Source organism: Diadema antillarum, unplaced genomic scaffold (genome assembly GCF_040938485.1).
Source record: "Diadema antillarum isolate AM-2024a unplaced genomic scaffold, OU_Dant_1.0 scf00000116, whole genome shotgun sequence".
NCBI lineage: Eukaryota > Metazoa > Echinodermata > Echinoidea > Diadematoida > Diadematidae > Diadema > Diadema antillarum.
Window position 1 is genome coordinate 1494868 of NW_027271005.1, and position 72089 is coordinate 1566956.

General features: G+C 37.5%; 3 protein-coding genes and 1 long non-coding RNA gene across 4 annotated transcripts in view; 2 read left to right on the plus strand and 2 right to left on the minus strand.

The window, feature by feature from the left end:
- Positions 1-9747: 9747 nt before the first annotated feature.
- LOC139719905 (uncharacterized) lies at positions 9748-24796 on the minus strand. The gene is made up of 13 exons (XM_071631290.1): positions 24740-24796; positions 22125-22193; positions 21296-21382; positions 19923-19958; positions 19149-19194; positions 16608-16747; positions 15489-15623; positions 13818-13952; positions 12848-12961; positions 12342-12418; positions 11292-11486; positions 10635-10821; positions 9748-9930 (listed from the first exon to the last, which is right to left on the minus strand). The coding sequence occupies exons 1-13, from the start codon at positions 24794-24796 to the stop codon at positions 9748-9750; spliced, it is 1461 nt and encodes a 486-aa protein (XP_071487391.1).
- A 3182-nt stretch (positions 24797-27978) lies between these two features.
- Positions 27979-30023, plus strand: LOC139719929 (uncharacterized). The gene is made up of 3 exons (XR_011710130.1): positions 27979-28083; positions 28987-29070; positions 29906-30023. It is a non-coding gene; the product is annotated as an uncharacterized lncRNA (long non-coding RNA).
- Positions 30024-31311: 1288 nt separating this feature from the next.
- Positions 31312-47043, plus strand: LOC139719907 (selenocysteine-specific elongation factor-like). The gene is made up of 13 exons (XM_071631291.1): positions 31312-31359; positions 32083-32181; positions 32832-32963; positions 33973-34113; positions 34729-34906; positions 36561-36629; positions 38192-38281; positions 38996-39238; positions 39811-39869; positions 40923-40994; positions 41670-41826; positions 42696-42773; positions 45840-47043. The coding sequence occupies exons 1-13, from the start codon at positions 31312-31314 to the stop codon at positions 45980-45982; spliced, it is 1509 nt and encodes a 502-aa protein (XP_071487392.1). The 3' UTR covers positions 45983-47043.
- A 25031-nt stretch (positions 47044-72074) lies between these two features.
- LOC139719928 (protein ABHD14A-like) overlaps positions 72075-72089 on the minus strand; it is a 10065-nt gene continuing 10050 nt past the window's right edge. Inside the window, exon 3 of the mRNA XM_071631313.1 lies at positions 72075-72089. This exon is cut by the window's right edge and continues 666 nt beyond it. The gene's annotated coding sequence lies outside the window, so the exon portion shown is untranslated.

Below are 72089 nucleotides of genomic sequence, written 5' to 3' on the forward strand. Positions count from 1 at the left end.
AATTCTACCCACAAACAACACTATATATACGTGACCCTAATCCTAATCCTCACACACCAAACTTAACCTAAAACTCTATCACAACCCAAACCCTAACCCTTAGTTCTTAAACAGAAAATGGTACCAGAGCAATTGTCGCAGAAATCCCTGGCATCAAGGTACATTGTAGGATGTAGCGTGTGAATCATACACCTCTGCAATAGCCCAAACTGAAATGTGTATGTAGGCCTATCACGAGGGGGAAGGTACACGGGGGATGGGAAAAAGAGGTGTATACGGTGTAATTAGCATGCGTTGTTTTGGACATTGTATTTTTCATTCAAACACTGAATGTAAAAAAAGTACTTTAGTAATCGATAAGCCAAAGGAAAACAAACAAACAAACAAACAAACAAAAACACACCGAACCACCGGGGTAATTGTAATGTGATAGTTATTAGAATCGAAATTGTAAACGAGCTAAAAATGCAATCTGGCAGTCCTCAGTCCTGTTAGCATCTTGAGAACGGTATTACATACATCAAGATGCAGTCACATGTTTATGGAATGGGTGCATTGCTTGGATGCATTGTGACTTTATTTACCATCTGCTTTGTAGCTGGATTGCAAACTTTAATTATAGGGTTATCAAGTTACTGCACCTTCAAAAGTTCAAATTCCTATACGAGAATTAGTGATCAGACAATTAGATGAGTCGTGCGTGTGTGAGGCATCTTCTTATCAAGCTCACACACCATGAATCTATCACATAGCAAAGCTATCATTCCCTTGACACGCATATTTAACGATTGTCTCTGCATGACAGGCCATGATTAATTACATCGAAATCTCGTAACCAATATGTGATCATTAGCGTGTGTACAATATAGCTACTAGTTGTATAGACGTCACAACATCTCATCACAATATTCCCGTCCGAATTTATTTGTTTTATACTATACAATGAACGTTGACCATCTCTGCTCTGACTTAAACCCATTTGTGTGTAGATATAAGACCAAATGTCTAATCTTATAACAAACAGTCGATCGTGTGTATTTGCAATTGCTTGTTTTTAACTTGATTGCTAGTTTTAAAGAGAGAATCCACTCCAAATCAAACAAACATAGGTCCCTAATCATAGAAATTTCTGTCACATAATATGTACATTTATATTATATATATATATATATATATATATATATATATATATATATATATATATATAATCGAGACAATAATGAGAACAGAAGATGTCGCACGATGCCGGCTGGTAGAAGCTTTCAACCTTGGGTGTTCTTCAGCTTTATGTCTGTTTATAGGAAATGAAATAGATGTTTTGAGCATAAAAGATCATATTATGGAGTAATGAAAATAATACATTGAGTACAATTTCAGCATGAGTTAACAGCCACAGACAGCCACAAGACAACCCAAACACACACACGTCTGCATAGACTTTACACTATTACGTTTAGTTATGATATGTGGTGTAATTTTGTTTAATATTTTTCATCGTATGATATGCCTATATGTGATAAATACCTATCATTATATATCTACTTACAGTAATACATTGTTGAATGTTTTGCAATCAATTGCTAAATATGTTGCCAAGTATGCTCTGGAGCTGTTAACTCATGCTGACAAACAATGAGCAGCGCAGATGTGATGGCGTCATCTTATTGGTGGTAAATCAAGTAAACGAAAAGAAATAAAATTCTTTACATCTAACAATATTTGGTGTGATTAAGCGGTAACATGGGCGTCACGGGGGGGGGGGGGTGCGTTGGGTACGAGCGCACCCCCCTTCAGACCCGATAGGGAAAAAAAATACCATTTCAGTCTGCGAGCGAACTCAACGCCGGACGCTAAATGATTATTCTGTTTGTATTATCTTTCTTTTTATTATTATTATTTTTTTTTTTGGGGGGGGGGGGCACCAGGGACAAGAAATTCGTGGGAAAAAATCGCACCCGGGTTTTGGCAGCACTGATTTTATACATATCTATTTTACAGTGTTATACTATTAATCAACCGTACAATACATATCGTATACGGTACGGAGCACATACACGTTTACGTGTACGTGTATACGTGTGCTGCAAGGATGTAGGGTCTATGTACAGCACTTTACTTCTGACCGATCCAAATTGTAAATGATGCCAGCCCAAGTGCGAGCCTTATAGCCTCATGAAAATTTCGGAGGGGCAAGCATATTATAATTTTGCCCCCTCCCCCATAATAATTTCCGAGATGAGATTTTCATGTTGTTTTTTTTGACAGAAAAAAAGTTCTCCCCTAAAAAAAATATTGCAAGGGTTAGCACATCATTTGCCCCCCCCCCCCTCCCACCACATAATCATAATTCCCGAGATGAGAAGATTTTCTTTCTTTCTGATAGAAATCTGTACAAATATTTCACTAAAGTGTGCACCAGGTTGCTGAAATTCAATTTTAAAAATGGGAGGGGGATATCCCTTCCCACACCCTCTCCCTTTTGGTCTTTTTCCATGGACTTAATACACCTTTAGATTGATAAGATTTACAAATGTTTTATTGCAAGTGTGCACCAGACCTGTCACTTCACTTAAAAAATGCAAAAGTTCCGTCGTGTGGGAGGGGATAATTATCTCCTTTCAATTAACCCTTTCCCTTCATATTAATAGTACACTGTCTTAACATGCTTAAAGTCTTGGGGGATTGAGAGCTTCCTAAATTCCAATTGCTTTATGAGCTATTTTCATTTGAATTCTAAAATTGCAACAGCTATAGCATGCGACAGCGCGACAGCGCGCCAGCGTAAAGCGGTCGAGACCATTGAGCACTGCACTCTCGCGATCTCAGTGTCTCACTTGTTTCTAAATTGATAAAACATCAGATGACATGGATCTATTTTAGGCGTTATATAAAACAAATAATAAATGTTTATCATGCGTGTAATGGACAGAATATTTCATTCGGTGAAAGATGAAATGTTTGATCCATTCAACTTGGCTGCGCCTCGTTGTCATTTCATCTTTCACCTCATGAAATATTCTGTCCATTGCACTCATAAACATTCATTATTTCGTATAATGATAATATAAGCAGGAGTCCCGGTAGGCCGGATTATGCAAATTCATAAGGAATTAACTCCACTAACTCCAGTTTGGCTGGTGTTTATTCGTCTGGTGTACTAATGAACAACGGCACAACTGATGAAGACAATACTAAATAAGAGAGTATCGTGGTATTCTTAATATGCTCCCAATCGGGACAGAAGTGGAGGAAGAGGAAAATAATAGTTTCTGCCTGGCGGCAAGAACACTGGAAGAACAAGAACAAGAACACAATTCATGTTGACATGGGTATTCACGGACACTGTCAGCTTTCAGTTGTGTATTGTCAGAACACTGGAATATGGTGGTCAAGTGTTTTCAGAATTCTATTAAGATATAGGTAATATTGAAGAGGTTGGAGATTGTAATGTGTAGGGATTGCCCACTTGCCAGTAAACCACTGCTGGAGTGTTTCTCGGGGTTATATAGGAGGGATGTGGGGTACATGAACTTTTATAATGTTTCACCTTACAGTTGAAAAGTTGTGCATCATCTGGATTGGGATTGACCTGTATACCATTCCATAAAAGTTCTATATACATAAGGGTCACATGATTTGTATGTATCACCAATTGTATACGCACGTCATGAGATTTCACCATTAATTAAAGGGGTATTCCAGACGATTTTCATAACTTGACATCGTGTAGTACATAAATCGACAGCTCCATGTAAAGATTCATGGAACTTATTGTTGTCCTTGAGCAGAGAAACCAATAAACCGAAAATCTTAAACAAATTACACTGAACAGTGTTGATGACATATTTCAGAAATATAGCAATACCATTGCAATACCGCCTGCTCAAAAAGTTCACCCGTGAAGAATCGAAGCAGCCTTATTCTTTTGTTCTGCTTCCTTCTCCTTGAGCCCCAACTCATAATAGGCCTGCAGACGATGGCCAAAAAGTGGCTTAAAAAAGGCTCAACTGGTAACTATCGTATAACAAGCAAATGTTAACTTTTTAAAAAAAAAGTATACGTCCTCACAATATCCCACATGAAATTTACCCAGAAAATCTAATCGGGAACATGCTCAAAACGACGTCATCAAAATGGCGTCTTAAGGACTGCAATTTTGCTAGAGTAATTGTCGCTTCCCGTTATCCAATTTTAAAGATTTAAATGTATGAAATGATATAGGTCAATGAACACGATGGATGCCTTTGCGAATTGGTCATACAAAAATAATTTACATAAAATGCAAATTAGTGGTAAATGTAAGAGTACATTCATAACAACAGTACTCACGTTGGCATAATGCACGTTTTGCAGATGGGCACGCGGGGTTGAGGGGGTAACTTTGGGCGCCTCCCAAGGGGTCGCTTTAAATGTACACCCCTTTTTACTATATAAGTGTTGGAAAGCAATGTCTCCTGTATTGATTACATTGCACTTCTTGAAAACAAACGTGCCCTTGCAATAAGGCACGACAGCGTGTACGTTTGGAACATAATATATTCGCGTTATATGATAATATATGTTTTCTATATTGCCAAGAGGATAAAGGGCATTTGGGGGCACACGGCACAGAATCGCCCTTCAATAAGCACCCTCTTTATTATGTAGATCTTGTAAGGTAAATCTTCTTCTATCATTTCCATGACTTTTCATTGATGTAAGAGTGTATTTGCTGCACTGCCAGACCTACTTTTAAAACCATTCACGCTAGAACAACTGTATTTGCGTTGCTAATATCCGTATTTTGTTATAAAGGCAGTGAGCGTAGGTGTAAATTTAGACCTCTCCCCAAAGATTACCTTTGAATGTTCACCTTTTTGACAATGTGGTTATTGTAGAGCAATGCTTCCTCTAGTAATTGGTTGCATTTTTGGATACAAAAGTGCCTTTGCTATACGGCGCGATGAAATTTCGAAAACATGTACGTTTGGAACATACATATATATATTCGCATTATATGATATTATATGTCTTCTACATTGCCGTGATGGTGGAGTATTTTTGGCACATCCCACAGGGTTGCCGTTTAATGCGCACCCTCTTCACTGTATAGATCTTGTAAAATTAAGTCTCTTCTATCATTTCCATTACTTGTCATCGATGAAAATTGTATTTGCTGTATTACCGGGACTGCTTTTACAACCATTCACGCTATAGAACAACGGTATTTTCGTTGCTAACATCTGTGTTTTGTAACAAGAGGGCGTGAGCTTAGGTGTGAATTTGGACACTTCCCAAGGGATGAATTTTGAATGTTCACCCTTTTGACAATATAGGTATTGTAGAGCAATGTCTCCTCTGGTAATGAATTGTATTTCTTAGAAACAAAAGTGCTTTTGCTTTATACGGCACGATGGCATTTTGAAGACATATACGTTTGAAACATATATTCGCATTATATGATTTTATACGTTTTATGATATTGCCGTAAGAGTGGAATATATTTTTTTGGCATATCCCACAGAGTTGCCATTTAATGTGCACCCTCTTCACTGCATAGATCTTGTAAAGTTAAACTTCTTCTATAATTTCCATGACTTTTCATTGTTAAAAAGTGTATTTATTATATTGCCGGAACTACTTTTAAAACCATCCACGCTAGAACAACGGTGTTTGCGTTGCTAATATCTGTATTTTGTCTTAAGGGGCTTGAGCGTAGGTGTACTTTGGACAATTCCCATGGGGTTGTCTTTTAATGTTCACCCTCTTGACGATATGGATATTGTAGAGCAGTGTCTCTTCTATTAACTACAATGTATTTTTGAAAACAAAAGTGTCCTTCATGTACGGCACGATCGAAGTTTGAAAACATGTCCGTTTGGAACATAGTATATTCGCGTTAATGATATTCAATGTTTTCTATCTTGCCATGAGGGTGGTGTACTTTGGGGCACATCCCACAGGATTGGCATTTAATGTGCATCCTCCCACTAAATAAATATTTTGAAGCAATGCTTCTCCTATCATTTCCACGACATTCATTGATATAAAAGTGTGTAGCTGTATTGCTGGAACTACTTCTAAAACCGTGCTCGAAAGAACGTCGGTATTTGCGTTCATAGTATCCGTATGTTGTAATTGCGGGGCTTGAGCGGCGGTGTAGTTTTGGACTCTTCCCAAGGGATTGCTTTTGAATGTTCACCCTTTTGACAATATAGCTAATGTAGAGCATTTTTTCTTTTTGTAATTATATTGCATTTCTTACAAACAAAAGGGCAGTTGCTGTACAACCGTAACGACAATGTGAAGGCATGGAAAATTGAAACATATTTGTGCTATATGCTAGTGCATGTTTCCTATATTGCCCTGGGGGTTGGATGATTTTGAACACATCCCACTCGGTTGCATTTGAATGTGCACCCCTTTGACTATTTATGATGATTGTAAAGCAGTGTCTCTACCATTTAAAAATCATGAAAAGTAAAGTGTCTTTATTTACCACTCGGCAAAACGACTTTACATGCATGTACAAGTGAGTTCGCTTTGGCATATAATGCATGTTCTGTTAATCTGTTTTGGGACCACGACGGCCAGGGTAGGGGTGATCTGGGCACTTTCCAAGGGCTTGACAAAATATATATTGTAAAGCAACGTCTCCTACATCACCTTTTGCATTTTACGAAAATAAAAGCGTATGTGCTACACAGGTGGAAGAGGCATGTAACCATGGAACATTTTTCGCGATTGTATACTGCATGTTTTTCATTGCCTTTAGGATGCATGGGGTTAATTTGAGCACCTTCCACAAGGTGGTCTCTGCAAGGGAACCCTTTGGACTGCATAGATATTGTAGATCAATGTTGTTATTTTATCTCTACCCCGGCAATTTTTATAGAAAAAAAAAGTGTCTTGATATGGCAGGAATCCAATTCAATCCAATTCAATTCAAGTTTTATTTCATTTTTCGACAAGAACAGATAGACATCACTTTCTTTGTAACAGAAAATGAGGTGCGTAAAACTGTCGAATGAAAAGAATGTACAATGATTATAGCACCATACGATAATTATACATAATCTTAAAACTCAAGTGATAGTCATAAAACTCAAGGAACTACCTTATTTGAGACATGCACTTTTGGAACGACTGTAATTGCGTTGGTATTTGCGTTACAAAGGGTCATGTATAGAGGCAATTAATGTGGGCACTTCCCATATAGTAGGCTCCCTTCGAATGATAACCACTTTAACTATGTCAGAGTAAGTCAAATTGCAGAGCAATATAATCGTCTGTTGACTCCATTGAATTGCATTAAATAAAAGTTTCTTTGCTAGAGGACCAGAAGGACCCTATTTTGACTGGACTAATGTGATCTATGACAAAATGTGTATCCAGTTTCTGTTAACAGTGCTTCATTTCTTTCAGAAGTATTATACAGTATCTGTTGTAGTAGTCCATGGAGTATAATGAGCTTGCTTTGGTATCGTACAGAAGTCCATGCAAGACCAGTTTCACCAACATTGATTTCAGTGAGATCAGTGCCACTTAGTGTTTTCAGTTTCACTTAGCAAGTCCTCGTGACTGAAACATACCAATCAGAAAAGTGAGATAGCGAGACTGAAACCAGTGAAGTGAAACTGAAACCAATGAAAAGTTTGGTGAAGCACCCTACAGGACTGCAAGAAAGGAAAAGCCATGAACTAACCATTTTCATTGGGAGTGGGGGCGGAGGTGGAGGAGGGCCTCATTTTATGAGAAATTGACTTAATCAAAGTTCTATGCCTAATTGACTTGAACGAAAAGTCAGCTTGTCTTATGATTGTGCCAAATGCAAAACAAAAACAAACAAAAAATCCAGCTACTGAGATGGAATATACATAAAACACCACTAATAATGAAAATTGTGATTTCTGGACAGCTGTGTTATAATGGCTACAGGCAAGTTTGAGGGTAACCATGGTAGCTATGGTCTCTAACAGGTTAGGTCTCATCTCCAGTCAATTGAATTTACATTCTTATATAAATTTAAAATGGTGTTTATCGTTGAGAAGGTGTTGCATTTTTTTTTTTGGAGAAAAACATTGTTTTTAGCATAAAGTTGCCATAGAAATGACCTAATTTGGGCTCAGATTCTTTGAAAAAGAGGTCACAAATGGGCCCAATTTTGCTTGAAGAAGGGCAGGAAATAAGAAATACATACACTAGCAACTTATCTTATGATTAATATCAGTTGTATGATGAACACTTGAGATATCCTAAAATTCCCTTTCATTTTTCTGGTTTGGGGGTGGCTATGTTGATGACGTCATTTGGGCATGTTCTGAAGCAGAACTTCTGGGTAAATTTTACTGGTAAGTTTGTTAAGATATATACTTTCAAAAAATTACAAAATTTGTTTGTTATACGATAGTTGCCAGCTGACCCCCAAATTCAGCCTCAATCCGCTGGCCTATTAATGCATTCTTATGGCGAGGATGTCATGTCATCATCCTTGTTCATTGCAATTTGCATAAATTTTGAAAACATTCTCATTCCTCATCCCAATCACTATAAATTATATTAAATTCTGAAACTCCGTACTCAGTTTAACTAATAGTTGTTCAAATGTAAAAGTCTAAAGATAATCCGGAGGTTCCCTTTAAGTTTGTGTTCCGTTAATCTTCTATTCCTTGTAATATGTTCACAGTTCTCAACAAGGGTTAGAAGTATAATGACGTACTTGCTCTTAAGGCCAGTCAATATTGCAACCAAACAAAGAGTTTGAAATTGCTGATGGGGAATTGTCATCTAGGCCTACCTAATACCGTCAATATCTGAGTGGGGGCGGCGGTGGGGGGGGGGGGGGGAGGGCTGTGATATTCTCACAACAAATAAGTACATAACACTGTAAGGTACACTTGTTAGTACAAATTACGCACATCACAAGATTTGTATTGCTTGATGGTTTGCATGGTGAAGTAAATCATAACATTTTCTTTTTCCAGTCGATATCAAGTACACTTTATCACTAGTGCGTAATGCAATTACACAAGTTTTTGGGGGGGTTTTCCGCCAAAACACGGAGGTCATTTACTTAAGTTTACGTTTAAGACAATCTTGACTGTGAGTGAAACAGGAAAACGAATGTATTTCCTGAAAATGTCGAGTTTGTCTGATACAGCATTCCACGATAGTTTATTATTTCTCTGTCTAGTATTTTGCTATCATATTCATTTATTATTTAACATACGATTTATCCTGGAGTTGTGTATATAAAATGGTTATACTAAGAGCAGCTGCTGCATGCCACACATAACTTATGCGGCTATAATTAACAGTGTCAATTCGCTGAACCGTTTGAGAGACCAAACAGCAACGCCACCAACACTGACAAACCAGTTAGCAGTGTTCAACTGCTTTTAGCCTTTAGGCGTAGTATAAGCGGTCGTCTCACTGATAGAAGACCCCTAGAGGACTGTCCACTGATTATTGACTTCTTTAGAATGATTTTCAAACTTCACCATAACGCTGGAATATCAGGATCAATAAACGATTGCCATGCACGTTGCCTTTAATATAACTACTCATTGGTCGGTGGCCTAATTGTTGCTGTATTATGACTGATGTAGAAACAATTAAGTGGAAAGAATTCTTCGAAAATTTGGAGAATTATCCCTTGGTGATACCATTGGCCAGTATCGTCTATGTTGACGTTAAAACTAAAAAAAGTCAATGACTTCATTTTGTTCTCTCCCATTGGAAAGAAAATTGCGGATCTGCATAAGTGATTTATGAAAAGCATCGCAGCGACGAGGACGATGAGAGACCAGAAGAGCAGCGAGGAGGACCGGACGAGAGGCGTGGCGTGGGCAGTAGTGGGATCCACTGGTGGAAGATTAGTAGGGGGCACGTAGTTTGGTAGCAAGGGGCAACGTTGAGCCAGGTCGAGCGTCCGTCGAGCTCATCCAGTAGCTGTGTGATAGGATGATGATGATAACTTATTCCTTAAAGTTGAAGCCCTCATCCATGATCTATGATCTCTTGAATATATATCAATGTATTATGGTTGACGCAATTTGACGCATTGAGATATAAATCACTCAAACTATATTACACTGTGGCACTAGTGTTTGGGGATACAATCATGTACCACTACTTGGTATGTTATGATTATATCCCAATCACGTGCCAATATATTCCCATGAATACGAAGTAATAAAATGCAAACTGGTTATTAATGCAGCTTAACTTGCTGCGCAGGTAAACTGCACCCAGTATTATGTGTTGCATATGGTATATATCAGTTCTCATATCTGGCCAATAATCATCTGTATACCTACGAATGATGTGTGTCTGTCTCTCTATAATTTTTGTTTAAAATATCGACGTATGTATGTATCTTATTATTTATTCATTCATTTATCTATTTATCTGTCTGTCTATCTATCTATCTATCTATCTATCTCTATTTATCTATATATACCATTTTCTTTTAGCATGGTAGCCCTTTCAGCTCACTCGGAACTTTTCTGCTAAGGGGTCCTGCATCATAGCTTTAGCTACTACTTAAAGTTGATTGTCCTTATTGTAGTCATCAGCTGGTCATATGATTATGCATGGCTGGGTATAAACATTCACATAATTATCACAGTATCTCTGGCACTGCCCTATTTTACCTTCTGATTCTCGTAGCCATTTTGCGGCAGCGCGAATCTATATCCAGCGGGACATGCATCGGTGTTCGTGTCGTAGTTCCCGGCCGTGTCGCTCACCACCCAGTCATCAACATCGACCTCATGGCGGCAAGCAAAGTTGACTTCCTTGTTGCAGTCATTCGGTCTGTACCATCGACCATCAGTGCCGCTGTAAGACATTATGCAATTCAGACAATATTTGTAATGACGTCTGTAATCTTAATTGAGTCCATGGATTTTGTTAAAACCAATTCTCTGTAATAAGGTCATTTCTCTTCGTCTTCCTGGGAAGGTATAGGCAAAGACGTTTATGATGTATCTTTGAAGGATATTTGATTCTTTTACACAAGTCATCTAAATCATTCGGAGAATAGCGGGAGCAGGTTTTGATCAACGGAACATAACTGTTGGACCATAATTATAAAATCCAAGTGTATTTTGTACATCCAAATCTAACTCGAACAGGACAAGCACCTCGAATTGGCCTATATAGAATCGAGAGCCCCGACGTACTGGCTCATCCATGCTTCTAATAATGTGTTCACCATTAAAATGTAAAAGAGAGAATCGTCAATAAAGACATACATTGTATCGAATGTCACTTGACCAATGTTTGCTTGAAGAAGTTCTTTCTTATACCTTAGAAGGATACAGGAGGTTGCGTCAGTTACTGGGTTCGCCGGTTCTCCCCGGGCCCAGGTGTAGACTGCCGTCTCGAGGAACTGCGGCGTGATCATGTCCGCGCCAGGGTACTGTATACGGCACTTGACAAACTCGGTGAGGTCTTCCACGTACCCAGTTCTAGACGGGCCGTCCAGTAATTCGTTTTCGAATCTGTAGAAAATTAAAGACACCGAAGTCACAGGCAGAGTTAATCTTGTGGAAAATATCAAACCGTTCGGACACTGGTGTAGCAGCTGCCATATATTGATATTATTGCAAATAACGGGCGTCATACCACAAGAATATGATGTCTGTAGGTTACAGCTAGTGCGTTTTTTTTCAAAGAACAATTGCACATATCCTACAGGAATGTGTAAGGTTACATAGTAATAATTTGTAATTTACGATGTGTAATTTACGATGTATCTTCCACAAATCTGCTCCCATTCATAATTATTTTACTAGAAGAGTTGATTGCTTTTTATAATCGAGAATTAAGTTGGTAGAGCGGAGAAAAATAAATAAGCATTAATAGTTATGCAGGGGCGGATTCAGGAATTCTGTAAGGGGGGGGGGGGGGGCGCAACTAATATTTCTGGTGCCACTTCCGGGTTTCATTTCATTTTTGTTCTTTTCATTTATTTTGTTTTTAACGAAAAATAAAGGGTGAGCCGTGCGCCGGGTGCGCCCCCTGTGGATCCGCCACTGTTATGGCACATAGCCACTTTTGATGGTTTATTAACGTACTGAAAATGAAAAGGGGTCTAAATGTGCAACATACATAAAACCCTCCCCTGTTCCTTCTTCAGCTCAGCATTTATTATATCCTATTTATACACTAACGTCTTTATGTTCAAATGTACAGCGAATGTCTTACTCGACACGTGATCTGTCATTATTTCTATGCAGATATAATTGAGGAGAATTACCGCCGTTTTGTGACGAGAATCACAGTGATCAGGGTAACATGCTATATCTAAGGTAGATGATAAAATGTTATACTGTTGAATCTGCATATATACTTACATGTAGTGCGTGCTGTCACTGTAGAAGCGAAGGGCGTTTGTGTCATTTTTTCCACCACACGATGGATAGTTTGTAAACTGATGTAACCATACCAAGATAGAATGAAAGATAAGTTAAATAGATCTGATGAGTCATCACTGTAGACGTATACTATACTCTAGTGCCATCACTCGACAGAGTCAGGGGTATAGTTTACATATCTGGAGCAGAAAGATATTTTTTCTCGGCGTAAACAAAGATTATAAGTCGACATTTCAACTGAATGCCGGGGGAATCATGTCAACATGACTAATCGATTTGTATAATTGTCTTATTTACAAAAAATAAACCCTCTAAATATCGCCAGCTTAAAACGCCATTGACATTAAATAGTCATCAGGTTGTATACGAAGAGAGTTGGTGGGAAAGCTGCTAAAATACTGTATTGTTAGTTCGGATAACCTGAACCCGGGAACCTGAACTTAAGTATGTTGAATACAGGGAGGAGTGTAATAGGGCCTACTTACGAATCTGCGTTGTTTGTCCAACCAAAATCCCGGATGGATGTATTTGCCTTGGTGGAGGTAAAATTCATCAGACCCAGCAGTGGCTATCTGTGCTATTACCACGGTTTTACCATCCTATGTTGTGAAGAAAAAAGATACATACACGCAACGTATAACAAAATTGATAGTTATACATAATGTGTTCACAAGGCACTATTGTTGTCAATATTGCCCGAGACTTTTCTTTCTTTCTTTCTCTTAGTACTTTATATATTCATAGATTCTAGACTCATGTGGAGAAAGGTTAATAGTAAATACATTCGTATGTATAACCCTTCACGGGGGAAGAGTTTGCTGGCTTTCCGTTAAAAAAAAAAAAAGGTAAATCTTTATAGTTTCGCTTGCGTGAAAAAAATCAACAAAGACTGGAATATGCCGAATAATTTCGGTTAGTAACATCATCGAGAGCCTATGACCTTCAAGATGGTTACAAGACGGCAAATTTGACGGACGAAAACAGAGAATTGCCGCCCCCGTGTAGCGAATGTTTAGTATAATACTCATGGAGTTGCACGTAGATTTAGTTACTGCCGTATTTGAATATCGATAAACGAATTTGCTACAATCGATTGGAAAAACATAAAGTATTTTTACATCAGACAAGACTTTAGATTTTATTTCTCAAATCACAGCATTTCCTACCACCACTTCAAAAAGACAAAGTTGAAAACTCGTGGAGGAGTTTGCATGACAAAATAATATTGACTATTAAAGCGGTAAAGTTTGGTGTCATCTTTCTCCTCGTTTTCTTCTGACAGACAAAATAATCTCAGTAGCCTGGAAATTATGACTGTCTAAGTATGTGTGGTCTGTTTCAAGCATCAATCTATTTTCCAATGCATTGCGGTGTATAGGAATGATAGGAATGAAGTACAGAAACAGACAAACATTCAGACAAAACACACAATCAAACAGAGGTTAACTGCCACACCCTTTTCATCGTCCTCAATGTAGGCCACTCCCCTCCGTAGCTATCTTGCAGGTCAGCAGGTGTCAAAACACGGTCGCCAAGATGACGCTCGAAAGGTCCGTTTACTGCGTTATCGTTGCCCTGGTCAAACTTCTCCTGCGTAAATCAGAGAACGTCGTTAGCGAACATTGGACACGGTTGGATCTACGACGTAAACGTTAAGACGATGCTGCATCCCTGGCTGTACTATGGAAACAGCTGAATTTTTTCTCCCCCCCCCCCCCCCCCCCCCCCCGATCTTAGCGGTCGCGTCGCAGGTCCAGTCACAAAGCTCGCTAATATTACACGGAAGGCGACCTGCATGCTCTCGTCACTATAGGTCTAGATGAAATCAACGGTCCCACGATACGTTAACCTTAAACAAATTATGTCAATTGACCAGGATCGACATGAGTTTGATTTGTATAAATGTTCTCAACTTCAAATGTTGCATTGTTTTTGTAACAATCATCCTTACATTTTGCTGCGTGAAGAGAAGTTTGCCGAAAATAGCAATCCTTATTCAAATTCATGAAATTCTTCCGTCGAGATGTTTTCATTGCAACTGATTGACAATTTACCCTACATCGACGTACATAAGCACTGAATTGATCAGTGTTTTAGTAGCAGCCATGATAAAAAAAAAAAAATCATGGGCGTACATACTCGAGCAGGATTCGAACCTACGACCTCCTGATCACCGGACAGGCGTCATCTCCACTAGACCACCGAGCTTTCGCCCGGCAGCAAGTGTTGGTTCTAATCCTTATAGCATGCAGCGGGTACTGCTTTGTTATTCAAATTCATGAAATTCTTCCGTCGAGATGTTTTCATTGCAACTGATTGACAATAAGCCAGTTCGTAATTAGCTCATGTACACCTTGGTACAAATGACCTTTCTTTTTTCTCAGCTGGTTAGGCACTTCACTCGTTATCAAAGCGGTATAATGCATAAGCTTGCCCGACATAACAATTTATGGAATTCGTGTTCAAACAAATTATGAACTCGAGTTTAGACCAGGTGACCAGAATAGTCCGTCAGTTGACATTTTAGCAGGCATCTAATTCATTGTTTCGTATTGAATGCAATAACAACCTTTTTCTTTTGATGTTGCCAAATACCAGGTTTACTGTCAGGTGGATGTGCTGGCAAGCACTATTTAGATAAGGATCTCATGAATAATCATCACATCACAGATGCTTATCTCAGCGAATTAATAAACCAAAATGCCTGTTGGTACAAATGACCTTTTTCTGCTCATGCGCAAAGTGGAATTACGAACTGGTCTATTGCCCTACATCGACGTACATATATTTTTTGTCAATCAGTAGCAATCCTTATGTATACTCAGTGCTGAAGTAAACCACTTGAAAGTAATTTGTCTACTCACATCTTTACTGCTATAATTTGAAAATGTATATTTAACTAAACATTCTTTAATATCTATGCATTTATATCCTTACCTTCTTGTTTTCTTAGTTCCATGCGTGCATTTTTTGACATCATGACATTAAAAACTGGATGAAGTACGAAAGGCAAAATGATTTAAGTGCGTAGGGCCTATAAAACTATACAGAACCCATCTTCAAGGCTTACACACGTTTCAGCGTTTTTCATGGAAATGACCTCCGCCACTTCATCGAATGACTTACATTCATATAGATGCGGATGATCTCGCCTTCGTTCTGGTCCAGCCACGCCCCTATTTCAGCCACAGGTTCCTCGAATCTCACGTGATTAGCATTGCACATCATTGCGATATTCGTCCCGAGGTGAGCAATACGCATCTTGGAATGGTAAGGAGGGGAAAATTAATAGACATAGCAGCGTAGGGTTATGTTACTAAATTAGCAATTTGCTAGCAATTTGCTATAAGAACCTATTATAATCTTTGGTCTGGTGCCTGATTTTTTTTTATATGGGAATATGTCGTCCTTTTTTCATCCTTATTAGCTATTTATGTGAGATAAAATAAAATAAAAGAGATTGTTATGCATTATTCGCGTCCAACAACTATTCTAATGGTTGTACCAAATTTACACAGCGTGTAACCATTAAAAGTTGTTGGATTCAAAAAATTGTGTATTTCAGTGTCTCTTTTGTCTTTCATCGTATATGTACAGGAACCAACACTTGGATTAAAATCATCCATGTGATAGAATCATATTATATATATGTATATATATATATATATATATATATATATATGTATATATATGTAATATATACATACATATTATATATATAATATATATATATATATATTTATATATTCATATTGACGTAATGTTGATGTATTTTATTTTGTTTTGTTTCATGTCATGTCATTTTTCTATGTCCAAATGATACAAAATTATTGCAAAATAACAATGACTCACTGATTCAATAACAATGTGTCACTCTCATTGCAAGATAATCAAAGGAGTATCTATTTCATATTCAAGCTTCTTCACATAATAGATTGCGCATGTGCATTGCTTTTGAGGTATGTCCTTGTAGATTATGTTACACACGAACCAGGGTATAACAGCCAAGCGAAAAAAGTGGAATTTCCTCACTGCCCTGGTCTTAAGATATTTATTCCAACGCAAAAAGTTTATCAATGCAACGACATGCCAATGTTATCTGTTCAAATTTGAAATATGGCTTTGAATTGTCATGATATGCATGCTGCTATATAAAATTTGTAGATGAGTTTTGAGAAAGAAAACACTTGTGACATGGAAAACTTTATTATCAATTTGTAGATGTAAAGGTTTTACTCGCCATACCTCGCCTTCACAAAACCAGTTGTCTAGTTCTATCCCTCTGATGCCCATATTCAGAAGATCAGTCAGGCTGAACTCCTGATTGGCTATCGTTACGCAGGGGGCGGTGCCGTATGGTGGAGGCCATTGACACGTGTCGTTTGCTAGAAATGGTTTTACGGTAATACATAGAAAGGCGTGAACTAGGAGAAGAGGATCTGTGGTATATTATTTGTAATGGAGCTTTTTTAACGTATTTAGTGACATTCACTGTTCCAACACAGAGACATTGTCTTTATCAAACACAATTTAACATGTTAATATGGCACATCAACAGGTCCGTAACTGTATGAGGGTTATGGGGGGGGGGGGTTAGAATGAGACAAAATGGACTACTTCCGGATTAAATCAGCTGACAAGCTGATAAAAAAAAAAATCATGTTCCTCCCTGTTTGTTTCTTTTGCCACTTCCGGGTTTCATTTTCTGGTACCACTACAAGCCCCCTTTCATTTTTTTTTTTTCAAACGGGGGGGGGGGGGGGGGGGGGGGGTGGGGTCCGCAACTCATTTTTGTCTTTTTATTTCTCTTATTTTTTCAAACACCCTGAACCAACTCCAGCCCTCCGCCCCCCCCCCCCCTTAGTTACGGGCCTGCATCAATTTGAATAAGATGAATAAGAACTTGTAGAATGAGGGGAGGAAAATGAAGAGGGAAACAATATACTAAATGTGACGAGGTTGTAAATACAGACGGACAGACGAAATAAATTGGATGAATAAATAAATAAATTTCTAAATATATAGATAGATAAATCAATGAATAAGTAAATAAATAGATAAATAAATAAATGAATAAATAAATAAATAAATAAAAAATAAATGAATAAATAAATAAAAAAGTAATAAATAAGATGTTAGGACTGTTTCAAACTATCTCGCATTAACTGGAGATGTCTTTGTTTTCAGAACGGAACACAATGCCATAACCTTTTTCTTTCTTCTTTTCTTTCTTTTTTTTACCAGCGCAGGTGGAGCTGCCGGTTTCAAAATTCCTCCGCAAAATGGTTGTCAACGAGAAAAGTTGGTGCATATACTCAATACATGTGATCATTTACATTAATTGAGAGAGATTATGTAGGGTTCGCTGCAGCAGTTTCACTATCAAACTAAGCCTGACAATTAGGCGTATACTCAATCTTCGTTTTCACAAAATGGTTGATTCTAAATTTTGCTTTGAGAGCTCAAATCTAATATCATAGCTAAACCCATGGGTCATTAGATATTCACTGTGAACTCGAGGGTTCAAGTTCAGGCAGCTTTATCTGTTAATCTAAAATACACTTATTGGGATTTAAAGTCCATGTGGGCCCACCCATAGTGTCATGCCGATGGTGTTGCCCTTATTTGATTTTGTTGGTGGTCAAGGCATTGTTAGGCTATAGCTCCAAATTTTAACTCTGTATACAGACTTAAATAATATTAGTTTTTATGAACTCTCGTTTGAAATCATATCCTGCAATTTTTGTCATTGATAGTATAGTCACATATCGTGCTGATAGTGGCAAATGCATATCGTTATTCCCACTTATGTCATCACTATAGCAACCGACCCACTCGCAGGTCCTAAAGATACCCGTCAAGTTGCGCCTGAAGGTGCAGCATTTCCATACAAGATGACGGATAAGTTAATGTAAATTTTCAATCGTGAATGTATTGAGAGAGAGAACTAAAAGGTCCTATAGGATTTCTCTCTGTTTCCTTGCTTACTTAGGGCGTCTATCTACTCAAATCATCTAAGTGAATGAGAAAAGTGAGAGTATTTATACAAGATAATACAAACCAGCAGGGATTATTAAGCATTGAACTCTTCTATGAGGAACCGACATCTTGCACGCAACCGTCGCGTCGTTTTGTTGTTAACACCTAGTAACTACCCTAATATCTACAAAATTTCTTCTTGAGTATGAAATAAAGAATTTTGTCATTTTTTTCTATAGAATTGTTCAGTTTTAATCAGTAAAATAGTATATCAAAACTTGCTCTTAATTTCTATTTCGGCAGTTTGAAGACTGACAGTTGCCTTTATGTAAAAATTTAGCTACTATTTATACAGACACAGTATAGACTGAATCGTGATCTTCTATAAAAGGAGCAAGATAGGCCTTTTAGTTGAATCTCAGTTATATCATTTGATTGTCACAGCCTTCTGGAGCAATGAATAACAGCGGTATTCAACTTTATGCACAATCTGAGAATCGGGTTTTAACAGTTCAAGTTTCTCCAAGCACTTTAACAAAATGAAGGGATTGCAGCTTTACTTTTAAACGATTTTTCCTTTCAAAAGGAATGTCATTCTCATTCAAGTGTGTGAATGAAATTAATTTGAAATTAAATCCCATTAAGCTCTTGACTTTCAGAAACATTCATTCCTCCCTTCTCGCATGGGTCATTATGACAATAATCAGCTGCGTTTATAGATCTGCCTGCAGAAAATCCGGAAACATAATATTTCGGTAAAATAAACGCAATTCATTACACAATCAAAACAGTATTGTTGATTTTTACCTCCGTAAAGTACTCCGTACACTCTCGTGTTGTAAGCGTTGTGAGCCTGCAGCAAAAATTGAGAAGCATAATCGTGCTAAAACAAACAAACAAACAAACAAACAAAATGCAAAATATTCTCTTTTCTATGATTAAAAAAAAATATGTAATGAAAAACAAATATTCGTGCACTCTGCCTTTCCCCTTCAAGAAACTAATATAACTCTTATTTTCTTTAATTACACACTAAAGCCACTTTCATATAGTTGAGAAGATTTTCTCATTTATACGAGCAGGGAGGTGGTCCGTTTATCACGAGACATGCACTTCAGAAATATATACCTTTTTCTCAAATAATTTGGAGAAATTGATACAATATTATCACATTATGGTATAGCATACACAGTAAGTGAAAAAAAACCCCGCAATGATGAAACAATGGCGTTGTTCACATTGATATTTCTATGTACACTATATATATATATATATATATATATATATATTATATATATATATATATTATAAATATATATTATATATATATTATATATATATATATATATATATATATATATATATATATATATATATATATATATATATATATATATAATATCCAAGTAATGCTTAACAGGATCATAATGATTGATTCATATTCATGTATGAATCTGATTCCTTCAACTATACGTCACTGCATAGCAGAATTTCATCCTCCGTCAAATTCGACAATATATAAACGCTACCAAGTAAAATGAACACATCAAGTCTCATAAAAAAGAATAAACAGAAACTTACATCAAGCAGTTGAACAAGATGGAACGGAGTGTCAAGCTGTAAACAGAAATGAGAGTAAAGCCTTCTCTGTCGTAATACAGTTTTAATAATCATATCAGTTTTTTGTTCCAGAGAATAAGTGAAATGATAGACATTTAATCAAATTCCTAAACAACCAGATGAAATCTTCAAGAAAAACATTAAGGGATGGTGCAGTTTCGGTTGAGATGGGGCGTCAGGTTTACAACATTTATTTTTTTTTATTGTGATTTTTTCAGGTGTGAGAAACATGTAAAAAATATAAAAGAACATATCATTCTAAAAAGAAATCAAAGTTTGTGTGGTGAAAATTAGTTTTGAAATGGCTCAGATATCCCAAACAAAGCGATTCTAATAAAAGGTGGGACTCACCTTTTATTGGGATCACTTTGTTTTACCGTGTGTTGGGTATCTCAGGGTTCAAAACTAATTTTTATCAAATAAAATTTGAATTCCTCTAAGAATAGCATATGCTCTTTATCACTCCGTAAAGTAGTCTCTAAGTACAGTTTTATCTGGCAAAAAGTTATACACACACACAATCATAGTCCGATTTCAATATGCCTATAACTGGTACAGTGGTCTGTCTGTCAAAGATAACTGCCAAGTACAGTAGCTAAAATTCATGTCTGACAGAGGAAGACATTTATAAGATTTTTTTTTGTCGGCAAAAACAACAACAACAAAGTAAAAAAAACAAGTGTCACACGTTCCTTATTGGAACTTCTTCAACAGGGCATAAAGGGAATACATTGTTGTGCTTTGTTATGTTCCGTTATCTTTCTTTTGTTAGGGGCCATTAAGACTTTAGAATACAATTGTAAAGATAACAGAGAATGGTTACGCTATTTTGTAAACAAAGTCAGAATTGCATCTTTGCAACACAGTATACGTACATTACAATGCCTCTAATACAATCACCCCGTTAACGTTGTGGATTCTTAACCTTCATGACCTTTGGTCGAAGTTTGTCAATAAAGGTGTTTCTCTATCTTCAGCTTTGTCCAAGTTTTCTCCACCCCTATGTGCGATAATAAGGAGTACAAAGTTGAGTTCAGTCAGTTGGTCGTTTGCATGTACAATAACATATTAAAGTTAAATACAGTAACCCAATGTAGTTATGCTCGGGAGGAATTTTACAAACTGTTCGAACAAGCAGAGGACGAAGTCAAATAATTTTGTCCAAGAAGAGATTGATAGGTAGCGACAGAGAAAGAGAGGGAGAGAGAGAGAGAGAGAGAGAGAGAGAGAGGGGAGGAGGAGAGGGAAGAGGGAGCTAAACTAAAAAAAAAAAAAATGAGTTGGAAGATTTCCACAGAGATTATTTCCAATACAGAGTTTGTTTCCATGGTTACCTGAACGTCCATCTGAGTCTTCAAAGTTTCCTGCAGCCATGGGTCTACCTCCACTGTGCCTTGTAGGCAGTGCCCGAAGTCGTCACACTGTGCTCGTGTAGTAGTATATGTGTTTAAAATCATCATAAAAGTAGTGATAAGAATTAATGGTAGTTATAGGTCCTATGATGATGGTGAAAGCAACATGAATAATGACAAAGACAGCTGCAACTCTGACAGTAATGGTAATTTTCTCTAATGTTATGCATATCAGAAATTGTATATTCATATCAAAGTTATATTCCTTAGTCATTCTTTCCCCTCAACTAGTGTACGAGTGTACTAGTGTATACGACAAGTTGTCATTTTCTACACAAATCAAATGTGATTGTTAGAATAAAAGTGTTAATTCTGTGTACAAGATTTTAAAACGAAAGCAATCTTACATCTCAGTGCAAACAAATTTGGCAACTGTTATTTTAATTTCTGTAAACATTAGCACTTCGACGCACCCGTTGCGACTTCTGCACAGCAACAGGGATATGTGTTTAGTTATAATCAATTACTCAGACAGACACTTCCACAACATCGCATATGAAAATCACTCACAGGCAATGTCATTAGCTTCACTCGTTTTTATTCCAATGTACAGAATGGTGAAGAATAATTTCCATTTTGTACACTATGTCGTTTGTATCATTCGATTTGCGCAGTGAACAAGATCACGTGTTAACGTTTTGGTTTATGGGTAATCTTTCATCCGTTTAGAAATGCTATTTTTCATTGTTCTTGTATTCATTGGAACTAAAAGGGGAAAACAAACAAACAAACTGTTATGAGTGTGACTTACAGTACAGACAACTTCAGCACTGAGCCCTGTGCAAGCAGCGGCGGAAACAGAGTGTAATCCATGTAAAATCTATTCAGAGACAGACAAACAAACAAACAGAATACATAGGAAACAAGGAAGTAGATTGAAAAAGATTCACTGGCTCTAAGAATTCGGGAATGATTGACATGTCCCTAAAGGCAATGTGATAAGAATTCGTCATATCAAGCAAGATGGTCTGATTGCAGGAGATGTGTTTACATTTACACATTTAAGCAGCAATGAACTTTTCATGAATAATGTTTATACTCACATGATTTTGGACTATTTCTTTGCTACATTTTGTACTAATATTTTTGAGAAATAAAGACACAGAGATAAAGCAAGCAAGCAAGCAAACAAGTAAGAAAGTAATCAAAGTTATTCTAACGTTACAAAAAAGACACTCGCTAACTGTTGGAATCATCGCGGTTATCATTACGAGGGTGCGTCTGGTATTCGAGGCTCTTCTGAACATCTCTTCTGAAAACATTTTCGTGGTTTTTGTTTTCTAAAAATAAGGGGTAAGTCATGATTTCATTGTGTAGAGGTTTTTCACAGACCTTTAAGGTTTTGAATACCTAGTGATTAGAGAGTTGATAAAAGAAAATGCATGGTCAGTGGGTTTCACAAGGGTGGACAAACAAGACGGTAATAAACTCTTTATCAAGACAAGACAGCGCTCAAAACAAATATAGAGAAACGTGAATGATTAACAAAGCTAACTGCCACATCTGTAATAAAAAGGTTATAGTTTCAAATAATAGGACATAAGTTGCCCTTTTCTCTATTTATATATTAAAGCAAGTCTACAATGCACTTGCATCCCTTCACGTCACACAATGTAAACTTCGTAATTACACTTTCAACAGGGACAAAAGGTCATAGATTAGAATCCCATTAATACTGTGTAAGTATAGACAAGCAAAACGTTTCTCTTTAATGAGCTCACGAGTCCGCTTCATTGTGGTCATGATTATGCTGCATTATTATTGAGTAAACATATGCCTGTATAAGTCTCGCTTCCAATGAAAATATTATTGTTTTGGGAAGGTGTTTTTGTTTTTCGCCCATAACAGCGGACGCGTCATTAACAGGGAAAGCATATTCATGTCAAATCCTTCGACGAAGAAACACAACGTACTTTCACATACAATAGGTCTACTAGTAATCATTAATACATACGTGACATTAAATGCTAGTATAATTTAGTATTACTTTTAATCAATAAAAAATACATTTTGATATTATGAGGGGAAAGCACTTTGTTTCCATTACACTCTGCGTAAGATCATCTTTAGAAAATGATAATGCTTCAAAGATGACGAAAGCTGAGAAGCTGCCTCTCTCCTCCGCTCTCCTTCTACCAAATGTAAGGCAGATAAACATGGCCTAATACTATACATTGCATGTTTGGGGGCCTTTCATTGGTGAGGCAAAAGTGCAAAAGTATACACCTCACTTCCTTTACCTGCAACCATTAGAGTGCCCCGATGTTAGAGTCTGATTGATATCCAGCTTCCGCTATTCAATCATGAAATCTAGACAACTTTCACGTACAAACAAAAGTATCCGCTTGTCCATGTACTGTATACTTCTATCTTATGCAACATTTATGGTGTTATGAACTTGTATTTTTACGTCTGGGTCATATATTTATTTGTATCTCTGTTAATGATTTACATGTGTCTTTATTACATGTCATTATGTTCATCAAATTGTTGTACCGATTTCGTGACATCGATCATTTTATGTAGGCCTATATGTAAAAATTTCATTTTATGCCTAATATTTGTAAATCATCTTGATTTACGAAATGAAATTCTAAAGCGCATCTTTTCATGAAAAGTCGCTGAATCAACGTAAATCAAGTACTTAATTGAGCAGGAATACTTTTGCTCTTTTTTTATTTAAATGAACTTGAATGTTTCCTCAGTATGTGTGTGTATGAGTGTGTGTGCGTATGTGTATGTATGTTGTGTGTGATTGTCAGTCTGTAATGACAAAGCGATTTCTATACACAACTCATGTAAAAGGATCAAGCGAATGCTTAAAATCACGCATGCTTCTGTATATTCACGACCTCTTCTGTCCAAACTCCTGGGCGAGAGTTATTTTGAAGACGGCATAAATGTTATCAGCTGAATTTTGCCATCCAAAACATTCGACCGAAGAATCGCCCCTGTGAAAAATGGAATAAAGTGCTATTGATATACGGTAGGCCTATCAATTTCAATGGCGTATAAACTGCACTTGGAGACTGAGCTCATTTCTTTATTCACATTCTCATACTCTCCAAAATCAATACTCAGATCTTTTAAAGTAACGATAACATAGCATTTCTGGTGAATAGTGGAAGCCAAGTACTCAAACTCAGTAGAAATCTTAACAAACACTCAGGAAATATTTAGAAAATAAATTTCGAGGAAGTTATAGATACTTTGATTAACCCGTAACGACGGGAAGAAAATCCCTTTAATGATATTATGTTTTATCAATATTAGAATCAAAGACTAAGCGACTTTATCAACATCAAACACGCCTTGGAACCATTGTTGGGACGTAGGCACATCATAGCAGGGAGACTTGACACTCACCTGAGCAACACCAAGGATGAAACCGAACAAATACTTCCTACGAATTCTATCTTCCATATTTTGTGTTCAATCAGATGCCTCCTGCGGATTCCGGGGTTGTCTGCTCCTCACCGGAGTACAAAATGATATTAGATCTATATGCGATGTATTCAGATGTCAGCTGCAACTGTATTCCCTGGCGATTTGAACATGCGCCAGTGTGGACAGAGGCATTGATACTCGGTACAATGTCAATTCAGATTCCTACTGCCTCGCATTTCGCAGGAGATGAGCGTACAGATAAGTTTATACCAGTGAGGTGAGTCTCACCTCCCTGGTATATACAGTGTAAAGATCTTTGACAGTGTAAACAGACCCCCCCCCCCCCCCCCCCATCAGTGGTTGCCTGGATGGAAATGGAAGAATACACCTGACATTGGTTCCAAGACATTTGCTCCTGCGACAACATTGCTCCCATCCGCACCCTAGGCCAAACAGATATTCTACCTACAAACAAAACTCTAGTGACCATAATCCTAATTCTCACACCTAAATCCTAACTCTTAGTCCTAAAGAAAATAAAACCAGAGTAACTGTCGCAGAAGCCACCTCTATACTGGCATCAAGGTACATTGTGGGGTGTAGCATGTGAATCATTACACCTCTGCAACAGCCCAAACTGAAATGTATGTGTAGGCTTATCACATGAGGGGGAGGGAAAATAGCTGTTTCGGACAATGCACTTTTTATTCAAACAATGGATGTAAACGATACTAATAGCAATCGATAAGCGAAAGAAATACAAACAAACAAACAAACAAACAAACACATCGAAACATAATACCGATAATTTCAATGTGATAACAATCAGAATCAAAATTGTCAATTAGATGAGAGTGCAGTCTGGCAGTCCTCAGCCCTCTTAGCATCTTTCTCTTTAAATATATGAGAACGATATTGATATATCAAGATGCAGTCACATGCTTATGGAATGGGCACATTCATGGACGCATTGTGACTTTATTTACCATCTATACTTTGAAGTATATAGATGGATTGCAAACTTGATAGGGTTAGTAACCGCACCCCTTGAATAGCAACCAAATCAAAGTTCAAATTCCGTCGCAAGAAGAGATAGAGACGAGACGTCTCCTTATATCAATCTCACACAACAGGAATTTATCATCCTGTGATCATGATAGTAGCAAATCTATACACAGATTTAACGGTCCTCTCATTCCGTGATTAATTATGTCGAAATCTTGAATGTATTGCAACCATCAATGTAATCATGTTCAATATGAGTATACGTCATCATAATATCCCCGTCCCAATTTTTGTTCTGATTCTGATTCTGATTTTGATTTTATTTCTGAATTTCTTTTTCACACATAAATGAAGTACAAAGTCAATTGAACAAACAAATTGAGCACAGTATAAATTGAATCTGACAATTAAAGCAAGTAAATGATTAATTCAAATATTCAACTTTCCCCTAGGATACAATTCAAAGTGAAAATAAACTATTTTGTGCATACATTTGTGCAAACATAGGTTACTGTATATCTCTTGCTCAAAGACAAATTCTGCATTACAGTGAAAGTTGACCATCTCTGCTCTGACTGGATCCCATTAGTGTGTAGATATTCAGACCAAATGTCTAATATCTCCTAACAAACAATCAGTTTTATGTGTTTTTTTCTTATCCTGGTTATAAGTTTTAAGGTGAAAATCCACTCCACGTTAAAGGGACTGTACACTATTGGTCGAGGTGAGGATTCAGGTTTATAACATGTTTTTGTTGAGATAATGAGAAAACCCCAATGAAATATGAAAGAGCATGTAATTTCAAGAAGGATTCAATGTTTATTTGATGAAAATTGGCCTTGAAATGGCTGAGATATCCGAAAAAGTGATTCTGATAGAATTGACAGGCCACAACTTTTATTAGGATTATTTTGTTTCACCTTGTTTTTAGATATCTCAGTCATTTCAAAACCGATTCTTATCAAATAAACGTTTGATTCCCCTTAGAATTGTAGAGTGTTTTCTAAACATCTCGCAAAATGTTACAAGCTGAATCCCCACCTCAACCAGTACTCTACAGTCCCTTTAAAGTATAACTTTAACGGTAGAATTTAACCAAAAAAAAAAGACAGAAATTACGTCAAATTGGAATTATAATTATGCCTGTGTGTATATGTTCGATGTATATATATGATCTTTGCAAACTACAATATGCAGATGTGTTGATGCCAGCTTATTGAAACAAAAGAAAATAAATGAAATTCTCCACATCTAATATTGCCTGCAATAAAGTTGAAACAGTTCATCCAGGCATTTTGTGCATTCACATTTTATATCTATATCATGATATTCATTGTGTTTTCACTTACAAAACAAATAAAAGAGTTGATTAAGGTGGTGACAATCAATCAGTCATTTAAGAGTTGCGACAGCTAATCAGGCATACTCTGTTTGTGAAAATTAATGCCACGGTGTTAAGTTAACATTTTTTTTTTGTATATGTGTGATAGCAGTGGTGACTTTCATTTCAATTTGAGCTCCCCGTTTCTCAAACGAGTCCATCTGGTGGCATGTGTAACACTGTGACTGTATGGTGTACCAACACTGATGATCTTTGATTCTGAACATAAGTAATTGTTTCTGTTTTCTGATTAGTAGTGTAGCACTGTACACAAAGATAGGAATAAGTTAACACTAGTCGGTTCTATGATGGAAATCATGCAACCATCCACTGCATTACGAAAGTTCATTTCATGAACTACTGATAATTTATATATTGATGTGATATGATTTATATCCTCGTTCTTTTTTCTTTCTTTTTGTCTCAAACAGTATAGGCCCTACTTCTCTTTTCTGGAATGTTTCAATTGGTTTTGAAGCGAGTCTGATTTTCAGAACCTTGTTACAAAATGAAAATGTGGTCTTGCCAAAGTATCCCCATTTTTTGTATTTGTAGGTTTTAAAGAAAACCACCTGAAAAGAAAGATTCACTCGGAAAATGGATTAGGTGTTTTCTCTGTTCACAAGCAAACTGACCTAGAGTGTGCATTTAAATGTCACATGATTGCATCACCTGACTCGATCATTATTGCGATCGGTTGTGTCACTGCGCCTCTGTGACTCGTCCACTGAACAGTTCAGTGGGCTCGTCGTGCTCGCAGATTAGCCTCCAGACGCAGGCTCGTGTGAAAGCAGTGTGAAAGAGTTGGCCGCTGCCGCAGCTCAATACAGCTCTATGCCGCAGTTGCAGTGATACTACCATACGATGGCGTCGAATAAGGTGCTCAATTTCAACATTGGGGTGCTTGGACACGTTGATAGTGGCAAGACATCTTTAGGTAATGCTACTTCTTGTTGGTGTGCATACAATTTCGTATTTTCACTCAAAAGAATCCCGAGAAACTCAAAACAAGTGCTCATCTTAACCTGTTAGACAAATTGTCAGTGTTAAGTCCCACACTATTATTTCTATGTCAGTTGACGTGACGCGCTACCGCTGCTCTAGGTAGGGTTCGTGTGGCGGCTGTCGCAGTTACTCTAACGTTAGATCTAACTGCGACCAGCAGCCCCATACGCATAGCCCCATTACGCATTACGCTATGCGTATGGGGCTGCTGTGCTGGTCGCAGTTATTCTAGATCTAACGACTAACGTTATATACTAAATTTACTTTTATACCAAATGAAATTACTACAGCCAATTAAATTAGTGTAGATGCGTCTATGTGCATCAGGTGTCTGGACGATTAAATAAATTTACTTTGATAAATATTGACCTTGAACCTTGAACCTTGAAGAGATAATCCCTGAAGCAGCTCTTTCCGAACTACTGTAAAAGTGGTTTCTTTCGCGTAAATTTAGTTTACAGATACTTTTGTGGTTTCCATCGGTGTCGACTTTTTCGCGTGTGTTTAAATTCGCGGTCAGCAAAATCTGTGAAATCAGACCTGATCAGATCTCTTGATGAAAGGGATTGTCACTTCAAGGTTCAAGGTTCATGCAAAGTTCCTGAAGTGTGGAAAAAATGTGGCAATTTACCCTCAGCTGGTTGTTTGAGGTTTGTTTGTTGTTGTTTTTTGTGGTCAATCTGAGCGAGAGTGATAGAGAAAACAAACACATACCATTGAATTGAGTTATCTCAAGTACTTGGTACATGATCATTGGGTGAAAACAAGTCAGGTATGTCACCTATAGTATTATTTCCTGTTATATTTAATGTCATATTTTTGTTTCTGAAAACAGCTAAAGCTCTCAGCACTACGGCTTCCACTGCAGCATTTGACAAGAATCCGCAGAGTAAAGAACGCGGCATCACACTTGATCTAGGTAAATGAAGCAGTGAATTATGTAGTTGAAAAAAACAAAACAACAACATTATTCTGATCTGTGCCCTTATTCTGGCATTCTTGACTAGGTGATTTTATTTAGTTTCCTTGAATATATTACAAGACTTCCCTCATAAATCCCCCCCCCCCCACAAAAAAAAAAAAAAACTGAAAGGAATAGCTGCATTGATGTGATGTTGATTGTGTGCTGACAATGTTTTACTCTGCTTGTAAATCTTTGATTTTTGTATGTAGAACATCTGAAAGCAAAGCTCTCAAGAGTCTGATCACAAAGTTCAAAAGTCCCATATCATCAAAGGTCTTTATGAAAGTTACTTTACAACAGATTATTTGTGACAAATAAAGCTCAATATACAGTGTACATCCAATTTTTCCCCCAGTTGTCACCTACATGTATCACATATTCTTTAGATAGCAGCCACATTTTTTATTCTTGTTGAAGTAAATGTACTTCTTTTTTTATAATCCTAAGATGTATTAACTATGTTTGAAAAAGTCCTTGATAGGCAGTTAAACATGAAAAATGCAGTTTGCTTCCTGTAATTGTCTTACCTGTATGCACTACCATGATGTACTGAGTAACCCTTACACTCTTATAAAGCTAGTTACAATTAGAGGTATGTACAATTGTAATTAGACATTATTGTTGCTGACAGTGAACTCAAATGTCGATACATGTGCACATGCTCAATATCAACTACCGGGTAATAAAAGCAGTTCTTTTTCTCTGCAGTTCACAGACTGATGCTCATGTTCAAATCATAAATGAAGGATTTCTGTCTCTTAATAAATTTCATTTTCTCATTAACTACAAGGTTTTTCATCATTTTCTGTTGATGTTCCGGAGCACATTAGCAAGGCGAATTATGGCAAGTTGCAGTACACCCTGGTGGATTGCCCTGGCCATGCATCTCTTATCAGAACCATCATCGGTGGTAAGACAGATAATATCATCACCACATTATTAAACTAGAGAAGCACTCTGAGAGCCCAGACCTCCTCCAAGCAGTTCATTTCCACCACTAATCTTGTTCTCCAAATGAGATCAGAGGTTTCCACTTATCATATGTCTGCATGCTGAAAATCGCCCGATTGCCTGATATAGAATCCTTTTGTAACGACATCAGCTTCCAGCTGGGGGGTGTCTCGCCCTAGCAAAGCATGTACTGAAGTGCGCATATGCAAACCTCAAAAATAAGCAGCTTAAACTCTCAAGTTCATTGACCCTATCTGCAAAATATCAAAAATCCTTCAGAAATCCATAGAATTTCATGGATCACTACCAAAAAATTGAATCCTCTCTTCCTTGTGTTTTTATCAACTTTTCCTGCTAGTTTCATCAAAACCCATAATTTACACTTTTTTGAGTTATTTTGCACACAAACAAACAAACACAAAACAAACAAACAAACAAACAAACTTATACTTACAAACAAACAAATGCTGATGATAACATAACCTCCTTCCATTGCGGAGGCAACAATACTTCTCCCCATCACCCTGACTGGGCAGTCAGACAAGGGCTCCATACATTCAACAGGCCAGTATCCAGCCATTTTTTATTTCCTTGCCCAAGAGAGTGAGTGTATAAAGCCCTATGGGAAAAATGGGAAAGTTGGTTTGCAGCACCCTGATTATAAGTCAGATCATCTCAAATATTAAGGCTTTGAAGCAAACCCAACAAGTTTATATTGAGGGAGTAGTTTCAAGGTCTGTGGTCAGAGATGTGATTTGAGGTCTCAAAGTACAGTGCACCCCTGTTCTAACGAACATGGTTGTAGCACAATTCCGATTACAATGTAGTGAAAGTTCTGGCGGCAACATTATTCGCTCAATGTTCTTTATTGTTTATTTATTCGAAACAAAATTTTGACATAACGAAAGAAAACTGCTGGTCCCGAGGACTTCATTATAACAAGAGTCCACTGTAGTCCTAAACATACAGAGAATCAGAGAGTTTCTATTAATGACAATCATTCTTTCGTTTATGCCATTCATTATTTGACTTTCATTTATTTTTCATTTTGTTTTTCCAGTTGTAAAGAGGGACCATTCTCTTTTTGTCCTGCTCTTTCTTTTGATGATGCTTCTGCTAATTATCATTATTGTTACCTTTTTTATTATTATTATTATTGTTTATTATCATTATTTCTTTTATCATTGTTATCATCATTACTGTTGCTGTTATATTTCTGCAGGAGCTCAGATAATAGATCTGATGATGCTCGTGATAGACGTCACCAAGGGAATGCAGACACAGTCAGCTGAGGTATGATTTATCTCAAGGGTAAAAAGCTGCACATAAGTGACCTTGAAATTTCTGCATGACACTTGATGTCAAAGCATAAGCCCTGAAATACAAACACACAGCACCTTCCTCTTTCAAATTAGAAATATCATGGACTAACTACATGTATGGCTTTACATAAGACTTTACCTATTAAGCATTACCCAAGTATAAGATAATCATCTTCATCATGCCTTTAACCTGTTGAGGATGGACTGATTTTGCTACAACATGCATTTCCCAAGACACCTGCCCGAGTATACTCGGGACTCCTCCTCAATGGGTTAATCACACCCCTTGTGATATTGTGTATTTTTGTTATAAATATGGATGTTGCAGTTGCCATATTTCATTGTCCGCATCCTGTGTGGAACTTTACATTGAGCTTCAAACCAGTCGTTACTCCAGTATTGATTTGTTGAAAAAGGGAAAAAAAAAGTGTTGAAATATTAGAAACAAATAAATATGTTTTGATGATCCCTTGAGAATGAAATTATCCCAAGAAAAGGTGATTGTGCTCTCATTGGAATTTCAAATAACATAAAATGCTATTGCAAAGAATGTCGTGTTTACTACACAATGCATAAGGTATTTTAAGTCTTCATTTGGCGTTGTATGTATGGAGTGTTTCGGCAACAATCTTTCTCACACTTCCTTATGAATTTTAAATGGTGACACTTATCTGTTGTTCTTTCTCTGTTTCAGTGCCTTGTCATTGGTCAAATTACTTGCGAGAAAATGTTTGTCGTCCTCAACAAAATTGACCTCCTGCCAGCAGACAAGAAGAAGCAACAAATAGAAAAGGTTATTTTGATTTCATACCCAAATGTTTCATTCCTAAAATTCTTTGAAAATCTAAAGAAATTAGTATATGACTGTATCGTCAGTTTATGCAGGTTATGATAGAAGTCCAGAAATGGCCAAAACTGTCATATTTCAAATAGAAAGCATGAAATATTGACATATTTCCGCTTTATTGTTAAATGCATTTTATGTTGTTCAATGAACTTCTTAAAAGAATTTATAATTGAAAAACGTGTGTGCACTGTGATTTAATTCTCTCAAGGACCGCATTGACATACAGATTACCATTATATTCACTGATATTCTTCATGATCACAGAGGAATGTCTATTCCTAATATTGTATTCATTACTGTCTGTGATGGATCATATTGATTTTGAAACATGCCTTGTCAAGCTTGTTGAGTTCCTTAGCATAAAGATATGCAATGCTTGTGAGAATGTACAGTGCACTTTGTTAAAAGTTGCAGACGAACCTGTTGAACTGTGTTTAGCAGTGTATTGGATGATAGCTCGCGCCTATGCTGTTCTGTCTCCAGATAGGGACCTTTATTGCTGTTGTGAAAGAGACTTATTTCTTGAAATACTTGTATGCCAATGTTTTTTTTTTCTGTAAAAATTAGTTTCTTGGTATTGTATAATGTTGATATAGATGACCAAGAGAATGCGAAAGACCCTTGAATCCACAAAGTTTGCCAATTGTCCAGTCATCGCTGTTGCAGCCAAACCAGGAGGGCCTGAGGCACCTGACTCGATGGCAGAGGGAATCGAAGACCTCATTGAAGTGAGCACTTTCGTAAAACTGTGCAATATTTTTCATACTGCAAAGATTATAAATCATAGAACACATAGTCTTAGGCAATAACTGAAATGAGATACCATACCTGTCATTTCAGAAATCAAATCCAAGTGAAGATACAGACCACATTTCCTCAGAGATGTAATCTATGAATACAAATAGACGCTTAATGAAATCTACAGCTGTGACGGACTATGATTTAAACTTGTACCAAGATACCATACAGAGTAGTCCAGAGCTTACAATATCGCAGAGTCTATCTGATGGTATTTGCATCATGCCACAGATTTCAGTCCTTGCATTAATTTATTGATGTTTTAGCAGTAGGAATGCTAATAATGCGAGAGGCATACATGTAGCTGTGTGGTATAATGATAATAAATGTTATAATGTGAAGAACTTGCGTAGCCTCAATTACATAAAGTTTCTATAACACACTTTACAAATAATGACACTAAATAAACAGACATTGACAATTAATTGTATTTTGAAAACCTCAATGGAGGTAGAATAAATGATTAACCTGTGAAAGAGATTGATAACTCATTCTGGTAATCACAGTATACTGCATGAACCAAAAATGTTTCCTGTTGTTGATCACTAAACCACAAACCAACATTCTTTGGAATATACATCAAACACAATAAAGGTGACTTGTACATTTGTATGTGGGCATTACAAAATTACTGTTTGAAACAATTGCAGTAGACGTGCTTATTCCATTTCAAATGGATTCATGGTTGAAGATGAAACCTTTCCATCTTTTTTATGTGTGTGGATAATGGTAATTTTGTATGCTGTGAAGATGCATTCTTACCATTAATAAAGCGGGATATTATGCTTTTCTATGTCCCTGTCATTTTACTTTTAGCTTATTACAGATTTGAAAAATAAGGGACTTTATACTTCACAGTTTGTCCCCTTATATGACATGCCCAAGTCATGTGAAAGTACATGTAAATCACATTATTTTCCATTTCATTGGAACTTGCAGGAAATCAAACGACAGACGTATGTTCCTCAGCGAGACACCAGCGGTCCATTCCTCTGCGCTGTTGACCACTGCTTTGCCATCAGGGGTCAAGGGACTGTGATGACCGGCACCGTTCTGAATGGGACCGTGGCCATTAACAATGTGAGTTTGAGTCTGGCTGTTGTACACCTCACCTCAACTTCGTTAAGAATGCGACAAGAATTTTTAATTGCATTGATATCAATTATGGGCTTGCTTTCTTCAACTAGGATGAACCAAGTCGGCAGCAATGCAGTTGGGATCATTTCGAATGTTTTGATGTTGCTTTCATTTTTTGAGAAAGCATCTACCTGCTGAGCAATGTGATCATCCATCAAACATGAAAGAGCATACACTATAGTTGAAATAGGAATATAAAGATTATTTTTAGAAAATTGGTTTTGAAATGCTGAGATATGAATAGGAAAGTAATCACAATAAAAGCTGGGACCCTTCTTTTATCAGGATCACTTTGTTTTGTTTTGTTTTTGAAGATCTCGGCCATTGCAAAAACCGATTTTTATCAAGTAAACTATGAATTTTTCTTAGTAGTGTATGCCCATTACCATTTCATAAAGTGTTTTCTAAATATTTTGAAAAAAGTTCAAAACTGGATCTTCACCTCAACCCATACTATACCATCCCTTTAAAGTGCTAGTGGAGTTTGTCAATTGACCAGAGTAATTGTTATGCATGGTTTTTGGTTGTTGTTTTTTCCTTCAATGGTTGAACTCTCAGACGGTGGAGGTTCCGTCGTTGCAGATTACGAGAAAGGTCAAGTCGATGCAAATGTTTCGCAAAAGTGTCAGCACTGCCAGTCAGGGGGACAGAGTGGCCCTGTGTGTGACCCAGTTTGACCCCAAACTGCTGGAGAGGGGGCTGGTGTGCACCCCAGGGATTCTCCCCACCATCCATGGTAAGAAGAAGCTGCTCTGAGACTAGGAATAGAGTTTGCAGCAGTTACCCAGTCATCGACATCAATTTCGATTATTTTCACATTTCATGAAATTTTTGAGTCTCACTCTCAGAATCGGTCTTGAGACCACTGTACAAACAAAATGTCAGTAGAAACTTCTCATGTCAGGTTTTGACTGTGTAATGTGAGTGTTTTAACTAGAAATGCAGACTTTACATTCTTTACACTGTACCATGTATGAACAACTCACCCCTCCCTGCCCATCATATATATGTGTGCTGAAAGATGGGGAAAAGGCATGAATTCCTTTAAAAAAAAAAGTGTTGGTACTCTACAGCCCGAATTCTCAAAGGTGGAATAACTTTATTACACCGCTTATTCCGCCAATTTATTACGCCTCTTATGCAAATAAGGCCCTCTTGACGTAAAATGACGCGATTTATTCCCCGGAATCTATTCTCAAAGCTGGAATAACTGATTCCCTGGAATAACTATTCCGCAGAATAGTTATTCCAGCTTTGAGAAATTGGGCCTCCATTTGGTGTCACAAAAGAACATTTTTATTTTTTTTTTTCAGTAGGTACCTGGTAATTGTTTATGGACAAAAGGTCATCCACTTGTGACTCATTTCTTACATTTTCTTTCAATGATACGGCACTGATGCTATTGTGTCTCAGAAAGTACTATCCAGTGGCGGATCCAGACGGGGGCGCACTGGGCGTACACTGTGCCCCCTCTTTATTTTCTTGTTAAAACAAAAGAAATAAACAAGAAAAATATGAGCCCCCCTTCAATTTTGTAAAAGCACCTCCCCTGGATCTGCCCCTGCTATCAAACTGCTCTACAAGCATGTGTGTCAAGCATTTGAGCATGGCTTATGATATTAGATACAGGGAAAGCAGTTACATGTATGAAGGATGTAATCCACACATGTTCTCTTGCAAGTGTATGACACTGTGGTTATGTTATGACGCTGTTTCTGATGATGTGAAACAGATTGAGTGACTGAGTACAGAGTGTAATCTGATGACCATGTTTTGGTGTGATCAGCTACATCAGGTTTGGTTTGGTTTCATCTCAGATTTCTTTGTGCTTTCTATTTCAGCTTCCTCCTTTGCAAACAAGAATGGTCAATGTTATTGCGGTTATGATAGATTAGCAGTTATGTTATACTGTGGCTGCCTACTTGGAAAAGTAGAAAAATCACATGAAAAATGCACCTATTGAAGATTGTGCGTATTGTGCATGAAAATTTGAAATGGAGGATGAACCTGATTTGAAACATTGATTAATTGGATGATTGATTTCAAGATTGAAGAGATTAAATTATTATTGGTAAACAGTCATGATGGCCAGAATGAAAATTGTTTGTTTTTGTGTGTGTGTGTGTGTGTGTGTGTGTGTGTGTGTGTGTGTGTGTGTGTGTGTGTGTGTGTGTTTTGATAATAGAAGCCAGTTTAGAAACATGGGTATACCTTGTACATATCTCTGAAAGATGTCCATATGCAATGTAGCAATTACCAGTTTACAAAAAGTTCAGGTGGTGAAGTTTTCCTCACTTGTATTGGATACAATTTGTTTACAGTAAAGAGGTCTTCAGATATGCTGAAATCGTTTCATGTTATTTTCATTCTGCATGTTGTTCCTATTTCAGCTGCCATTGTTTCTGTTCAAAGGATTCAGTACTTCAAAGGCACATGTCTCAACAAGTCCAAATTTCATGGTGAGGTGGTGTTTTTGTTTTTTTCGTTTGTTTTGTCTTGGCTTTTACTTCTTTACAAAGGGCAGTATATATATATGAATTTTTAGAATATATATATATAATTTTTTAGACTTAATCATTCATCTGCAATGTATTTGATATTGCTAAGATCATGATGGCAAATGTGTAGTGGAAGTAGTGTTTGCATCATTTTCCCTCTCTCACATTTGATATACCATGATATGGTGTAAAATTGTTAGTTCTGATTGTAACTAAATATAAGTATCTGCTGATATCCATTGTAATGTTCTTCAAAAATGATTGGAAGTGGTGATTCTAACATTGTAGAAAATTGTATATGACAACTGAAGCCTTGTATGTTCCAAAATAGTACAACATTATAACAGATCATCTGTTCTGCAGAAGATAGTTATGTAAATGTAATCCATGTGGCATACGTGGGATTTTCATGCAGTTGATAATTGCGGTGTTTTTTGTTTGTTTCTGAGTTGTTGACACTAACCTGGGCCCTGTCACATAAAACTGTGGTAACTTCACAATTAATGGTAACTCTGAAATAATTGATAATCCTTTTCTCATTTCTTGGGTTTGTTGGCTCCCATTATTGTGACACTGGTCTGAAAAATACAAAGTTGCATTGGTGCACTGGTGAGGGTGCTCCAGTGTGACACTGGTATAAAAGGTGCAAAGTTGAACCTATTTTTCTAGAGTGTAGGCCTATAATATATACATGTCACAGAGATGTGGGGACATCCAGCAATGTACCTTGAATTAAAGGACAAGTTCACCTTCATAAACATAAGGATTGAGAGAATGTAGCAATATTAGTAGAACACATCATTGAAAGTTTGAGGAAAATCAGACAATCCGTTCAAAAGTGATGAATTTTTGAAGTTTTTGTGCAGTACCCGCTGGATGAGAAGACTACTGCAGTGTATGAATAACTTAGATGTCACATGCGTACAACAATATAAGGAAAATATAAAGAGAATTTCACAAAATTCCATCTTTTGAAAAAAGTACACATTCCCCTGACTCGTTACCGATAAATGTTATGGGTAATATTATTCCCCCTGCCTTTAGAAAGAGGCAAGTCAATTGCCCTTTTATTATGCGAAAAAAGTGAAAATATGCTGAATTTTCTTTTATATTTTCTTTATACTGTTGTACGCATATGACTCACAAGCTGTAGTAGTCTCCTCATCCAGCGGTTCCAACACAAAAATTAAAAAAATTCATAACTTTTGCATCGATTGTCCAATTTTCCTCAAACTTTCACTGATGTATTCTACTAATATTGTTGCGTTTTCTCAATCCTTATGTTTATGAAGGTGAACTTGTCCTTTAAGTACATCAGGAATATCACTATGATCACATGTCGAAACAGATATATTTTATTCTATTTCAGTTTGTTACGCTCTATGTATTCTTCATGGAGAAATATTATGATTGATTGTAGATTTACCATTAGGCCTATTTGTTGTAGAGTTGGCATAGTTTAGGCAATGGAACTCAGCTACTTTTAATGTGTTATATTTGACATCATATTAAATCTGTCACAGTTACCATGGGCCATGAGACAGTAATGGGCAAAGTGTCATTCTTTGGTCCTGCCCCTGGTCACAAGTACAAGTCACATGATGAAGCAACAGGTAAATAGTAGAGTCTAGATTTTTTTTTCTGCATTGTGCATTTTAAACCCAATATGAACCCAATATCCCTGCACATGAATCATTGTAGGATCACTTATAAATGATAAGACCTGAATTCTGCACATTTTTCTGCAATATAGTTTATGCAGTCTAGCCTTAAGTACTGATGTAATACAGAAGTACATGTACATGTAGGTATACTCATATCAAAATAATACTTTATGAAAAGCAATTCTATGACAATTTTTTTTTTGTACACCACCTTTGTGTGTGTGCTACCAGTGCTAATCTGCCTCACTTTCAAGTCCAATCTCTGCTACCTTTCTCTTCGCCTTTTTCAAAGACACTATTAAATGCTGTAAAGATTGTCAACAAATGGAGATCAGCATGAAGGCCATGCACCACTCCTGTTGAATAATGCAGTCAGTCACTTTGACCAACACATTCTAGGCCACTGGTGCAAAATGTATATATGCATTATTTTAGCTTCTTTGAGCAAATCAGAGCTCTGCTGGTTGATTGTAAATTATACTGCCAAACACTCGCTGTTGGCACAATTCAATAATTCAAAGGCATAGTTTGGACAGACCTCCAAAGGCTCTATTGCTAGGACTTTGCTAGTCCAGAGTGACGTACCCTCTGCTTGCTTCTCATGCAATCACTACAACCTTTGGCAAAAGCTACAGGGTCTTTCTCCTTCTCATTTGCATTCAGGCATTGATTTCGACGTTGAGTACACGTACCAGGAAGAGCTGTTGGCGTTAGACCCAGGTGAGCGGGTTTCCAACAAGGAGAACGTTCCGGGAGCGGCATGCGGCAGCCGGGCAGATGAGGAGGATGATGGGGAAGAGAGGCCGGAGCTGCCTAACCAGCAGTGGGCTCTCCTGGAGCTGGAAAAGCCGGTGGCCTGCCCCAGGAATTGTCTCATCATCGGCTCCAAGCTGGACACCGACATTCATATCCTCAATGACACTACGGGATAACCTCCCTCTAGTCTGAAAATAACAGACTCTGATTTGACATTTGTTTGACCAGACATCATATCTGTCCAGAATTCCTTTTATACCAAAAGGAAAAAAAAAAAAAACCATGAATGAACGAAAAAAAGAATGAATGATAGACATATGATTGCCTCAGTCAAATATCGCAAGTGGTTCATATGTAGTTTGACTTTGCTCTATGTTTCCAACTTCACGCTTGTGAGCAGTAAAGAGTTGGCATGCAGTTTGAAGATATATAACATTTGCAGGCTTCGGAATTACTTTTTTTTTTTCAGTTGGTTTTGTAAAAGAGGAGGGGTAAAATGGGATTCACTGAAAGTAAAGACACTTGAACGATAGGAAAAGATGGTTCTACTTTTTTATGTGTGTTGTCATGACATCAGTCTCTCAAACTATTGTGCTTCATGTTCTACATGTATTTATTCCAAGAGTAAGAGGGCACTCACACAAAATGAAACCCTCCTGAAAATAACAGCTTTTACAGTAGATTCATGTATTTGCCTCAACGTTTCTTAACACTGCCCTCACATGCCAACAGCTGCCGACTAGCATTCCACGGTAAACTCCTGCACGCCATGACAGACAAGGTAAGTGGCCAGTATGTCTACAGCTTACCAATTACCAGACTGTATAAATGTAATCTTAATTTTGAAGCACTATACTGTATAAATGTAATCTTAATTTTGAAGCACTATACTTGCACTTCTTCTGTGTGTCACTGATGAATGCATCCTGTCAGCAGAATGCTTTCAATGACAGAAAAGAAAAGAAGAAAAAGAAACCCTAGTTTACACTGCTCTGCAATCATTAAGGAAATAAGTTTTACTCCACTGGAAGTATACCATGGGTAGAGGCTGGTTCTTAGAGAGTAAGCAGTAAAGCCTTGGCAAAGGGTGAAAAAGAGCTGCCTTTGTGTACATGTGGTATATTTCCAGATTGTTCCAAACATGTTGGAGAATGTTGAGATAAAAATCTGGTGGAATTGATATTAGAAATTTGAATACATGTACAATTGTATGTCTGTTTTGCAAGGCCGTTTGTTGAAATGACCTTTCATCAACTTAAGTATGCCCATCAATTAACTTATGGTGGGAACTGGTGGAGTTATTGAATATGTTATGTTTTCATCAACGACTGGACAAAAACTTGATTTGTTCAAAATGAAGAAATCTGACAAGCTTCTTGGGCATTACTACCACTCTATTACAGTGCTCCATATCCATTTTTCTTTCATTAATGTTTGTGTTTCATATTTCCTCTTCAACTATCAGTTTACAATATTTTTGTTCAGAAAGGGATGGGTCAACTACAGGCTGCATTCACAACAATATTAAAGTTTGCAATATTTAAGTGTGCTCTCATTAAAAAGATTTTTTTTTTCTCAGTTATGCTTATAATCTTTGAGCAGTTCATCAAAAGTCACTTGAATAGATCTGAAATTACTCTGACATGTACAGTACTTCAAGTTACATGATGCCCTTTCATATTAGAAATGAATTCAGCATAGTAATATCTGACATTAAAATCTCTGTTATGATATGCTGACAGCTGTTGCTACAATGCAACTGAAAAGCATTTATGCATCTGTAGGCCCTATGTGGTATTATGCTATAAAGTCTTTATTTTTTTTTCTCTTCCAGAATTATGCAGAAACAGTCTTGCCAAAGCTGAAGATCTACAAGTTAAAGTCCAAGGGAGGAGTTGTAGACAGGGTGAGTGCAGGAACTTGTGGAGAAACACCCAACTTTAAACAACCAAATTCATTGAGATGAAAATTACAGTGTGATATCAAACTCTTACTATAAACATATATGTGTTATATAGATATAAGATGTAATACATTTGTATGTTTCAATACAATGTTGCCAACTTGTTCCTGACCACATGTTTTAAGTTCATAGCCATCACCTTTCGGGGTACTGTAAAAATGAAAATTTCACGGTGTGAAAATTTTGCACATTTCACACAACGTGCATCTAGCGCAAAAATAAAAGCATGCAAATATTTTTGCTTCCTCTTTGTAGGCCTAGTACTACTACTAATTCATATTTTGATTCTGCAGAGTTAAAAACACACAAAATATACCAAACGCAGCGGAGCACAAATGATTATTAAGCCGAAAATTTCTGCTTCTGCAGCACTGACATTATTTGAAAATTATCAAAATCTGTCACCTTGAAAATCTAATGAGTACTTGATGTTCTCAAGAATTGAGAAAATAACTGGATTATAGGTCTCAGTGAATTACTTAATGCAAATAAGGAAGTCATACACATCTGTAGTTGAAAAAAATGTGGAACTTTGAAAGTGGGGGAACTCTAGCTGTAACATATTTGTTATTAACGAGTGATGATGATGATGATGATGAGGGTCTGTCCTCAATCCAGATGACCGATGAGCATCACATCATCGGGCGGTCCATGTTTAAGAAGGAGACTAACCTGGAGAGATTCATGGGGTTGATGGTCTACCTCTCTACCGGGGAGCTCGGCTTCATCGAGAGGGGGTTTGGACAGAGCGGCAAGTTTAGTGTCCACATCAGAGGTGAGCCACAAGGATATTTCATACGCTGGAAGTTCTGTGAAAACACATCAGCCAATTCACATTGATAACATAGTTTTAATCGCATCCGCGGTTTAGATATAAATAATCCAAGGACTGAAACAAGTGTGCAGTAGGCATTCCTTTCACATGCACATATCAGTGCCCATTCATTATTAAATTTTGATGTCTATTGGTGTACGCAATCTGTCATTTGCACTGATAATGTTTGCATAATCTATGGACTACATTTTACCATGTAGACTGCCCTTGTGAATTATAGCTAGCATTCAGTTTTATTTTGTCCATCATCTTTACACCAACTTCTATAAATGGTGTTTGTCTCTATTGTTTAATTCAATTCATGAGTGTCTTAATTTTGTTTAACTCCCATCTGTAAATAGTAGAGTATACAGGGACTCCTGCAAAAGTTGCCAAGAGAAAAAAACATACAACACTTCATAGGACAAATGTACATTTTTCTGCCTCCTTTCATTTGTTGCTCATTGTCAAGGTATAAAAATAGTGCAATACAAAGTACATGTAGTTTGTTATTAGAAAGCCTCATGAAAATGTATGTGCATGTTTTTGTGTATGATATGGATGTATGTATGAAGAACACGGTCTTTTGTGGTTAACTACATTTTACAATTAATAGCATCTTTCCTTACTTTGAACTGCAGTGAAAGCTGGGGATCCTGTTTTATGCACATTTTTGTGAAATTGTTGAGGTCACAGCCCATTATATTGGCTGTTTCTATGAGTAACTATTGACAAACTTTGTATTACATTACATATGTACATGTCAAAGTGTAAGTGTGTGTGGATACTGCCCTCACTGTTCTATCTTTGCCATGTGTTTGTCTGCACAGAGGGACTGAAGGAGGACACAGTTCAGATACTCAAAGCCATGGGAGGAAAGCAGAAAGGCAAGAAGGGTGCAAAAGCAAGTGAGTTCATGATTCTAGTCATTCTGTCTTCAAAGGACTGTACTTGCTGTATGTATCAAATGTGACCATGCATCACAAAACCAACAAGAAGTCGTCAGATATGGATTTTTAATTAAGGGCAGATTTATAAAGAGCAGACTCTAAGCTTTAAAATGATGAATAACTCAAATCAAATGGACTCCCCTAACCTATCCAAATGCTAGAAAGAAAGCACACACTCTGGAAAAGTGTGAACTGAGAAAAGAAGCTCTGAAGTACGTGGTCTATTCAAGCGCCTAATCTTTACCAAGCCATGCTAGCTGTGCAATGAAAGGGACAAAAGACAGGGTGCATACCACCAGAGCAACAACAATGAAGGGATTATCACATTAAGCTGAAGTTGAGCATGTTTTATTAACATATTCTGTCCATGATTAATGCCAACTTTCAAAGCAGTAGTGTTATCCTTTCAAAAGTTATTAGACTTGAAAATGATGAGTGTGTAAAGGATTTCAAGAAATAAAAAGGGGACTCTAAGACATACCCAATCATTCTATTCTTCCCCATAGAAATGTTGTAGAAAAACTGCTGAAAACACACTTTCCCATCAATGTATAATGTAGAAGAAGGATAACTCTTTCAGAAAATATGACAAACTCAATATGTGACCGTGCACCTCAAAACGAACATAAAGTCGCACACACTGATTTTGCGTAAGGACTGAAAATAAGTGAAATGGGTCAACCTAGCCGAACTTGACTTTCTGTCCCCGCCGAACGAGTTCGAGCAGGGGACTATGAAACGGGCTCCGTACGTGTGTGTGTCCGTCTGTCCGTCCGTCCGTCCGTCTGTGCGTCGTGAGTGATCAAAATGTTCAATTTGCTTCTTCTCTGTCATTTGTGAGCCAATTTTGATTCTGTTTGCTTTATATGATAGCACTACATGGGAGCTTTGAAACTTCTGCACAGAATTTCAGTTGTGACCTTTGACCTTGACCTTTGACCTATATTGTACATTTTGCAAAAAAATGCTACTCCTTCGCCATTTCTAACCTGATTTCGATTCCGTTTGCTTTATGTGTTGGCACTAGGTGAGGGCTTCAAAACTTCTACACAGAATTTTGACCTTTGATTTCTTTGACCTTTGACCTTGATTTTTGACCTATATTGTACATTGGCTACAAAATGCTACTCCTTCGCCATTTCTAACCCGATTTCGATTCCGTTTGCTTTATGTGATGGCACTAAGTGAGGGCTTCAAAACTTCTACACAGAATTTTGACCTTTGACTTCTTTGACCTTTGACCTTGATTTTTGACCTATATTGTACATTTTGCTAAAAAATGCTACTCCTTTGCCATTTCTAACCCGATTTCGATTCCGTTTGCTTTTGGTGATGGCACTAGGTGAGGGCTTCAAAACTTCTACACAGAATTTTGACCTTTGACTTCTTTGACCTTTGACCTTGATTTCTGACCTGCATTGTACATTTTGCTACAAAATGCTACTCCTTTGCCATTTCTAACCCAATTTCACTTCCGTTTGCTTTATGTGATGGCACTAGGTGAGGGCTTCAAAACTTCTACACAGAATTTTGACCTTTGACTTCTTTGACCTTTGACCTTAATTTTTGACCTATATTGTACATTGGCTACAAAATGCTACTCCTTCGCCATTTCTAACCCGATTTCGATTCCGTTTGCTTTTTGTGATGGCACTAGGTGAGGGCTTCAAAACTTCTACACAATTTTTTGACCTTTGACTTCTTTGACCTTTGACCTTGATTTTTGACCTATATTGTACATTTTGCTACTAAATGCTACTTCCAGGGGACATATTTTACGCACCGCGTAATTTCTACTTTTCCTTGTTCATATTTTCTGAAAGAGCGGGTCTTCTTTTACATTATGCTAAAATTTGGTATCATAAAACGGGCAGGAAAGTGTGTTTTTTTAGCAGTTTATCTCGAACATTTTTGGTAGAATAGTGTGATTAGGTGTATCTTTAGAATCCCTTTTTCATTTCTGAAAAACCTTGTCCACGCTCTTCACTTTCAACTCTAATAACTTTTGAAAGGATACTGCTACTGCTTTGTAAGTTGGCATTTATTATGGACAGAATGTGTCAATGAGGCATGCTTAATTTCAGTTTAATCTGATAATCCCTTCATTGTTGTTACTCTGGTGGTTTACTTCCTGTTTTTTGTCCCATTCATCGCACAGCCAGCACGGTTTGGTAAAGATTAAGCGCTTGAATAGACACTGTACTTCAGAGCCTCTTTTCTCAGTTCACACTTTTCCTGAGTTTGTGCTTTCTTTCCAATATCTACACAGGTTAGGAGAGTCCATTTGATTTGAGTTATACATCATTTTAAAGCTTAAAATCTGCTCTTTCAGAATATGGTCTTAACTAAAAATTCATGTCTGGCGACTTTTTGTTTGTTTTGAGGTGCAGGGTCACATATTGACTTGGTTGACCCATTTCACCTTTTTTTGAGTCCTCGCGTAAAATCAAGGGGTGTGACTTTTTGTTTTTTGTTTTGTGATGTACGGCCACAAATAGTAGAGCATGTCCATCCAGTTCAAGGTAGTGTTGGTGAACAAGTGAAGACAAGGTCATCGTGCATTGTAGGCGTAATCAAAATCATTTCTATTCAGTTCCATTGTGTGCAGGCCATTCCATCTGTCGCATAAATACAGGTTTGCACTGGTAATTACTGTTGCAGTAGAATTTCATCCATGTGATCATTCACCTCTCAGAGGCAGATTCACACCAGGAATAAACCTGATGGTGTGGTGTCAGAATGTGCACATCTAAGTTAAGAGCTCAGTGTAAAATTGAATAATAAGCTAGTTTAGCAGTGATAAGAAATTGTTTGAAACAAGATGTAAAGCCTTGCTAATTTCTTATTTTTATGATTTAAAAGATCATGAAAATCTATATTACTGACATACAGCATTAAGTTGTTATTTTTGTCATTAAGTTGTTATTCTTGTTTGAGCCTGATATACTATAAAAAGGTCAACACTATTTTTGTGCACCATTTCCCTTTGTACCACCCATGGACCGACTTCACCCCACCCTCCAGAGGAAGAGAGTGAAGGGCAAGGCCAGGCCAAGGAGTCACATGTCGAGCATCAGCCAATCGGGATCAGCCTGGATTTCAAGCGATACATCTACGACCCGCTGAAACTGAATGTTCAGTGGGTGACTTCCAAGTATCAATATTAAAAAATAACGCTTTCAGCAACGCCTACATCCCTCAGAGATTCCAACAGTGATGAAAACTCATGAACAGAGATTTTATGCTGCCTCACCCCATTTGTGGCGGAAGCAAAATTTGCCATAGGACAGTGATGTAAGTCTCCATGTATTCACATTATCTTGAGCTCTTTATAGTGTTGCAGAGCATCATGAATTATGATTAACTTTGAGCGAATCAAATGATGGGATCAAAATTTTTGTCAAGCAGTTGTTTTTTTTTTTCGTTTCTCCTTCAACTCTTAGTAATTGATTCATCTGTGCAGGACACCAAATGCTCATTTTTCTTGGTTTATAAGTGGCGAAAGTTTTGTTGCAGATCACATCATGAACGAGTATTTGAACTGCTCAGTTAAAATTTGGAAAGTAGGAACAGTAAATCAAAAAAGTGGAGTTATCGGTCATGACATCAGTGGTTCCCATAGTGACCATCAACGGTTGTAGAAGTTGAAATGGTGTGTTCACAGGACAGAGGCCTTTTGGGAGTTTCTTTTACTATATACATGGTATGATTTGATGCACATGTACATTGTATGTGTACAAATTTTGCAGGGTGTTTGATGTTTGCAAACTTAGCAGCTTGTGACTGTATTGCCTAAAAAAATGTAATATCTTCTCTAAGGTGGGAGATCAACAATGTTACTCTTGAAAAAGGATCATGATTTAGTCTCATTCCAACTGTGTGATTGTTGATCACATATTCAACCACGAGCAAAAGTGTCCTTATGTTTATCAATTTGTGGAATATACTCGTGGCATTATACAGGTGGAACTGATGGTGAGGCATTTGCTCCGGTAGTCTCCTGTCCATCAACGCATTTTATGGGTCATAGAGTACCAAAGTGATCATGTCACTCTTTTGTCATACATGTGATGTACATGTAGCTTTGTACTGGTTCCAAATGAGATCCTTCTACAATGCTTCGGGCAATGAGTGAGAACCGGGTAAAAGCATGGTTAGCAACCATTGTGTTCACAGATAATTGGGGCTGCATGAGGTTGTATAGAACTAGTTTACATGGCGACGAATTGTTGAGATGTCACACAACAGTACATTAATACTGTTAACAGCAGAAAGACCACAATGTTTATTGACTGCTTACACCAACAAGAAAAGGGCTTTCAATCCATTCTGATCCACATGGAGTCACAACTCCACGAGAAAAAATAAAAGGAAGTATGATAAGAAAAATATGAAGATATGACTGTGACTGCTTCATTGCCAACTTGCTGTTCATTTTTCTTTTTTCTTTTACTGTCTGAAATGGAAAGGATCCCCCCCCAAAAAAAAAAAAGCTGTGAAATTGATTTGATATAAATGAAAGGTATTTCAACTTACATGTACGTTACAAAAGCAAATTTCTTCTCTTCTTGGCTGCAGTGATAACTACAGATCAGTGAAAGGACTTTCACATACCAGGGGCAAATCCAGTAATTCTGTAAAGATTAAAGGGGGCGCACGCACCCCTCCCCCATTTTTTTCTATTTATTTCTTCTGTTTGAACAAAAATAAAGGGGGGGGGGGGCAGCGCCTGGTGTGCTCCCCCTGGATCCACCACTGCATACCAAGTATTGCAGTGTGTAAATTTCATGCGAGTGATCAAATCAATTCAAGAGACCTAACAACCTACAGTAATATTGCTATCTTGTTATTGTGATGGGTGGGGTGTATATTGTCTGCATAGGACAGGAATTTACCAATCGCATTTGGAATTTAATCTGCCCTGAAGCTTTAAGCACTCGGTATGTAATATAATGTGCTTCTTGGGTACATCATGAACTCCACAAAGGCAAGAGTATACTATAGTTTAATGGGAGCCCTCACGCCCCCCCCCCCCCCCTTGCATACACCCATGGTACAGTGCATTCCCGTTATGAGGAACACGGTTATAACGAAATTACAGTTATAACGAAGTTAAAATTGGGGCCGTAACGTTATTCACTTTATGTATTTTTATTGTTTATTTGTTCGGTTATAACAATATTTCAACATAACGAAAAGAAAACTGCCGGTCCCGAGAACTTCGTTATAAGGGGAGTCCACTGTAGTAACACGCCGGGATGGACAATTGGTGTGTAATTCTGAAGTACATCAGAAACTCCCTAGAGCCAAGAGTATACCCCCACAAGACTAGTCCGAGTATACTTGTCCATGTGTCTGTGGGATGTGCATGTTGTAGCAAAATTAGCGTGTCTTCACTCAACGGGTTAATGGAGGCACAGCTCCATCACCACCTTTAAAACTTAAAAAAAAAAAATTCTACCTAGAATTCCTGCTGTAGGCATCTGCACCATGCCTGCAGTATGCCAAGCATTCTGCCAAAATATCTTCAGTTACTTCCTGATTTAAATTTTGCACTTGATGAGCTCAACACAGGCCATTGTGGGACAGAAACATACTGTGTTAACTCAACCATCTTCTGTGCTGAAAAATCATAAATTTCCCCTCGGCAATATATGTGCAATATCTGACATCTATGTATGCCTGTATCTGTAGGTGCGCTAAAGCATTTTTTTTTTTTTGTGAACAATTTATGTTTGCATATAATGAAGGTGAAAAAAAGAATAAAACCTCATAGATTATAGTGCTCAATGTTTTTACTAAGTGCCTAATGAATATTTTGTTCTTTATACACATACTCTGAGATTTGGGCACTGGATGAAGAGTTTCATGTATCGTGTTAAAGTTGGAAACCCCCACAGTACAATCCTTTCAGTGTTTTTATGTCATATGTTTAACAAAGTTCCATGGAATGGAATTGTAGAAATAAAAGCTTCTTTTTATTCATAAAGTGATTGGGTCACTTCTTCATTATTGGAATGGGTGAAAGCCAATGTAATAGCGTCAATAGCATTATAAGAGTTGGATATGGAACTAGATTTGTATTTACTTGTGCACAGACAAGGGAGAGTGTATTCTAGTCTTGTCACTAGTGCTGTATTAACCCATAGAAAGACTAGTTCAGAGTACGCTTGGGAAGGTGCTTATGGAAAATGTGTGTTATAGCAAAATCAGCTTGTCCTTAACAGGTATAGCAGTCCTCATGTAGCAAAGAATCTCCTTTACTTTTCCTTCCTATTACATGTATGTCTTTACTGAATTGCAAAATACTTCAATATCACTACACTCTTTTAGAGCTTTCTACAGCAGGGCTAGAAATTGCCCACTTACATGTACCTGTGTTTGTTGCCATTTACATAGTGGAATCATGACAAAATTTATTGATTGAATCATCATTCTATTTCTTTCATGTCCACATGATATAGTGCTCATAAATATTCTGGATGACTGAAGAATGGAAATCCATATCATTACAGCAAATGGCATGTCCAGTTCATGTTTTCTTGCTCGCATTCATTATGGTATATCTGTAAAATTTTGGTTAGTTACTGCCATTGTTGTTGGTGTTGTCACTGCTATTGTAGTTGATTGATGTACATGTATGCTTCGAATGAGGGTAGCTGAGCATAATATGCAATACAAGTTGTATATAATTAAGGTTCCATGACATTTGCTCCCGCAACAATTTTGCTCGCATGAAATATCTGCACTCTACTAGGCCAAACATAAATTCTACTCACAAACATAACCCTAACCCTTATCCTAATCCTCACATCAAACTAATCTTAAACCCTACCACATCCCTAATTCCAACCCAAGTCCTTGGAGAAAATAAGAGCAATTGTCTCAGGAGCAAATGTTGTGTCACCGCATATGAAAGATAAGATTGAGAATAATTAGTTGACAAGAGTCAAAGCACTTTGAGACATTCTTTTTCACTTTCATTGCAAGATGACCTTTATAGCCACACTTTTAATTTTCTGCCTTCACTTCACTGTATCTAATAGCTCATTACATATAGAATGAAAATATATTGTAACCACATTTCCAAACAAAATATACAAACATCTGATCATTGTAACAAAACATCCACCATGAGCGGCCTGATAGTTCGAGAAACCATTGACAAAACAAAACAATTAAAGAATGCCTCTATTTCATTATGAGACCAAATACATTTCACTTTATACTCGTGTGAGAATATCGACTTGAAAAAGAAGATCTTGCACAATCTTTGACAATCAAACTATACTGTATTCACAACACTCATACCAGATCCAAACACAAAGTTGGGCCCAGGAGCACTCCTGAAGTGCTTTGACTTTAATATGCCCCTCTGAGTCTGTTTGTATACAGAAATTTCCCACTCACCGTGACCACACGCGAAGTGGCTGAGAGGAGCATAAATGTTGTGGCGACTTTCCTGTGCGCAGAAACTTCTTGCACATAAGCAGTATGCACAGTGCTCGTTCACCACATGTCACTTCCGGAGCTATCTAATCGTTGGAGACTGTTTACACAGTGTTATGAGCACCTCAAGAGTGCTCCTGAACCTAGCCTCAGGTGGTGCATTAACTTAAGCACTCCTGGCAGGATGCAATTGTTTGTTCATACAGAGCTTTAGGGTATAGGAGTGCTCCCTAGAATGCTCTATGTGCCCTGGAAAATGTGGTACTAGTCTCATAGACCAGTAGACCAGGGAACTAATAAATTCAATTTTTATGCAAACCTTCACAGCAAAGGTTGTTCCTGATTCCCACAAAGCTTGCTCAAGGCTTGCCCGCATAGCAACACAAACACAAACTGGATTTCTGGTATTGAAATGCAGATATACAGGTAGACTGAACAGCTAGTTACTACATGTCCATAAGAAAATACCAAATGCTACAAAATACAATGGTGAATCAACTGTGGTGTACATCTTTTTTTTTTTCTTTTTTTTTCATTAGCTGCTTTTGGCACCTTATTAGCTCCTTCAGACAACTGGTCAACATCCTCATTTATATACATTCAAAACAAGTCAACTCGACACAATTTCTAATGAAATGTGTAACATCATTACAACTAATATGGGGCTGTATTCACAGATAACTCAAGGATTGGACATAAAGCACTCCAGCCATGAAAAAAGATGCACATGATTCAAAGAAAAACAGCATGAAGGAAACCATTGCGCCCAACTAAGACAATGAATATTTCATACTTTAATGAGCACAACCCCATAGCTGCAAGATCAAATTACTTCTGTCTGAAATACCTACTTAGGTGTGTATATGTACTGTACTGTATACACCCTATATTTCACATGGTTTTTATTTTCGTGAATTCAACAACACAAAAAAAAAAATATAAACTCTGATTCCTAATAAAAATGTGACATGCACATACATTTCTCTGTTCGCTACTGGTGCTCCCTGATTGCAAATTTAACCACTCACGAAATTGTCAGAAGTCCCGACTTCACAAAAAATTGAGACTCGCTAAATATATGGTTTATGTGTTACTGTGTATATATCACATTTTGACACGTAATATGTGTGACTTCAGGTTCTGTTGGGATTAGTGTAAGTTAAACATACATAGTAGTATGGTGAGTACATTATTGCAATAACATCATTAATTCTCCGTGTATTTATTTTATAGAGAATGTATACCACATGAAATCTTGCATCAGTAGAAGTGAACAAAAGCAGCAGAATTTTTACGAAGTTTCTATGAAGTATTAAAGACCTACATAAGTTCAAAGCTCATAGAATGTTAGGGGACATATGCAGACTGTGTTAAAAAAAATAATGTTTTAGTGGTGCAACTCTGAAGTCACTTGCTACAGTAAATCTATTGGATTAAAAAAATATCACCAAGTCACCTTATTTTCTTTGTGTTTCTTTACAAATTATCCCAGGCAGCAACAAAAAGAAAAGAAAAAGAAAAAGGGATTTCTTAAATCTTTTTTTTTTTTTTGAGTAGTTTTGTAGAAAAGCAAGTGAATATTTGACACTTAATTGATAATTGCAGAGCTTGACTTCGGGATCAATATTGTGTGATGTCACATTACAGGTTTCTCCTGAAAATAAATAAATAAATGATTGAATAAATAAATAAATAAAAAGTACAGGGCACTACAATGATGCAATGATATCACAAACCAGCAATTAGTGAAAGTAATACGATGTCACAAAACCAAATACCACACATCAGAAAGTAATATGAAGTATATACTGGAAGTCCTCAAATCTAGAACAAAACAAGTCACCCTATACAATTTCAGCATCATACATTGTACATCATCCTAATATCATGCGCAATGTGCTTTATCATGAATAGAGCCAATTTACACAGGTCAATATACTACTGTTACATACGAAAAGGCAAAAAAGGAATGAGCATGAGTAGAACTAAACAGACTTGGATAGTCCTACACAAGACCCCAGTTTCGAGTTAAGTATGCTGGACACACAGTAGTGGCAATTTACAGCTGGTAATTGCTCGCTTTGTAGAACACAAAGCACAAACACAGTTTGGGACTACATAACTCACAAAAAGTCATTAAAAAAATTTACGAGGTTTACATGATTTCAAAAAGATTTATCATAATGCTGACAAAATACACTGTTCAAATACAAAATGAGAATATCAACGATGTTCTCTGGGCTCCTTGCCCATTTCACCGAAAGATTGGCTTGTATCTTGTTGTCGGGGATATGTTCCGTGGATACTACGTCTGGCTTCACAAAATCCCCTCAGAGGAGATGTGTAAAAGTAAAAAATGATTAAAAAAGCTCCTCTGGGCTCCTCTTGCCCATGTGTTATAGCCAACAGTTTTTCTTTCTGATATATCAAAAAAAAACTTCAATGGGAATGCAGGTTTTACCATATCAGGCATGAATAAAGTATTTACATCAGCACTTAAACATTTCACAGTAAGAATACAACATAAAAATGATCTTGAAAGACCTCTTGTTGATGGGAGACAATTCAGATATTCATATGGGGACAGTGTAGACTCCTTCTGGTCTTCCCATTTCACTCCATTTACATCAACTCTATTAAAACCAATATTTACCTCACTTAGAGTGAATCTCATATACGTGTCAACGTCAAAAAGTGAAATCTTACGTTGATTTGAAGTGCCACAAATCCAACAGTCCACCTGCTGTAGATCAGCAGAATATTGCCAAAGTTGTGGCTTTTTGTTGGCACACAATGATTTCACTGACCGTTAGGTGTCCATCCCTCCATTTGACTGAACAAAGATGTAAGACAGGACTCTCAAAACATTATGAAAGTACAGTTGACCTTGCCTGAGTTCAATCTATTTGGACTGAAGAAACAGCTTCGACTTATGAGGGATTAAAATCAATAGAATACTAGTATAAAGAGAAGAGGACTTGAAAACACTTTCAACATTTGGGAGATTATTTGACTCATGCGAGGTCGACTTTAAAAGCAAGGTTGACTGTATATCTGCCAGAGAATGTAGGATCAAATCTGGAGTGCTCCTGCCATGCCTAACAACTGTGTTGTTAGAATCTCTATCAGCAACTCTCATCTTTAAAGGGACACAGTCCTCACGAAATTAAAAAAAAAATATGTTGTTGTTGGTACCTCCAATGAACTACTTTCACCAAAAACAAACTTTAAAATCACCAAATAAGCTCGCACATTTTGGTTGAAAAAGTGTGACTCTGCATGGTGAATATGCTAATGAGCAAGTCTTGGCGGAGAGTCATACGTCGTCGATGCACAACTCTTCCCAGCCGTGTTCTGCTCGTTATCCGCACGCTAGTTTACCCGGATGCATGAAGACGTCGGTGGCTACTCCGACTCGTATTGTTTCTACGTTGTGTGTGTGTGTGTGTGTGTGTGTGTGTGTGTGTTTGTTTGTGTGTGTGTGTATGTATTGTGTATTATACTAGTATTCGCACGTGTGGACGGTACAACTAGATGATAGATCTACGGTAGATACGCGTACGCACCCCGTACGCGGTTTGCCCTTCGCACGTACTTTTCCAGTCTCAAGCGCAGCTGCAGCCCTACCTGTCGCCGCTCATGCATGTTCTATAGTACGTACAGAGTGTACATATTTGTAGGTAGAAACGATTCTACACAGGCCTGCTAGTACACTACAGGGGCGACCGCATTCAGCGTCGTCTGGTCAGGCTATCTTACATCAGTAGTTTTGCTCGAATCGTGCAGAAAATTTCCCAGGAAAATCCTTTTTTCCGTCCCAGACCAACAAAAGTATCGTGAAAGGTGAGCTGTATGGCTGGGAAATATCGGTACAACGATGCCGAACATAAGAAACTTAGGGCCTACAAAATCTCGAAATCGTGTTGTGACCTACCTGTGCGTGGACAATTTGTGAAGTGATGTTTTTACGTGGACCGGCAGGCTGTGGCCCTCGGTTATAAACCGAGAAAATTCCTGAAACCAGATGCAATCCTGACCATTTGCTCACATGAGTTATAAAACAGAAACACCTCGAGCATCGACTTCGAAGAGAACCGAGGGAAAAAGCGTAGAGAGGTAAGGAAAGTGGCTAGCTATGTTTAATTTACCGTGGGCCTGCAGCCGGAGTTGGACTGCAGTATAGTGCCACTGAGCTAGCTGCTGCCAGTGCCGACTGGACATGCACGGCAAAGTGGAGCGAAATCATATCCCTACGACCCCCTGTGTTTACCCTTCCCGGCTCACGTCATATTTTTTTTTTTTCGAGGAAAGGCGATTATCTGACTACTTACAGAAATATTGAGATACAAACAATATTTTCTTTGAAGAATTCGACTCTCTCATGCACAGGTTATCTTCGGTTTGAATGCCAAAATCGACTGGACGGAGTCGAGTGTACTGTGTATTGGTATGGTAAGGATTTGCGCGCGAGAGTGGTTTCTACGCTAAGAAGTATGCAACACGGACGGAAGCTAGAAAACGACCGTGCCTATTTGATGTCAAGTTCATGGTATATTTGGTTTTAAAATACATATAAATTTATGTTTACAATATTGATTTTTCGTAAATTATATATATCTAAGCTTGAAATATTTTGTTTGAAATTATAAAACCACAAACTTTCACATTATATGATAAAATTGTAACTAATCATTTGAACACTTAAATTGGTTTTTAGAGGCACGGCTGTCAACTTGGTGAGTAGGGCATGCACCACAGAACTCTAAAGGGCCGTTCACATTGGAGCGGTTTTGCGGCAGCGGCAGCGGCGGCGGTTTGCCGCTAAACTCTGCCGCAGCGGCACGCTGTGCACACTGGAGCGGTTTGCCGCGCGTAATATGCAAATTAGATTGTTGCCCTTGGGCACCTGCAGTTTACTAGTAATCAATTACATAATTATCATGCACATGTATACCGTGAATACATTCCCCATGGATCTGAGAATTTACAAAATCACTTTTCCAAAACGAAACAAACAATAAAGGAAATCAAGGATGCGTAACATGCAAGAAGACTATTGGACAATCAGTACTGGAATCTCGGCTTTTCAACTTTTTGCTTAAAAAAAAAAACCACTTTCAACACAGACTGTTCAATGTAATGAAACTGCAAAATATTCCTTGTGTTACTGATATTGGTATGCAAGCAGAAATTACTGGAGTATTGCATCGGACCACTGCCATATATACTGAAAAGGCGGTACATAAAATGTGTAAGTCCAACACCTCAATATCTCAAATATGATCTGCGAATGTCACATTTTCCTTGTTTTTGTTTGTTTGTTGTTTTGTTTTTTACAAAATTAGTCAGCATCTAAAGTAATGATATCTTATCTTGTTTCGTGTTAATGAGAAAATGACTAGTGTTTTTTTTTTTTCTGGTGTCGGCAAAGTAGTCAACTTTATGAAAAATGAGCTCTTAAAAAAAAAAAAAAAAAAAAAAAAAACCAGCAACATACTTCTTTACTTGTCATTCCAATCTTTTACCATAGAATAGTATACCGGTATTATGATAAATATATATATATATATATATATATATATATATATATATATATATATTTAATCATCATGATTGTGTCATTCATTTTCATGTGCATGTTTGTGTAATGATTTTTAGTTTGTACTTCATAACTCACTTTTCCTACTGCGCCTTGAGCACGTTAGTCATGTGGAATTGGCACATTAAATGTATACTGTATTATTACTATCATTATTACCGATGAACTCTATACGGATGAAATGTTAATATTTGATTTGATTTCTGTCACAGTTCATGCTCTTTGTGGAATTGTAGTTACAAAGGTGAGGGCGGGGATGTTTTGGGTAATATGCCTACCATTCACTCTCCTGCTCAAACCTACTAGATCTATACGTATGTAGAGTATAATGTAATCCACAAACGGCCCATAATAAACTCACCCACATACTGTACTCCCAGCTATGGAAAAACATGAGTAGCATTTTCACTCTCCACAGCATGTGTGTTATATTATGCATGGGGAAGAAATTAATGGCAGTTTTGCATCCTCTTAGAAAAAACAAACAAACAAACAAAAACAAAAACTACAGACACACACACACACACACATGATCTCAGTTTGGATTTCAAATTCATACATCTGTATTACACCATCAAATCTACGCTTTCAGAAATCTGGATAGCATTTTGACAGACAGTCGATTTCCAAGTGAACCACACAACTGTTGGGTAAAGTGAATACCAAAAGCCAACTGAGGTCGGTTTTATCTTCAGCAAGTTTTGTGGAATTGCACTAAATCTTTTCTTCGATTAATTTAACCACCGAATGAAAACATTAATTAACAGGAATTTTAATCAACTTACGTCCGTAAATGACAAACATCACTCCAAATACACATCAAACAATGTACATACACTAACACAAACCACACATGTCAAATTTAGCACTTGAGAAACTAATTCAGGACAATTGTTCCAACATACAATCTCATTTGATGTGATCTAATATGGCAGTCTGTTGCAGAAATAAAGTACAGTGTATATACATATACTGTTAACATTTGCGAAGGGATGTAATATAGCACATTCACATGTAAAATGAAAATTCACAAGATCTGACACTGTATGAGCAACTTTGTAAATCTGAATGGATACACATGAGTTGTCAAAACAATACAGTAATGGTAGTATGGTACTGGATTTTATGAATGATTGAAGTACATGTATGATAATTAACACCATTGTAATTTGTTTCTTGGACCAATCTTCTATAAGCATATTATTCTCATCTCCTACATCTGAAAAAAAAAAATTAATTCAGTGCAAATTCCGAGCAGAACTGCATACTTTACAACATAAAACAAATCAGTTGTTTACATTTCACCTTTCAAACCTCATAAGGACCAATCTTTCTAAGTAATAAGAAACAAAAAGTACTTGTATTACATGTACATGGGTCTAGGGCAATTACCCCGGACCCTTCCCCTGGCCCTAATCCTAATCCTGAACCTAATCCTAACCCTTACCCAAACTCCTAAGCCTTGACCTAATCCTAACCCTAATCTTTACTCTTACCTTACCACTAACCAGTATTTAGCCAGGGGGTAATTACCCTCTGGGGCAATTGCTCGGATACGTATGTACATACATGTAGGACAGGGAAAATATAGGAGAGAATAGGATTGAGAGAAAAGAGCAGTACAGGGTTCATCAAATGAAGTGAGCAAGAAAGAGCAGATACATAGGGGTAGATGAGGCTTGAGATTTACAATGATGTGGACATGTATTGAAGTTACAAACACAAACACAAGAAAATCAGGTTAAGCAAAGGAATACAACAAAAATGGGCACCTACATTGCAGGTGTTTACATGGTTCAATTTAGCTAGTCAGATAACAAAATCAAGTAGCAAACAGAATAGCAACATATTACGCATATAATGCAATGACCCGTTATGAGTTATCTGACATCAAATACTAATTTAATGCAAGGAAAGTACAAACTGAGTGTTCAAGATTATACATGTAATGAAAATAATATTTGATGCCATGTCAACATTTATAGATTTGGGTTTCAAGATAAACTTGAAGCTTTCAAAAATTTGTAGTAGCATGCTTCAGGTACACTATAAAGTGCTTGCTTTACTTACTGCTAATTATTTTACTCATTGCCATGCAGCATACAATGATACAATATTGCATCCATACTCCAAAGTCAAATACACAAATGTGACAGGTACTACACTGTACACTGTAGGTGCATAGTGAAAAGGTGGAATTTCATCACATTTTTCAATAGTATGTTGACTACTGGCCTACCTGGGAGCAATGCAAAGGATTCTTGTGTTGTGGGCCTGTACATGTATATGCCATCACATTTCTCCTGAGTCGAATTCTAACTGCGAAGTGATACACAATAGCCTGCCTTGTATGATAATCATGACAAACTTGATCACTTCTTACGAACATAGATGAAATTGCTTGGGGTACATCTTCACTACTCAAGTGATACATGAAGGATGCCAGTTGAAGACAATTATATCTTGTGTTTTCAAATTACCATTCAAATTATAAAGACTGAAAGTACTTTGATCCACAATATTTTGGTTAAATTTTCTATAGATTTTTTTTTTTTCATTACATTGGCAACACATTAATTACATACTGCATTTACCTGTAATAGTGGCCACACATGCCAAGTTCTAAGTCAACTCCTAAAAAAGCAAGAGAGTTGTTGAACTTGGGCTGGAACCAGGTGCAGGCATGGTTAGCAACAATAGTGTTGACAGATATTTAGGCCAGGTGAGGTCATTTAGAACTAGTTTCCATGGCGATGTCACAGTTTGGTGCTCTACACATCCCTTAATTGTCAATTTGTACACACTATCTGTGGGCGTGGTGTGTAATAATGGAATTAGCAGCTTTTCACAAATTCGATACTTGTCTACATTATCATAAGTAAAACTAACTCCTTGAAAAGTGAATACATATTTCAAAGAAGCATTGACCACTAATAGTATCAATATAAGTGTACCTTATCATTCATACACAGTACAGGCGCATAGTCAAAATACAACAATATCCATATGGCAAATGGCTTGTGAAATAACATGGTCACTGTTATGAGGAGACCACAATTAACGGTCAGTACCTATTTCCCTGTAACATTGTATGTACTTCTCAAGCAAATGCTGTTTTATTATGCAGACTTGATATGGGAAGGGAGGAGATGATAAATAAATGGTTGCATTATGGTTGACTCTGCAAATTTAGAAAATAAGGGATGGATGCCAAAGTTTTAAATCCTCCTTGTTTGTACAGGAGTCCCTTTTAAAATGGTCTCACCGCCATGCGATGTGGCCAGCAGTTGCAATTTAGAACGAAGATCAACTTGAAGACAAGATCAGCTGCACCCACAATGCCTTGAGGACTGTGCCCTGTGCTCCACAACTGCAGATACATGTACCTGAAGAGGGTATAATTTGCTTTCTCCAATAAATAGGGTGAAGGGCTGTGACTGCGGATGTTCTGTGTCGACCACATATGAGCAGTTAAAACAGTCCTTCCTGGAAGAACAAAAAAGGCAAGCATATATGGAAACAGTGTAAATATTTTGAAGACATATCAATGTGCACTATTTTCTTATGCATTTATACACATGATATTTCCAGTAATTTTGTATCATATATTTACTAGCAACTCCAGCAAACTAGGAGCAAGAGTGACCAAGATCAGAAGGTCATTCTTTAAAGCTGAAGATCTACTATACACATACAGGAGTGAGTCAAACATGATATCTGGAAACAGGGGGCAAAATTGTTTCAGAAGGGAATGGGGAGGCAGTGCAGGCCTGTAAGAAAGCTACAGATCACAACAGAACAATGCACACAATTCTGGCCTTCATGGTGCCATTTGTTTGTTTGTTTGTTTTTTCCCATGTCTAGCTTAATTACAAACCAGAACAGTTCTTCTTTGCAAAGAAGTGTAACTTTGTCTGAAGTCAATTTTTTTTTGACCAACCCCCCCCCCCCCCCCCCAAAAAAAAAGTGACAGACAATTTTACATTCAAAGTTACATTTGAATTGCATTTTCATGTCCTCCGAAACTGATTAAATTGGTATGGTCCAATTACTAGACCTAGGCACCTACGGTACACTATAATATACACTATTAAAATGATTGATTGGTCCACGCTGCATATTGTGATACCTGTCAAATGCATGGGATGTTGCCATATACATTATAAAGAAAGAGAAGAATCTACATACATGTAGGCCTACATTTCCTTGGAATGAAGGGGCAGGGTAAAGATTAAAAGATGTGCCTTCACAGAAATTTCACTCTTTAGTTCTAGGTGACATACAAAATATGTACCTGTGTTGTCATTAGAATTATCAGGTACAGTAAATACATGTACCATCACTTCCAAAATAAAGTTGTTGTTTTTTCCTCCCACAGGAGTAAGGTCAAGTTCTGAACAATGGTTATGGTATAAATGTACCTAGAATGTCAATCTTTTGAATAATGCACTTTCAGTAAATCCTGAAAGCTGAAACTCACAGCTTTCCAGTCAATGAGTGAGCTTGCATCAAAGCCTGGTCAGGGATGCAGCCTCCCTTGCATGGTCTTTCCGCATTCGCTGAATAGGAGGGAAGCAGATTCAATTACTGTTTACCTGAGGGTAAATAATATTCATACAAGTGAGGTGTTTTTAAATACAAATGATGTGTTATACATGTACAATGCATTATAACGTTATTTCCTTACATGAATATAAGCAGCTCTCTTTTAAAAAGCACCTTAGCCCTTCACTCCCATATTCACCCAACACCACATGCAGGAATTGATTGCCTGAACTTTTGATATCTGATTTTGCTCTTAAATTGCTCATTTTGCAGTACAGTGTAAGTGCTACTTAAATGTCAAGTGCTTATATCAATGAAACTATTCATGAGAATATACATTTGGTATTGCTACCAACATGAATTAACGCACTGAATTACCTGCAGAACACAATACACGAGGGTCATCTTTCCTGCCGAATAACACAAAGGACTGACACAGCCTCCCAGAAGAAGTAGTGGCTGCTTCAACCCTTGATACAATATGTCAAGGGTCAGCAACAACCACTGCATCACTGGCATCTAAATTGTATGAATGAGGGTACCACCTATCGGCACCCTATGAATTTGCAGCTCGTTTATTCCAAAAAGTATAAAACAAATTCGCCTAAGTTTTTCCTCAAGTAAGCTGTAGCCTGTAAATACTGCAATTTCAAATCTCGTGACCATTCTGCTGATTCTGAATCTCCGTTGTAAAATTATGCAATTTTAGTGCGTGCGATGCATTTTCTTCGCGTGGCTGAAAAAGGGTACCTCACGATCTGCACCCCTTCCCTCCATAGGTAATACATGTGAATTTCATAGTCATGCGTTGTTACTGAGTGGATGTGTAATTGAAACTTGTTTAGTTTGTTTTGTTGGCTTGATTTTCGTTTCTTTGTTACTGTTTTCATAGCTATAAAATGGCACTTAATCCCACGCGTACCTTTTTGTTCTATACGCAAACAGCCATGATACGCAGGGTGTCGATGTACCCTGCCAATAGCTGGGACCCTTACCATACATTGAAGAAACCGTCCAAGTCTATTGATTGTGGGAAATGTGGGCATCTTTGGAAAGGCAAGACAAGATAATACACATGCTTACCAGCTACAGTACAGTTACAGTTAAAGTGATTTTAAAACATTACCCTTAACTTGGTCAGACTCAGCCTGAGAAGATTTGATTCACTTTCTAACAAGACAAATCAGTCCTACTTCACTGCCTGTCTGATGATGCGAGACTGAACGCGAGTAAATTCAAGTAGATCGTCTTTGTCATGCCAAAATGATGCCAATGGACAAAGTTGTGGTTATGTGTATGCATTTATACCAGTGCGGTGGCAGTATGGCAGTACAAAAACACTGTACGTAGTACGTGACCTAGATCTAGTCCTGTATAGAGGCAGAGTCAACACCCAGAACATACCTTTTTTAGGGCCTAACGCGCGTTAGGTGTAGATACTTTAGACTAGAGTATAGAACTATGTCTAACGTTAACAGTACTATCAGAGTATCAGGCCTAGAGGCTAGGTGTTTCTGTTGTTGTTTTTATTTGAATTTATTTGCCGTTTATCATTGATCATTTTTTCCCCCGTATTAATTTACGCCAAATTTTTACTTATTATGAATTAGGATCTACTTGGATTGGAATTCCAAAATTTTCCCTGGGCAGGGCCTACATTATTTCAATTTTATTAGAAATAATTCAAAAATACTCTATGATATCAAATATATCTAACGATAGAGTGTCTAGTCTACTAAGAAGCATGTTATAACGTAGGTTGTATACGCCTACGTAACCTGTTTTTTAATGACTTATGACTACTAGGATATGAGGAATGTTAGGCCCTACCGCCTGCCTACCGGTATACAATCGACCATATTGTGGTCCATTTATCATATGAGAAGCCCTTCCCATCTATGGACCCCATACATTACTGGTCATCAGTAGGTGTGAGACTAGTCGGACAGTAGGAGTGCTCCTACTGGACCAAACAGTAGTTCTAGATCTACTCTAGACTTCAAGGCTTCAGTACCACGTTGGCAGAATACTGCATCAGACATAGATAGGCGTATATGGGACTGTGATATTGATAGACTGCTTTCTTTCGCTGGCGAGTCTGCGTCTATGGCAAAATACGTGGAAAGTTACAATCTGCAATGTAGCCTCTGCAAGAGAGTGACCGCTGTCAAGGGTCGAAACAAATGGCGAAACCTTGAGAAAACCAAACGAGCAACTTACCATTTAGCCCGATTTCATCACCAATGGTCTCCAATTCGACATTTTCCTCAGGAGTGTTTTTGTGAACATAATTGAGTTTATTGTACAAAAGTTGTCTTTTCTGGACGTCTTCGTTCCGCTCTTCGATCGACGTGTTGTACCTTCGCGAGACTCTCTTTTAAGCTACAGTTCATGACCCCACCCACATGATAACGTCACGAACTATACTCTATCATGATTGGTCAATAGCAACCTCGCCGCAGCGGCAGACTAGAAAAATCGCTCAGCGGAGCGATTCGAGAAAACCGTTTGCGGTTGCCGCTCTAAAAAGTCACCGCTACCGCTCAAGTGTGAACGGTTGTACATGAACAACACGCGAGGGATTTTTGCGGCACGCCGCTGCCGCTGCCGCTGCCGCAAAACCGCTCCAGTGTGAACGGCCCTTTACACATAGAAGAATCATACCCATTCACAACCCGCTGAGCTCGGTCAGTGCCGTATATTAAGAGAGTCTGGCCAACTCATAAATTGGACGCCATGTCGTTACCCAGCGTACAGTGCGCTTAAGGTTTTAGCGTGTGCGCTTGGGGGTTAGCGTTACGCGCAGGCGTCCCAAAGGCGCAAGGCACTGTATTGCTTGACTTTTTTTTTTTATTATAGAGAGAGAGAGGGAGAGACACAGAGAGAGAAAGGGTGTAGGTTGGGGGGAGGGACATTCTTTCATTCCATCCATGTTGAACAAAGCCAACAATCGTCAATCATTTTACACATTTGAATAGACCATTGCAGACACAAGCACCCAGGTATAGGGAAGCTGTCTAAAGGACATAATTCTTGAATATAAATATATATTTTTTTGCTGTAAAAATAAAAGAAGAATTCACAGTATCCCGTGTCGTACACTTTCACTAGACTGTATGCTATATTGTATTAGCAAGCTGTCCAGGGAACAAGAATATTGTACAACATGATAAATAAATCTACAATCCTAGCAGTGCACAAGCAATAGACGAATTCCACAGTTATTAACTTATTACTGTTTAGCACGTAAATAACCCTCAATTACCATCCTATTTAGTACCATATAGTTATGTATGGAACAGACATGAAGGCCTTCTAGGTAATCCAAAAGGAAAACGCCTATGTACAATGTACAACATGAAACGTCATCGGCAAGTGCTTATTATTAACTAGTTTGAGATCATTTCATATACCTTAAAGGTATGTAAAATGATCTCAAATTGTTTAGAAATAGTTTTTAAAAAGACCTGTAATTGAACGAAAGCACAAATACCTGGATAACATATGATGATTAGGGATATCCTCAGTGACATCCGTACCAAATATAAACTACACGTTCAGGATCATTTGATATAGATATAGTTTAAAAACAAATAAAATTGTCCAAATGGCTACCGGCGTATACCTCAGCCATGTTCTCTTAGCAGGTGTACAGTATGTCCCCCCCCCCCCCCCAAAAAAAAAAAAAAAAAAAAAAAAATTACAATCAGATTTTCGCATTGATAACACCCAATAGGATTAAACTGTTTAAATGCTACTTCAGAGTCTTAAAATACAATATCTTAGCTCTCAATTTGGTAAAGCGGTCACGGAGAAAAGTGGATTGTTGTAAAGCATGTCATGAGTCTGATTCTTACGATGCTCTTGTGTGAGAATACAATATACAGAACTTGGAGGGAAGAGATTTCTGACATCTTCTACAAAACCCCTAATTTTTCTTTGACCACTGAAGCAAATCGAATGGGGTTTTCTGTAAATAATGTGGGCAATGAGTTATAGTTTCATACCATGAATTTGTATTTAGATTGATTGACTATTTTTAAAGGACAAGTTCACCTTCATAAACATAAGGATTGAGAGAATGTAGCAATATTAGTAGAACACATCAGTGAAAGTTTGAGGAAAATCAGACAATCCGTTCAAAAGTTATGAATTTTTGAAGTTTTTGTGCAGTACCCGCTGGATGAAAAGACTACTGCAGTGTATGAATAACTTAGATGTCACATGCGTACAACGATATAAGGAAAATATAAAGAGAATTTCACAAAATTCCATCTTTTGAAAAAAGTACACATTCCCTTGACTCGTTACCGATAAATGTTATGGGTAATATTATTCCCCCTGCCTTTAGAAAGAGGCAAGTCAATTGCTCTTTTATTATGCGAAAAAAGTGAAAATATGTTGAATTTTCTTTTATATTTTCTTTATACTGTTGTACGCATATGACTCACAAGCTGTAGTAGTCTCCTCATCCAGCGGTTCCAACACAAAAATTTTAAAAATTCATAACTTTTGCATCGATTGTCCAATTTTCTACAAACTTTCACTGATGTGTTCTACTAATATTGTTGCATTTTCTCAATCCTTATGTTTATGAAGGTGAACTTGTCCTTTAAAGATATCAATGCGGAGAGTCCCGTTGTAATTTTTTTTTGTACATACGGTAGAGTACGTCTTGACAATGTTACACGTCAGTTTCATATAATTGACAGAAAAAATGGCATGTTTGTCATAAGATATAATATATACGTCGAGTGTTTACTTTCCTTGAACTAAGTGTGAATGGATGACTTTTATTGTTTAAGAGAGCAAGTATTAAGGAATTTGAGCATTTTTTACTCGTCAGTTGACCTATCTATACTTCATGGCAATACCTTGAGTGGTTATTTTAAAAAATATGTGGAAAATCTTGTCATTTTACTATTTTCACTTGACCTCTGACCATCATGGCCAAAATCTTTCCCTATAAATATACGCGTAACTGTGTAGTAATGATGGCATGCGAATACCGTGTTTGGTTTTAAGTTTTTGCATTGGGTAATCTCCAAGGTACGGAGGAACTGGGTAATAATATCCTAACAATAGATACTAGAATTTTAACATTTTACCTGACATTGATCCTTGACCTTTGGCCCGTCCCATGACCCCCACCCCTACCCCCCCCCCCAATAAATGAATAAATAAATAAATAAATCACAAGAGAATCATAGTCGCCGCAGTAAGTTTTGTCTGGAAATACATGTACTCACCTTCAAAAATTGCATGTAGATATGTGGGAAATAGTAATATTGTTTTAAGAATTTAACCATTATGTACATGATTTTGACCTTTCACTTTCACACAAAAGTTTATAAGCTAAAGGCAAAACTTCGTCCACTCACACATATGCATCTTATGTCAAACAGTTTCATTACAAACGGTGTCCAAAAATTATTACGGAATGAAGGACAGACAGAAGGACGGACGGACGACCAAAACAGATGCCTCAGGCTACACTTCGTACGTTATGGCGGTGGCATACAAATGTAAATCAAAACTTGGATAGTCTGAAAGACACCGTGAGGAATCCAAAAAAAAAAAAAAAAACATATCATACAGTTTTCCCGTCGCACACTGATTTCTCACTTTTTTTTTCCTTCGTTTTGGATCTGTCGGAAAGCGGTGCATCATTACACATGAGTCAGGTGGTTCAAGCAACGCCATGCTGGGCAGGAATTTAGGCATGACAAATCTTCAGTTTTTCGCAGAAACATATCAAAATAACTTTAAAATGATATATTATATACCTTCTACTTCAATAAAGTAGACAACGGCAATGACAATTCATTATCCCCACTGCACCGTGACTGATATTGGGGATTTCCCAAAGGCAAACAAAATTAGCGCGTAGCTGCGCGTAATGAACAATGGACACTGCGTATGAGCTTTGCTCGCGCCCGCGTTATTGACTTTGGTAACGACATGGCGCCTGTAGATCACGGGACCAGCTTTTGACCAATCACAGGCTTCAAAACACATAAGCCAAAAACCGAGTTGGCCAGACTCTCTTAATATACGGCACTGAGCTCGGTGTCGCCACCGCGCACCCCGGATGTGACGCCTCAGTGCACACGCCGCCATGTTGCTTAGCGGTACCTCCGCAGCTCCTCGCGAGTACGGTACGGTCAACTCACTGATCGGACAGTATGACAGCCGCTATAGCCCTTGATATTTACTTGAACTTGTAAACTGTCAAACTGGTACTTCTCAATCCAGCGTTGACCACAGATTCATGTACTCATTTATGTTATTTATTTCACACTCTTCTCTGAAAGTTGTCTGTATTGAAACAGGTGTTTTTTTTTTCACCTTTCGGATAGATCTATTTGACTTCGGAGACGTGATCTGCTTTGGTATAAAATAATCAAAGACGCGCGCCTGTCCTTGTCTGTGTCCTGCCATTTTTCTGATACCCCTCTCACCCGGCCCCTATGTCTTGCATTTTCCCCCCTCCAATGATATTGTAAGAAGATGTGTGTTCGTGCTTTTGATTTTTCTCCCACTAAACAGGTCAAATTAAATTTCCAGTCAGTCCAGTTGTAAAAATCAATGATTTGTGGATATGATCATGTAATACATCTTCCCCATCTGACACTCGTTCAACATATTAGAAATTTGGAAGACAACATCACCTTAATTATCTATATTCCTGCTGTTATCATTATCATTAGTAGTGTGTAGTACAATGTAGTTACCACTATTGCACATATTGGTATAGGAAGCAATATGCCTATAGGCATGTATACACTGTAGCTCACTGTATATCTGTATACATGAAATAAAACAGAAATCGAGTTCATGCTAATCACCGACAATTTATTTCACCACACCAATTTTTGAGCGATTTGCAACAACACTTGAGAAAGAGCGAATCGCTCAAATTTGTGTGCTGTAAATAAATTGTTGGTGATCAACATGAAATTGGTTTCTGTTTTACTTTCGATATCATGATATTGCTGCACCAACATGTAGACTACCTGGTACTCAATCAATCAATATATATATATATATATATATATATATATATATATAATTATCTATGTAATATATATATACATATATACATATATATGTATTCACACACTCACACACACACACATTACAAGCATGAACTCCTTTCAAGATTGTCTTCCACAAAAAACAAAGTTAAGTTGGACAGAGTTAATTTTCCTGATTTTTTACAATTTATTTGACATTCATCAAGGTCAAAGTTGATTGCTGAGAATCAACCACAGTACAGTGATATACCATTTGCTTGAAGTACACGTACCATTATCATACCTAATATGGCGGCTATAATCACAGGCAGTACATGCGTCAGGAACATATTATGCAAATGATAGGCAAGACCACCAGTGTCGCAAATTTGTGACAACTATTGTAATCACAAAATCAAATGCATATCTATAATGGACATGCAATAGGGCAACAACATAAAATTCATGAATAATGAACACTGTCTGGCAAGATTATCTAAGGCAATACATCAATATAGTGCACAATTTCACTTGCCCTTGATAGCTTCAAGCGTGATTCAAAAAGAAAATCCTAATGAGTGTAAAAACGCACTATGGTATAGTATGAAAACATATTGTGTTGATCCGCATACACTATGGCAATATAAATCTACGAATTATGAACACTGAAAAGAACACCAAAGGCATTCCTGGCAACAGTACAAAGGCAATACATTTGTAAATGTAAGATTTCACTTGTACTTAGCTCAGCATGATTCAAAATTAAATCCTTAGTAATGAGTTTAACAAACACTATCCCATACACTGTGTAGTATGAAAACATAATTTGGTAACAACATGTAAGCAAAACAAGTATCACAGATATACAACAAATGTTGTATATCACGAAAGCAAATGCCTGTATAATCAACTATCATACAATATAGCAACAACATAAAATCCATAAAGATTCATAAGAATGAACACTGTCGGGCAAGAATATCAAATGCATTCTTGGCATAACAATATCAACTAAAGGCAATCCATGAACATCTGTATAATACAAGATTTCACACGCACCCATTTGCTTCAAACGAAATTCAAAGTGAAATCTAAAGAGTGTGAAAACATACTACACTGCATCTCAAAGTATGTACATGTAGGCAAAACAAGCGTCACAAATAAGACAACTACATGTATTGTAGGTCCCTATATATCATGAAAGCAAATGCATGTACAATCACTTAGCATACAATACGGCAGCAAAATAAAACCATGAATAATGGACACTGGCAAGAATATAAAAAAATATCAAAGGCAATACTGTATAATCCAAGATTTCACTTGCACTTGTTCGCTTCAAGCACAATTCAAAATGAAATCCTTATGAGTGTGAAAACATACTATATGGTACTGGTAAAGTACGAAATGTTAACGTGGCAACAATATGTAGGCAAGACAAGTCTCGCAAATACATGTATGACAAATATTGCATATTGCGAAAGCAATGTCCCGGGGTTACTTTAATACTAGAGTACACAGTCAGTCTAGACAATCTAGTATCTAAACGACTGTAGTGTTGTCACTGACACTGACACTGGCCCACCACTGGTACTATGAGTATGACTCTAACTAGCTAGACAAGAATAAATTTACGCGTAAAGTTTACACCTAAGCTCAAATTTACATAAATTTACACTTTTTTTCATGTACAAAGCTGTTGCCCCAACACACAACGTACAGAGTGTAATATAGCCCCAGGGCCTAAATTAGGCCTACTTGATCTTTTTTATTTTGCATAGTACTTGGTGGTAAACAGATATGTCGACGGCAAACACAAAATCCAGTGTCTGGGACTACCTTTGCTACTGCGCTCACAAGAAAGCCAACATACGACCAATCCGCCTAATTGTAACGTTACTTGGGGAATTAATTTACTTCTTATTCTCATCATGGCTTGGTGTCAAACTTACCTGTTTCCAAATCCTTTTGTCAAGTGATTTGTGCAGTTTACAGCCGCACAATATGGCATTTTAATGCCTCGCTCAGGGTCTCGGAACGTCAGAAAAACACAGTACAACATGCAGTAACTGTATGTGGATAGCGTCTGCTGGGATTTGCACGCAAAAAAGTTCCGCTAAGCAAAATGGCGGACGTCACGTGACAATGAGTCGAGCGACGGCGACAAAACGGGTGGCGAGTGATTCTTCTATGTGTAAGAGTTCTGTGGCATGCACTACGTAGCATCTTTTTGCCGGCTCTTTCACGATCGCTTGCAGGAATTATTTTTCAAAAATCGCGTACGGAGACAATTTTTGATGTCCAAGCGTATAAATTGGTGAAAGTTTATATTTTTTACTCTTCTTAATTATCAGTACAGTGAAAATCTCAGGACTGCTTCCCTTTAAGCACCTTCAGATCATAGTGGATGGAGTTGACAAATTATCACAAATTCTCACTTTTTCCTGTGATAATTTAGTATTTTTCTCACTTCCTCTAAAATATGAAATTCGACCCTAATTGTCACAATCCCCACATCATATGTGTATACCTGGCTATTAAAGCCAAATGAAACGTGTGTGACTTTAAATACATAGGGCCTACATTGTACATTACATACACAGAATTTCAGCTTCGTCAACAATTATCAAGTACAGATTTTCTACACTTCATATCCCACGATATCATATAAATTGTTCGATGTTTCATGTGCTTACTCTTCTGACTCTACAGAATGGAAAGTGAGTGTCAAGTATTTTCTTTTTATTTATTTATTTTTAGAAAATCTACTACAAACATACATGTATAGGCAATCATTACACACTGAAAACATTGTCACAGTGCCTAGCTGTTACTAGCCTTTTGACAAGACCTCGTGGCTGAAGATTGAGACTAGCCCGTCACACCGAGCACTGCGAGAAACGGGTGAACGCGAGACCGAGTGGCACAGCCACGAGGCTTTTTGAAACCTGGGTTTTTTTCCCTACCGCCTCCCGACGAAGGTGAATATGAATTATTCATATATTCATGAGTCAGATCACAGTTGGTATGCTAATGAGGACGTGTCAACACTGCGCTGGCAATGCAGGCAGCTAAGGATGAGCGAGCCGCCGACATGCATACTTATGCGTATTCATTAGATGCGACGGCGTGGTGAGCAATGCGGTCGCCGATTGGCCGCTACCCTTTTTGGTAGCATAAGCGAGAAACAAGGCTCAAGATAAGAAATTCATGTCAGGTTTCAAAAGGCCTCGCGGCTGTGCCGCTCGGTCCCGTGTTCTCTCGCACTTAGTCTCTTTTTCAGCCACGAGGCCTTGCCAAAAGGCTAAGCTTTTACTTGTGTTAACCACAGATAAATTTCACTCTTGCTGAGGATATCTCTTGAAACTGACACCACAGTGGCAAACTATAAACCATACAGGTATATGAGGAAGTATGTTGCACAAACCTCAAAGAAATTAAATGATATATAATTGCTAGTGTCTTATCATTTAATTATTATATGTGTCACAAATGGAAAAAAAGGAAGAATCCTTGCAGATTATCCTCTGTTAATTTCAGATTTAAAAAAACAAACAAAACATTTGTGCATTACACATAGTGTTGTAATAAAGGAAGCAATATTCACAAATTAAGTATCTATTTTTTATTCAAAAGTATAAGTGGGTGTTTTGCTTCGTTAGTTTTTTTTAACCACCCAATCAAAATTAAAAAATCAAACTAAAAAAAAAGACACCCTACAATATGAACAGGGCGACACCTTATACATTGTATAAAAGAAACACACGGCTCGATCTTTCTCTTGTGATTATCACAACACTGGGTATAAAATGTAAATCTTGACAGTATATAGGCTTAGGCTGTATTGCTATTTAACTCATAGCACTGCTTTCCGTGTTGCCCATGCAACCTGGTGGGGTCAACTTATGCCTAAATGGACAGGGCACAGAAGGAAAAGTAGTTCACAGAGCATCTAACATGAATGGAAAGGGTGGCAGTGATCAGACAACATGTACAGCAAGGTCTCGAGGAACTCTCCTTCACAAATGATGACACAGTTGCTCATAGCATCTTTAACCCCTCTGCTACCTACTACTGTGTGTCACAGAGTAGATATGTCCCATTATATACCTCATTTCTAGAATCTTCTCATCTGATTAGTTAAAAGGGGAGTCATGAAAATAGCTGTGCCCTATTTTTGAGTTACTGTGACCGGGGCCCGGGCACAGTTAGTAAATAGGTTTGGAGACAGTCGCGACCTCGTACACATAGATCGCTCATAATGTACACACCAATGATACAACCGCCGCGCATTCAATCAGCGTGCTGTAAAAGAGACTAGCGGACTGGTTTGGAGACAGTCGCAACCCCGTACACTGTACACATATAGATGATCACTCATGTACGTACCAATGATACGACCGCCGCGCTGTCGATCAGCATTGATTACGAGTGCTGTAAAAGAGACTAGAATCTACATTTTCGGTATATAAAACAAATAATGACTGCGTGATATTCGGGGCACAGTTAAATCTACGTAGGCTCTCGGTGATGTGAAAACCATAACCATGCCCTCAGCTTCACTTCGGGCATGGTTACGGTTTTCACATCACCTTGGGCCCATAATTTTAACTGTGCCCCTCATAGCAGTCATTATTTGTATACTGCTGCCAAGACGAAATAGAG

What these genes read in the sequence shown, in the direction of transcription:
- LOC139719905 (XM_071631290.1), bottom strand. Translation starts at nt 24,796, where the DNA reads ATGGAAGATAGAATTCGTAGGAAGTATTTGTTCGGTTTCATCCTTGGT. An exon ending in GTACGGAGTACTTTACGGAG is followed by an intron (nt 16,748 to 19,148) that starts GTAAAAATCAAC and finishes AACCATTTCTAG; the next exon opens with CAAACGACACGTGTCAATGG. An exon ending in TCATCCGCATCTATATGAAT is followed by an intron (nt 13,953 to 15,488) that starts GTAAGTCATTCG and finishes TGATTTACGCAG; the next exon opens with GAGAAGTTTGACCAGGGCAA.
- LOC139719907 (XM_071631291.1), top strand. Translation starts at nt 31,312, where the DNA reads ATGCTCGTGATAGACGTCACCAAGGGAATGCAGACACAGTCAGCTGAG. An exon ending in AGAAGCAACAAATAGAAAAG is followed by an intron (nt 32,182 to 32,831) that starts GTTATTTTGATT and finishes ATGTTGATATAG; the next exon opens with ATGACCAAGAGAATGCGAAA. An exon ending in TGCACGCCATGACAGACAAG is followed by an intron (nt 39,870 to 40,922) that starts GTAAGTGGCCAG and finishes TTTCTCTTCCAG; the next exon opens with AATTATGCAGAAACAGTCTT.